The 60,948-nt window shown below is 41.3% G+C and overlaps 5 protein-coding genes across 7 annotated transcripts in view; all 5 read right to left on the bottom strand.

The window, feature by feature from the left end:
• Positions 1 to 659: 659 nt before the first annotated feature.
• On the bottom strand, positions 660 to 34,168 carry LOC130532287 (ladderlectin-like). 3 transcript variants are annotated; one of them, XM_057044838.1, is made up of 7 exons: positions 33,452 to 34,154; positions 33,290 to 33,319; positions 33,040 to 33,207; positions 32,795 to 32,886; positions 32,566 to 32,691; positions 1,028 to 1,127; positions 660 to 894 (listed from the first exon to the last, which is right to left on the bottom strand). In XM_057044838.1, the coding sequence occupies exons 1-7, from the start codon at positions 33,498 to 33,500 to the stop codon at positions 824 to 826; spliced, it is 636 nt and encodes a 211-aa protein (XP_056900818.1). In that variant the 5' UTR covers positions 33,501 to 34,154; the 3' UTR covers positions 660 to 823. The 3 variants fall into 3 exon arrangements, with proteins under 3 accessions (XP_056900818.1, XP_056900817.1, XP_056900819.1); XM_057044839.1 differs by lacking the exons at positions 660 to 894; positions 1,028 to 1,127 and adding exons at positions 32,027 to 32,237; positions 32,346 to 32,445 and having other exon boundaries at positions 33,452 to 34,168; XM_057044837.1 differs by lacking the exons at positions 32,566 to 32,691; positions 32,795 to 32,886; positions 33,040 to 33,207; positions 33,290 to 33,319; positions 33,452 to 34,154 and adding exons at positions 1,277 to 1,402; positions 1,601 to 1,692; positions 1,850 to 2,027.
• On the bottom strand, positions 17,570 to 19,317 carry LOC130532288 (ladderlectin-like). Its single transcript, XM_057044841.1, has 7 exons — positions 19,120 to 19,317; positions 18,996 to 19,025; positions 18,746 to 18,913; positions 18,496 to 18,587; positions 18,181 to 18,306; positions 17,961 to 18,060; positions 17,570 to 17,824 (listed from the first exon to the last, which is right to left on the bottom strand). Exons 1-7 carry the CDS (start codon positions 19,166 to 19,168, stop codon positions 17,754 to 17,756), a joined length of 636 nt encoding a protein of 211 aa, XP_056900821.1. The 5' UTR covers positions 19,169 to 19,317; the 3' UTR covers positions 17,570 to 17,753.
• Positions 25,189 to 27,070, bottom strand: LOC130532289 (ladderlectin-like). Its single transcript, XM_057044842.1, has 7 exons — positions 26,595 to 27,070; positions 26,412 to 26,441; positions 26,162 to 26,329; positions 25,916 to 26,007; positions 25,695 to 25,820; positions 25,472 to 25,571; positions 25,189 to 25,340 (listed from the first exon to the last, which is right to left on the bottom strand). Exons 1-7 carry the CDS (start codon positions 26,641 to 26,643, stop codon positions 25,270 to 25,272), a joined length of 636 nt encoding a protein of 211 aa, XP_056900822.1. The 5' UTR covers positions 26,644 to 27,070; the 3' UTR covers positions 25,189 to 25,269.
• A 5,710-nt stretch (positions 34,169 to 39,878) lies between the features above and the next one.
• Positions 39,879 to 49,705, bottom strand: LOC130532471 (transmembrane protease serine 9-like). The gene is made up of 8 exons (XM_057045138.1): positions 48,603 to 49,705; positions 44,163 to 44,255; positions 43,275 to 43,409; positions 42,999 to 43,164; positions 42,630 to 42,858; positions 41,604 to 41,699; positions 41,162 to 41,347; positions 39,879 to 41,082 (listed from the first exon to the last, which is right to left on the bottom strand). Exons 1-8 carry the CDS (start codon positions 48,988 to 48,990, stop codon positions 40,918 to 40,920), a joined length of 1,458 nt encoding a protein of 485 aa, XP_056901118.1. The 5' UTR covers positions 48,991 to 49,705; the 3' UTR covers positions 39,879 to 40,917.
• Positions 49,706 to 59,468: 9,763 nt separating this feature from the next.
• drd2l (dopamine receptor D2 like) overlaps positions 59,469 to 60,948 on the bottom strand; it is a 15,249-nt gene continuing 13,769 nt past the window's right edge. Inside the window, exon 8 of the mRNA XM_057044845.1 lies at positions 59,469 to 60,598. Coding sequence (XP_056900825.1) covers positions 60,402 to 60,598 — 197 coding nt within the window. The 3' untranslated portion in view covers positions 59,469 to 60,401. The remainder of the gene's footprint in view (positions 60,599 to 60,948) is intronic.

Here is a 60,948-nt window from a genome sequence, read left to right as displayed (position 1 = left end):
CCTGGACCCCCACACTCAGGAACAGTTCAACAGACTGTTAAACTCTCAGGATAAACACACTCCTACAAATAGAACTTGTAGTACATTTCTCTGGTCATTACACCTGTAATTATATTTGTTTATCCATGTGGTTTGCACTGATTCTATTATGCACACTTAAAAAAATAAAAAAAAATCAGTGGCTCATGTTATATTTAGGTTGGAACTTGAGACCTGAGAACGACATTGCCAGATCACTGCTGTCCTTATTGTGCACGTTAAAAAAAATAAATCATAATTGTTCTGATATTCTGGTTGTGTGTCTGTGCATTCAGAGTCTGTGGCAGGAAGAGATGCTACTTTAGCCTTTGAACAACAAAGAGAGCAGGCAGCTAGCATTAGCTTTTGGTTCCCACAGTTTCCAAGTTGGATTCAGTGGACAAAGGTAAGGAGAAATAAGATGGTGTTATACACTTTGAAAGAGGGGCTGTGTCAGTGTAGAGTATAGATGAAACACTTTCTCACCAAATTTTGGACCCATAAGGTATTTGGTCATTGTTAGGTTGATAGAAATCCTATGATGTGAGGTAGCATAATTCATGTGTTAAAAGGTGACTATAAAGAACAAGAGATATGCTGCTAATTTACAATGATAGACAATAAAGACATTTGACTGCCACTTGTTTGAAACATTTTTTTCTTTTATTTAAACCCGTCTGCAGCAGGTATGTACAAAATTCTTAAACACATAAGATGAAATTCAACAACAGAAACAAAACTAGAATTCATTCGGACAACAAATTGTTGGCATTTCTGTCAATAAAAGACACATTACAACAAATGTTTAACAACTGAATGGGCTCTTGGAGCAGATGAAGCGCTGAGCAGAAGTACACTGGCTGTTACCCCAACCATCTAAAAATGATGGAGAGAGAAAACAATATTAAGACAAATTCATGTTGCTTACTGTTTTCACATGAAACTCAGACTAGCAGCAAACCTTTCAGTCATGTCATATCCTGAAGTGACATAAAATAATTGCACTTACATGTGGTGCGTAAGAACATGCAGGGGTAGCTGACAGAGGAGGACTGCGAGTACCAGTTGGTGTAATAGAAACCTTCATTGTTGATCCACAGCCAACGGCCCTGACACACAATGAAACATCCTTAGTATATCCACCTGATGGACATTTACTCTGTCTGAACAACCTGCTGGACTATAGCCTCAAACAGTCCAAAACCCTGCCTTCTCTAAAGGTTGTGGACTGTGTGACCAGATATTCATCAGTTGGTACCTGCAGGTAAAACCCCCCCAACCATGCAATGGACTGGCTGGATGTTTTTGTCATCTGCTGCAGGAAGCTGTACTCTCTGGGGCTGCTGACTGAGGCCAGGTTAGCACCCAAACTGTTGCAGTGATCCTATTGGACAGAACAAGAGCAAAGGCTGAATACCAAAACAGGAACACCCTGGAATTTATTGAAATTTCTCATTCTTCACAAATGATGGCACCAATCTGACTCAGCCACCAACACTTTGAGTAAGTACAAAACACGAATAGAGCAGTATTATAGTAGTAGTAGTAACAGTAGTAGTAGTAGTAGTAGAAGTAGAAGTACCTTAGCACTGTACCAGTTCATGGGAGAATTGACAAAGATGTAGCATCGATAGTTGTGAGTGAACCAGCCGTCTGGACAGAAGTTAAAACGAGCTGCAGAGAAAAGGCTGAGTTAATTTTGTTGGACTGCTTTTTCAGCTGTCACAGCAGAAACTTCTGCTCACATCACACCCACATGTATCCTCCCAGCTGTGAGGGACCACAGATACACCACAAGAGCAAACCAGGTTGTTTTATTTCATGATTCTACCATTTCTGGAAGCAGGATCAGATTCTTCATCCTCCTCTTCTTGCAGCATCTTTGACTCCTCAGCACCACCAGCACCTCCGTTCTCATCTTCGCTCACTACCTCCTCGGCGGGTGCAGCAGCCACTTGTTCCTCCACTGGTTGTGGGTTTGATCCTGCCGGCATCTCTGTGAATATATTAAAGAGGTCAGAGGTCAGATCCACATCTGAATGCCTGGTTGGATAAAAGCAAACATCTTGAACACCCACCTGGAGACTTTTCTTCAACTTCTGCTGGAGCTGCATACACAAAGAACAAAGATTACTGTTAATCATCCTGTGTGCGTGCGTGTGTGTGTGTGTGTGTGTGTGTGTGTGTGTGTCAGACCTGCCAGGGCACACAGCAGGACCGAGAGGACCAGCACAGCACAGTCTTCATGGTGATGCTGAGCAGGTTGTCCTGTATTGAGATGAAGAATTATTCTAAAGAGAGCTGAGAGTGACCAGATCCTCTGGCTGAAAACAGGTGGATGTCTTCACTGTCAGGTGAGATGATATTGGTCAGGTATGAGCTGACTGATTGTCACAGCTCTTTATATCCACATTGAGCGGCACGTGGGCGTGTTCATGTCAGACCCTGCTGCTGCTGTTGTTTGTCCTAGAATCACGCTGCTTTATTGGTGTAATAACCACAAACTTGTACTGACCCTTTGATAATCAATCTGAGTCATTCTATTCTCCCATGTGCTGTTGAAGACCCTCCCTATTCACCTAATGAATCTATAATACGACATGAAAACTTAGTGAGAACACAGAAATCTCACATCCATTGCTCAGATCAAAGTGGAACCAAATAATGTTGTGGTTAAATACATCATATATGTATTTCTACTGCTAGATAGAGCTCTCCTCCGAATTCCTCAGGTGTGAAAAAGTGAAATGTGCCTTTTAGGTCAGATTTACACCTCTCACGGTATGTGGCTATGGTGACCGTTCAAAGGTTTGGATTATGTAAGCACAGTTAGAGACTAAAGACTAAAGTGCATTTATGGTTACAGTAAATTTACTTCGGATTAGATGACAGGAAAGAAAAACTGAGTCAATGTTCAACAAACAGGAATAAATCAGATTTTACTTTCAGTTTAACCACTAATAAAACCATCTTGTTATTTTGATCTGTTGCATAATTTTCTTTGTACACCTTATCGTAAATTTACTTTTATTACTTGTATCTGTTCATCTATTTTAACCCCAATTTTTTTTTTAAAAAGTGACTTTAATAAAAAAACATTTTTATAGGTATTTTTTTAGGTCTTCTATTAATCTAGTTGTGATCACTAATTTTAACTTCCAAGTTTGATTAACTATGGTCTGTTATTTCAATATTTCATTTATCTGTGTTACAGTGCTGAAAACAGACTGAAGTTCACCTTCTGGGCTCTTGTTTGATACCTTATAAGTACGTAAACCAGGTTGTAAATCCTTAAGCAGAGTAGGTTGTTGTTTGTGAACCACCTGCACAGAGAAGCCACTCTTTTGTTGATAATGTGACAAATTAGCCTGTTTAAACAAGATTTTATTGCTCACAAATTCAATATCTTTCTGACACGTTTCTTCTCAGTGACTTTTGCCCTTTGCAAACAGAAATATCACTTTTAGAGCTTTTTCAGCCTGACCTTTAGGCTCTTTTATCTGACATTTACCACGTGCACTGATCCAGTAGAGATATGATCTATGTAAACTAAGTTTTTATTTTGTCCCATGTGTTGCCGAAGAACTTTATAGTCCCCTAATAATGTATGGCCGAGACGAAAACTTTACAACAACGTCGAGGTGAATATCACATCTACCAGAGCCACATCAAAGTAGAACCAATTACTGTGTACAAATGTGTTTCAGATAAAGTCTTACACCAAGCTCAACATTTCTGTTAGATCCATTATATTAAAGTTATCTCTTATTTGCTTTCACCTTGTTATATTCCTTATTCTTGTTATATTGTCTCTCATTACTTAATGTTTCTTATTATTTGCTAATGCTTAATGTTCATGATGCTTGATATGTCAACTCGAACTTCTCTGGTCAAGGGCGACAGAAATGCGGCGGCTGTTGGAGAAGTGGCCTTGACTGGAGACAGAGCTGCAGAGCATGACACAGGAGATGTTCTCTTAATCTGTCTGATATAGAAGAATGTGCTGTTTGTGAGCTAAGCTAATCAAAACGGTGAAGGCCTACGTATAATCTCACCATTATGATTTACAGTCTCTTGCTCTGTTGGAGACCTGCTATCTTGTGTTTTCCCTCTCCCTTAGACACATTTGACTTCTGTAACTAGGGACCTCCTAATTTCAATAAAAGAAGGATGGCGGGAGGTGTGCGTCAGAACGTGTTGGAGATCTGTAACTGAGCACATCTCTCCGTTCTCCTTGCAAGTAAATTTCAAACTGTTGTCTTTGCCTCATTTGTGTTTCTCGTGTTTCAGGTTGTTTGAACCTAACAATTTCCCTGCTGTAAAAAAAATGAATGGAGAAGAGTGAAATGTATCTTTTATGTCAGACTCACTAGACTAGACAATTGGAGTAATGGGTTCAAACCAAAATGAACTCTTGTAAAAGTAATTAAGTCTTTCGAGTTTAATTGCACTTTAAGAAGACAGTTGCTCAGTCACACCTGTGGTTTTGATGTGCGACAGTAGCCAGTCAGCAGAAAAGTGTGTTAAGAACAGTGCTTTTATTTATTTATTCATCTTAATTTTATGGAATAAGGTAGTTTATAATAACTGGGTTTCTATTTCTTTACTCTGAACAAAAGAACTAATCAGATCATTCGTATTTAATCAATTAACTTGTTATTGAAAGACTCAAGTTCACTTTCTGAGAACTTGTTTAATACCGCATGAGTACCGGTAAGTAATTTAGATTGTAAGTCTCCAAGTACAGTGATTTGTGAATTGTGTTTTATTTTTGCGCAGTACACCTGCAGTACACCTACTTAATCAGCAGTATCAGTTTAACCACATGTCAGAACAGCCTCTCTTCCCAGCTGAAGAGATGATCTAGTGATCTAGTTTAGAAACTGAACACAATACCCATAACACCTCAACAGCAACAACTCTCTGACAATAATCCCAAATTGTGCATTTTTAGTTCACATATAAAAATTGTATATGCTCTAATATCAACCTGACTGAATCATGTCAGTCAATCAAATGCTTGGAACATGAACCAGTTGGGTGGTTCATTCAGGCAATGAAGCACCGCTACTTCACATTCAGATCCTTTATTATCCCACACGGGGAAATTTACAGTGCAACAACAGGAAGAGCACGCAGAGAAAAATAAGATAAAATCAAATAGAATAGAATTTGGAATATACAAAGAGGATGTATATTTACAATAATCCAGGTAAATGGATACTCGGCCCCTGCAAACCTGTACATAGTACAGAGGGTGAATACAATATACATATCAGAATATCTAATATTCAGATTGTGCTAGCGGGCATTATGTTTATTGTGCAGTCTGACAGCAGCCGGCAGGAAAGATACCTGTGATACCTCTCCTTCACACAGCGAGGGTGGAGTTCACTGAATGAGCTGCCCAATGCTGCCAGGGTGTCCTGTAGGGGGTGGGACGTGTTGCTCAAAATGGATGACAGCTTAGCCATCATCCTTCCGTTCATCCTCCTCCATCATAAACCCTCATGAGAAGCCCTGTGATCCGATGCTGGGGTCAAGGGCGCCTAGCATCCCTTCACAGCGCTTCATCTGGCAAGCAATGACAGGCTCAATGGTCGACATGGCCTGCAGTATAACCCTTGGCGCATTGAGCTTAACTGTTTCACCTTTGATGAGGGGCTGCTGTGGTCAAACTTCACCTTTTACCCTTCCTACCCTAGCTTCTGCAAGAAGAGGTCACCTTCATCCCCTGGATGCTCCTTCTCCACCAGTCTGACAGGCCTGAATTAAAACAAAAATCAACCACTGCACTGAGATCCTGATCTTATCATTTTTCACACATCAACAATTTTCTTTTTCAACTTTATCCCAAATTTGCTTTATTGCTTGTATTTGTTAATCTGTTTTTACTTTTATTGTTCTGAGACTTTTATATTTATTATTGTGTCTCTTGTTAAGCTTGTGGTCACACATGATCATCCAAAGGTTGGATTTGACGTATTTAGGATTTATTATTTGATTGTTTTAGTGCCAGTAAAGTCAGCCCTCATTTATCTCTGTTGTAGTGCAGACTGAAGTTCACTCTCTGGGCTAAGTCACTAAATCACAGATGTTTTTCTGCTGTTGCTTTGTGCTCATTAATCAATTAATCAGCATTTGAAATTACTTCTCTGTGACTATTGTGGGATGAGGTTCAAACTGGTGATTATGAATTCTAGTCAGCTGAGTTTTTAGTTACTCCATATTTTATCTTAATTTGTTGTACTTGTACCGTATTGGCCCGAATATAAGACGGTGTTTTTTGCATTGAAATAAGACTGAAAAAGTGGGGGTCGTCTTACATTCGCGGTCTAGACATTATACCCATTCATAACGCTAGATGGCGCCAGATATATTTAAAGCGAATGCTGAACTTAACGTCCCAGGCCAAAGCGAACCCCTGTCACGAAGAAGAAAAATAAAAAATAGCGGTAGCACGAAGAAGAAAAATAAAAAATAGCGGTAAGAAAGAAAAGAGAAGAAAATAAGAGAAGAGATAACAGAAAATAGAGAAATGTAGCAACAATCTGGAGAAAAGTGGGTCGAAGATATAATCATTTGTTTCAGATGTACTGTAATTATTTTCTGTATAAAAATTAAATTGGTGTTCAAAAAGTCTTTTTTCAAACTTGAGTCTTGAAAAAGAGGGGGTCGTCTTATAATCAGGGTCGTCTTATATTCGGGCCAATACGGTATACAGTACAACAATAAAGCTTATAATTAGTAGGTTTCATTTTCTTAAATTAATGAATCACACACATTCAGTTTATTTTTACTCTTACTTAACAAAACAAGAAATTAGATCATTAAAGTTTAATCAGTTAACTTTCTCTTGATGGAACTGCACCTTTTAAGGCTCTGAACTACATGACACAGTACCATTATTAACATAAATCATTTTACAGTTAAGACTAAAGTACACCTTTGGTTTCAGGAAGTCTCCTTTGGATTATGCAACAGATCTGTTGCGTGCAAAGATGGTCGACAATGACTAGGAAAAATTAATCAGTGAAAAGTGCAGATTCAGACAAAACAAACCGTTTCTTCGTGCCTTTGAAAGACAATCTGTGAAGAAGCCACCCCTTTTTAAAATTTGGTTCCTTGGTACCTTCATTTCAAGCCAATCCCCAAAGAGATACCCTCCCTCTTGAAGCGGCAGGCAGGTCAAAACTTATAGTCCCTTGACAGTAACGTAGTTGAAATCCAGACAAAATTCAGCATCCACAATATTTGTTGTGATACACATAGATACACAAACAAACATGAGGCTCTGCTTCATGACAAGATCAAATTAACATGTTTATCTTGGGGGTTAAACTGAAAGTAAAACTAAATGATTATTTTTCTTTGCTAAACTTGGATTCTGTTTTTTTCTCTGTTATCTAATCCTTACCTTTTCTGTTTTACTTTTACATATTTTTCAATCACCACTTCTCACACATCAAGAATTTTGATTTTTGACTGTATCCTGTTCACTGGTGGTCTGATTAAATCAAGAAATCAAGAAACCTTGAGCAGGACCAGGCTCATGTAGGGGGACCCTCCTGCTGATGGTCGGCTGGGTAGAGAGAGGAGAGGGGGGAAGACAGAATGGAGAGGAGAGAGGAGAGGAGAGGAGAGGAGAGGAGAGGAGAGGAGGAGAGGAGAGGAGAGGAGAGGAGGTCAAAAGAAGGGTTTTAAAAATTATTGTAAATTTAACGGGCAGCCAATGAAGAGATGCCAGTACAGGAGTTATGTGATCTCTTTTGTCAATACCTGTCAGAACTCTGGCTGCAGCATTTTGGATCAGCTGGAGGCTTCTTAAAGAGGAATTTGGACACGCTGATAATAAAGAATTACAATAGTCCAGCCTGGAAGTAACAAATGCATGGACTAACTTTTCAGCATCATGCCGCGTCAGCAGCTTCCTGATCTTTGTGATGTTCCTCAGGTGAAAAAAGGCACTTCTAGAGACTAATTTAATGTGTGAGTTGAAGAAGAGATTTTGATCAAAAGTTACTCCAAGATTCCTCACACAGAGACTAGATGTTATGAGATACGATCTAGAGTGATCATGTGATCTAATCTATCCCTGAGAGGTTCAGGACCATGACCTCAGTTTTTCCTGAGTTAAGGAGGAGGAAATTTGAAGACATCCAGGACTTTATGTCTTTAAGACAGGTCTGAAGCTTCACTAACTTCTCTGTCTCCTCTGGTTTCATGGATAAATAAAGCTGGGTGTCATCAGCATAACAATGAAAATTTATCCCATGCTGCCGAATAATGTTCCCTAAGGGAAGCATGTACAAGGTGAAAAGGATTGGTCCAAGTACAGAACCTTGAGGAACCCCATGGCTAACCCTACTGTATGAGGAGGGAACACCATGGACATGAGCAAACTGGTATCTATCAGATAAATACAATCTAAACCAGTCTAGTGCTGTCCCTTTAATCCCAATCACATGTTCCAGTCTCTGTAACAGGATGCTGTGATCAACTGTATCAAAAGCAGCACTGAGGTCCAGCATAACCAGCATAGAGACCAGTCCATGATCTGAAGCTATAAGAAGATCATTAGTAACTTTAAGAAGTGCTGTTTCTGTGCTGTGATGAGCTCTAAAGCCTGACTGAAACATCTCATACAGGCTGTTTCTCTGCAGGTGCTCCAGTAACTGAGTCACCACCACCTTCTCAAGAATTTTAGAGATAAAAGGAGAGTTGGATATTGGCCTATAATTTGCTAAGACATCAGGATCCAGTGATTTTTTTTTAAGCAACGGCTTAATCACTGCCACCTTGTAGGACCGGGGTACATAACCTGTCACTAAAGAACAACTGATCTGGTCCAGGATAGAGCTGCCTATCACTGGTAAAACATCCTTCAACAGGTGTGTTGGGATGGGATCTAAGAGACACGTGGTCGACTTGGATTTCTGAATCAGCAATGATGCCTCAGAAAAATATATAGGAGTGAAGGAGTTTAAGGGCTCGTTGGAGAACCTGTATGTTCCCACAGTCAGCACATCTGGTGATGGTCCAGTTGTTGGGATGGCCTGGTTAGCTTTTTCTCTGATAGCTAGAACTTTATCAGTGAAAAAGCTCATGAAGTCTTCACCACTAAGGGAAGAAGGGATACGTGGATCTAAAACACTGTGACTCTTGGTTAATTTGGCCATAGTGCTGAAAAGAAACCTGGGGTTGTTCTTATTTTCCTCAATTAAAGAAGAGAAATAAGCTGTTCTAGCCTTATGGAGGGCCTTTTTGTAAACTAATAGACAGTCTTTCCAGGCTACATGATAGCTGTCTATTTTACAAGAATGCCACTTCCTTTCCAGTCTTCGCGCTTTCTGCTTGAGGGTCCTGATATGTGAATTCTACCAAGGGGCACACCTCCTCTGATTTACTATTTTCTTTTTCAGGGGGGCAACAGAATCAAGTGTGATTCTCAGTGAGGTTGCTGCACCTTCAGCAATAGAGTCAACCTCAGCAGGGCTAAGATTATAATAATTGATCCCTGGGGAAACACACAGTGGTCCTGGGATTAGCACAGGGCTCACTTCCTTAAACTTAGCTACAGCATTATCTGAAAGACATCTGCTATCGTAAGACTGTGCTCTGAGCATAGAAGAATCCTTAATCATAAATGTAAAAGTGATCAAAGAATGATCTGACAGGAGTGGGTTCTGAGGGAACACTGACACATGTTCTACCTCAAAACCATAAGTCATAACTAGATCTAGGGTGTGGTTGAAGCTATGAGTTGGTTGGTTTATCTGCTGGAGGAAACCAACTGACTCAAGTAATGAAATGAAGCCATTTCTAAAGCTGTCATTTACAACGTCTACATGGATATTAAAGTCTCCAATGATAATGACTTTGTCTGTTCGAAGGACCAAATCAGATAAGAAATCAGAGAACTCAGAAAGGAACTCTGAATGTGGCCCAGCAGGGGGCCGATATACAACTACAAACAAAAGTGGCTTTTCTGTCTTCCAGCTCAGATGGGTGATGCCAAGAGTCAGACTTTCAAATGAACTGGAGCCATATTTTGGTCTAGGACTAATTAATAACTTGGAGTGATAGATTGCTGCCACTCCCCCTCCTCGACCAGTAAAACGAGGAATGTGATAATTAAGTTGGGTAGGAGGAGTAGATTCGTTTAAGCTAACATACTCCTCCTGAAGCCAGGTCTCAGTAAGACAAAATAAATCAATGTGATGATCCACTATCAGGTTGTGCACTAACAGGGATTTACACAAAAGAGATCTAATATTTAACAGTCCACATTTAATTGTGATATTAGTTTCTCCAACTTGTGCTTTGGTATTAATTTTAATAAGATTATGGTGATTGACCGCTCCCTTGCTCTGTGCTTGGTAAACTTTTAACCGTGGAACAGAGACTACCTCTATAGTGTTAAATATTATTATTGGTGGATGAGGGTTCTATGGAAGCAGCAGAGAGGTGTGTAAGACTACAACTCTGCATCCTGGTCTGGACCCTGGGTTGTCAGGTACTTTGGGTCTAATAAAATTAGCCAAATTACTATAAATGAGAGAGGCACCATCTCGTGTGGGATGGACACCGTCTCTCCTAATCAGACCAGGTTTTCCCCAAAAAGTGCTCCAATTGTCTATAAAGGCCACCTGGTTTTCGGGGCACCACCGTGACAACCAGCGACGAAGCGACGACATGCGGCTAAACATTTCATCGTTGGTCAGATTGGGGAGGGGACCAGAGAATGCCATGGAGTCCGACATCGTTTTTGCGTAGTTGCACACCGACTCTATGTTAATTCTGGTGACCTCCGACTGACGAAGCCGGGTGTCGTTTGCTCCGACGTGAATAATAACTTTACCAAATTTATGTTTACTTCCTGCCAGGAGCTTTAGATTGGCTTCTACATCGCCCGCTCTGGCCCCCGGAATGCACTTGACTATGGTCGCTGGAGTCGGCTTCACGTAGCACAAAACAGAGTCGCCAATTACCAGGGTCGGTTTCTCAGCGGGTGTGTTGCCGAGTGGGGAAAAACGGTTAGCCACGGGAAGCGGTGGTGGTGCACCGTGGGCCTTTGGTTTGGGCTATGTTTCCTGTGAACCGTCACCCAGCCGCCCTGGCTAGCCGGCTGCTCGGCTGCTGCCGGGGAACCGCTAGCTGTAGCTATGCTAGGCGGCTCCGTAGCAGCTAGCTTCTCCTGGCTACCTGACGCAGCTCCAGCTAAGCTGCGGAACCGCGTCTCAATCTCACTGAGTCTCGCCTCCATAGCCGTAAATAAACTACACTTTCTGCACCTAGTCCCTTCATTAAAGGAGGCAGAGGAGTAACTAAACATTTCACTCTCCTCTCCTCTCCTCTCCTCCTCTCCTCTCCTCTCCTCTCCTCTCCTCTCCTCTCCTCTCCTCTCCTCTCCATTCTATCCTCTGCCTGTCCTCCAACCCTCTCCTCTCTCTCTATCAGCTGGCCATCAGCAGGAGGGTCCCCCTACATGAGCCTGGTCCTGCTCAAGGTTTCTTCCTGTTAAAGGGGAGTTTTTCCTTGACACCGTTGCTTGTCTGGGGTTAGGCCCTGGGATTCTGGAAAGCGCCTTGAAACAATTTTGATTGTAAAAGACGCTATATAAATAAAGATTGATTTGATTTGATTTGATGCAACTGGGCTGAGCCCAGCTATCCCCGTCTGAGAGGCAGCAAAGTGCAGGGTTTGTCTGTACTGTGGACACTCCGGCCACATAATCTCCTCCTGCCATTGCCATTGCAATCACAAGACTCCCCTCACCATCACTCCTGCATGTGCTGATGAGATTAGTCTTTTGGTCCTATCCATCCATCTGATACTCCCAGGTAGTCTCTTTTGGTCACAACTCTCTTTCTCTAAGCTTTCTGGTTGATTCCAACTCAGATGACTGGCAAGGTGACTAGTCAAGGTAACTCACTGTTTTGTTCCTCCTCTTGTCATATCTGAGAATTCCACTCTTTCTCATTGGATCATCTTCCACTCCTGTTGTCCTCACCTCACCCTGGTTGGCACTCCACAACCCTCAATTTGATTGGTTGGCCAGTAAAGTCATAGCCAACCTTACACAACTATAAGTTGATCGTTTTCAGCTCAAGTGTCATCTTAGACCTCAGAAGCATTCCCTTTCTGTGCCCAGGAACCCTGACATCTTCATTTATTTGGATTTTAAAATAAACCTTTGAAGATTTATTTCTGCTTTTGTTTGCACTCTGGCATCCAAGCAAATGTAAAAGAGAACAGATTTGACATATTTATGGTTTATTATTTGATTATTTTAGTGCTATTAAAGTCTGCCCTCATTTAACGGTATCTGTGTTGACGACTGAAGTTGAGCTGAGCTGTTGTTGAATACCACGTAACAAAATAATTCAGATTTGTAAATCTTCAAACAGTGAGTTCTGAACCACCTTTGCTTAATGATAATATTTGTTTAAATAATAAGGTGAGAAATAACATCTGACTCAAACAAACATTAATGTGAGGATGTGCAGCTGAGGCTTTTACAGACGCGCACAGAAGTTAATAGACCCACTTTGACTTGAGGCCACGGTTTCTGGGACAATAGGGGTTATCACAACTGGACAACAATGACTCAGGGCAGGTGTGGCAGGAGATCAAGCACCTGAGAAGCCACAGGGACCACCAATCACCAATCATGTCTAAGCCCAGTTCAAGACATCCACATCTGCATGCCTGGTACCCTGCCAACTTTCCAACTCATAACACAGGTGTAGAGCAGCTGGTAGGGATCCTGAGGGGGATGCCCTGCCACATGCTAAGTTCTTCTACTGTCTGAAGGCAGTAACCGTCATCCCAGTCCCCAAGAGAACGTCAGACCTGAATGATTACATACCAGTAGCACTGACGTCTGTGGTCATGAAGTGCTCTGAAATGCTTGTTATTTACCACATGCACAGCTTGCAGGGCAAACCGGAGAATGCCATTGCCACTCATCTTCACATGACCCTGAACCATGTAGAAGTCCCAGGTACCCAAGTCAGGATGTTGTTTGTTGCTTACAGCTCAGCATTTAACACCATCAGCCCTGACATCCTTCTGGAGAAGCTGATTGATTTGAACATATCCCCCTCATTGTGTTCCTGGATGAGAGTGACCAACTGTCCACAGCTTGTGAAGCTAGGTCAGCTCCACTCCTATACCCTGAATCCCCTCCTCTATGGTATCTACACATACAACTGCTCCTGCAGTCACCCTTCAAACTGCATCATCAAGTTTGACAATTACACCATTGGCGTCAGCCTGATTCCAGGAGGTGATGACTCTACCGGCCCTACAGAGAGGAGAGATAGGAGCTTGCAGACTGGTGCAGCAGTGCAACAACCTGGAGTTGAACACCACATAGACAAAAGACATGGTCCTGGATTTCAGAAGGCAGGGAGGAGACCATGCCCCTTTCACTATCAATAGGGTGAGTAGAAAGAGTGTGTCTTCCTTCAGGTTCCTAGGGTCACACATCTCTTAGGTCCTCAACTGGAAGACCAACACCAGCATCAATGCTGGTCAAAAAGGCCCACGGAGACTTCACCTCTTTGAGTTGTGAGAACGAACCACCCGGAGAAGATGCTGCAGGGGTCCTATCAGGCCATCAGTGCTAAAGTACTGTGTGATTATCTGGTTTTCTGCCTGCTCTGCTGTTGACAGGAGGGCATTGCAGTGAAACACCAGGTCTGTTGAGAAGATCATCAGCTCCCCTATACAACCCCTTGAAATGATTGCCAACTTCAGCTTCATCAGCACAGCAAAGATCTCGGGGGAAAAAAATCATACCACGATGTTGGTACTGTGTCTGTTTAGCCATTTGCCATCAGGAAAGAGGTTCCAGTCCCATAGGTGTGGGACAAACAGTCTAAGAGACCGGACAAAGAGATAAAGCACTTAAATGAGAAAAAGTGAAAAAAGTTGCAGATAAGAAAATGGTTGTACTTGGTAGCAGTACCAGAGAATTCATATAAAGAATACCCTTGCGAGAAAACCTGGAAGAGCTGGAAAAATGGAACAGTTAATGAATTCATGCACCTGTTGGCATCCAGGCATGGTGAGAAAGATTACAGCATGTTGGTGATGGTAGAATTAAAAATATAAGTAAAAGATAAGTTTATCCCTGACAAGGTTGTGACTACACTCCTAAACTGAATAATTTCAGTTTTGGAGTGTATGTTCAGCCTCTTGTTAGGTGTTACAAACGTTAAACATGGCCACATTGGTACAGTTTTTAACGTAAAACATAGGTATGGGAGATGTGGAGGGGAACACCTGTATAGGGAATGTGGGAAAAACAGCCTACTTAAATGTTGCTTAAGCTTATGGAGGGTGTGTGATGTGAAAGCAGAATGCATTTTTAACCTTTTCCCATTTTTGACAAATTACTGATTTGCCACTACACAGGATTATATTAATATTTATTCTTCCGTTTAATTTTTTTTTAATTTTTTACTTATTTTACTCTTTTTTTTATTGATTTAACATCTTTGAGACTCTTTTTCTCTCTTTTATTTCAATTTGGAGATTTTTTTGATGATTAGTCAGATAGCTTTTGATTATTATTTTGGCTCAGTGCATTGATTCATTGTTAATGACTGCATCATTGCAACTTAAAATATTTTGAGAAAAATTGATATTCATCCACTGTGGCTTTGTGCTTATTTTACAATAAATCAGCATTTGCAAGTATAAACAATTATTGTCTTGTTTGGTGTCCTACAGTGAAGTTTGCATCAATTTGCACATCTTCCTGACAGAGTTTGTATCAGTTACTTTTACCCCTTTGTAAACAGAAATTTTACCTGAATATCTTTAAAATCCACAGCTCATCTAATCTCATCTTCTTGCTGCTTTATGCTGCTTACTGCTTTATCCCTTTTAGGGTCATGGGGACACAATGGGCGAAAGTAGGGTGCACCCCTGGATGAGTCACCAGTTCATTGCAGGGCCTTATTAGAGCAATTTGGGATTGGTACCTTAGTCAGTGGTACCACAGCAGTGATCAGAATGTGTTCAGGCACCACCCCCTAAGGCCTTCCATGTTTTGTCTGCACTGTGGCTCAATCCAAGAACCCTCTGCTTCTCAGCCCACTCCCCAAGAGACTGAGAACTACAAATACTGGTGAGCTAATCAGGTTCTAACCAAAATTTGAACCCTTGTGGTATCCAGATATTGTTATGCTGATGACACCCTGTTGTTGGGTTTTTCCCAGGCCCCATTGCTGCTAATACTCTTTTGGTGTTAAAAGGCAACTAGAAAATATTTAGAAATACTGTTCATTTACGAGGATAGATCATAAATTGCTTAACAGACCCTTTTTTGGTGCATTCTTTTCTCTTATTAAAAACTGCAGTCATGTACAAAAACTAACACAAAAAAAGAAATTCAATAACAAAGAAATGTAATTCAACCAGACAATAAATCAGTGCTATCAATAGCAGACACATGAGAACAAATGCTTAACAACTGAATGGGGTCTAAGAGCAGATGAAGCGCAGAGCAGAAGAACACTGGGTGTTCTTCCCAAACCATCTAAAAATTATGGAGAGTAGACAATATCAAGACAAATTTATGTTACTTCCTGTTTTTACAGGACACTCAGACCAGTTAAATCAGGAAGAAACTTTTCAGTCTTATCGTCTCCTAAAGTGATGTAAACAGTTGCATTTGCATGAGGTCCGTAAAAAAACATGCAGGGGTGGCTGACAGAGGAGGACTGAAAGTACCAGTTGGTGTAAAAGAAAGTGTCATTGTTCATCCACAGCCACCAGCTCTGACACACAACAAAACATCCTTAATACAGTGTATTTTTGTATGTGTTTCTGTGCTCTGTGCCCGTCCTCTCCTCTGCTCTGCTCTGCTCTGCTCTGCTCTCCTCTCCATTCTCTCCTCTCCTCTCCTCTCCATTCTCTCCTCTCCTCTCCATTCTCTCCTCTCCTCTCTCCTCTCCTCTCCTCTCCTCTCTCTCCTCTCCTCTCCTCTCCTCTCCTCTCCTCTCCTCTCCTCTCCTCTCCTCTACCTGTCCTCCCCCCTCTCCTCTCTCTCTACCCAGCTGGCCATCAGCAGGAGGGTCCCCCTACACAAGCCTGGTCCTGCTTAAGGTTTCTTCCTGTTAAAGGGGAGTTTTTCCTTGCCACTCTCGCTTGGGGTCAGGCCTTGGGATTCTGGAAAGCGCCTTGAAACAATTTTGATTGTAAAATATAAATAAAGATTTATATAATATGAAATAAAGATTGATTTGATTTGATTTGATTTGATCCACCTAATGGACATTTACTCTGTCTGAACAACCTGCTGAACTTCAGCCTCAGAAAGGGCACTGTGTGACAAAATGCAGTATTTATCAATTGGTACCTGCAGGTATAAACATCCCAACCATGCAATGGTCTCGCAGGTTGTCTTTGTCTAATTCCACATGGGATTTCTTACCTTTTGCAAATGATGGCACTAATCTGACTAAGCTGATGGTAGTCAATGAGGTAGTGCACAGCATGAAATGAGCAGTTTCATAGTAGCAGTAGTAGTAGTAATAACTTAGCACTGTACCAGTTCATGGGAGAGTTGTCTCAATTCCTGAAAGCTTTTCCTCTCCGTTCCATAACCACTACAAACTTGTATAGCTCTTGGATAGCTCATGGAACAGGTGCACAAAGTGTTGGATCAATATATTTAAAAAAACCCTTTATCTTCATTTGAACCCAGTAGATTAGCTGAGCTATTCTGCTGTAGACTCCTGGTTTGTTGGGACACCCGCACCCCAACTTATGACCCCCGCCAGCCTCCAGTCCCCAGTAGCTGTCTCACCTACCAGGGGTCCACTGCTGTCTTCCTGGAATTAAATCAGTTGATGATTCTACTTTAAATAAAACCCAATCATCAATTACTTGCTTCACAAGCAGATTTTTATACCTGACATTTTTATACCTGAGTCCATGCTTCCACGCATGGTGCCAGCACACATCATTGGAGGAGTTAGTTATGTCCCATAGACACTGGAGTGGCTGCAGACAGACCTGGGCATTGCTCTGAAAGTGCCCTCATTTATCATCTGAAATTTTTTTTAGCTTAGCAATTAAATAAAGGCAAATCATCATTCTGTGAGACTAATAGAATAAGACACCTTCTTCATGAACGTATTCCCACCCTGTGATCCAGCAGGCGGCTCCAGGATGAAAGGATTCACCTTCTTGTGGGGAGGGTGCTGGAGCCAATCCCATCTGCATCAGGGAGAACATACGGTTCACCCCTGAATGAGTCGCCAGCTGGCACCTCCCACTGCTCCCAGGACACATTCCAAGTTTTGGTCTGCCCCTGGGCTTGAATCCAGAGCCCTCCACTTCTCAGCCCAGTCCCCTACAGACAGCTATCCCCACCCCACCTTTTCATAATATTTCTAATAATGCCTCATGAAGCATTTGTAACTTATGTCATTTTCCTTTTCTTTTTTTCTTGATTTTTGAGCATTGCTAAAACTCTTTTGGTGATAAAGTTTGGCTGGAAACATGCTTTAGAGTTTCATTTAGCAGGGTAGATAATAAAGATGCTGAACTGACACTTTTTTAAAAATCTTTTATAAGACACTGTCTGCAGCTCTCATGTACACAAAATGAACACAAAACAAGAGATTCAATGACAAAAAACAAAATGAAAATTCACTCAAAGTCCAAAGTAGTGGCTTTTCTATCAATAGATGATACATTAGAAAAAGTAATTTTTAGCAAGCGAACGGGCTCTTGGAGCAGATGAAGCGCCGTGAAGAAGTACACGCCGTGTTACTCCAACCATCTAAAAATGAGAGAAAACAAAATCAAGACAAATTCATGCTGCTTCCTGTTTTCACAGGAAACTCATTATAAAGTCACAGTGAAAATGAACGTTTCAGTCACATCGTCTCCTGAAGTGTGGTAACAGTTGTACTTACAGGTGCTGTATAAGAACATGCAGGGGTTGCTGACAGAGGAGGCCTGCGAGTACCAGTTGGTATAATAGAAACCTTCATTATTGATCCACAGCCAACGGCCCTGACACACAAAAACAATCCATCTTAGATCGATCTGATGTACATTCAGAACCACCTTAACAACCAGCTGGACTTCAGTCTCAGTTCTGGACTGTGTGACCAGATATTCATCAGTTGGTACCTGCAAGTAAAAGCCCCCCAACCACGCAGTTGACTGGCTAGCAGTTTTTGTCATCTGCTGCAGGAAGCTGTACTCTCTGGGGCTGCTGACTGAGGCCAGGTGAGCACCCAAACTGTTGCAGTGATCCTATTGGACAGAACACAAGCAAAGGTTGAATGCCAAAACAGGAACACCCTGGAATTTACTGAAATTTCTCATCCTTCAAAAATGATGGCACCAATCTGACTCAGCCACCAACACTTTGAGTAAGTACAAAACACGAGTAAAGCAGTATTATAGTAGCAGTAGTAGTAGTAGTAGTAGAAGTAGAAGTACCTTAGCACTGTACCAGTTCATGGGAGAATTGACAAAGATGTAGCATCGATAGTTGTGAGTGAACCAGCCGTCTGGACAGAAGTTAAAACGAGCTGCAGAGAAAAGGCTGAGTTTATTTTGTTGGACTGCTTTTCCAGCTGTCACAGCATAAACATCTGCTCAAATCACAGCTACTTGTATCCTCCCAGCTGTGAGGGACCACAGATACAACACAAGAGCAAACCAGGTTGTTTTATTTCATGATTCCTACCATTTCTGGAAGCAGGATCAGATTCTTCATCCTCCTCTTCTTGCAGCATCTTTGACTCCTTCTCAGCACCATCAGCACCACCGTTCTCATCTTCGCTCACTACCTCCTCGGCGGGTGCAGCAGCCATTTGTTCCTCCACTGGTTGTGGGTTTGATCCTGCTGGCATCTCTGTGAATATATTAAAGAGGTCAGAGGTCAGATCCACATCTAAATGCCTGGTTGGATAAAAGCAAACATCTTGAACAACCACCTGGAGACTTTTCTTCAACTTCTGCTGGAGCTGCATACACAAAGAACAAAGATTACTGTTAATCATCCTGTGTGTGTGTGTGTGTGTGTGTGTGTGTGTGTGTGTGTGTGTGTGTGTGTCAGACCTGCCAGGGCAGCACACAGCAGGACCGAGAGGACCAGCACAGTCTTCATGGTGATGCTGAGCAGGTCGTTCTGTGTTGATATGAAGAATTATTCTAGAGAGAGCTGAGAGTGACCAGATCCTCTGGCTGAAAACAGGTGGATGTCTTCACTGTCAGGTGAGTCGATATTGGTCAGGTATGAGCTGAGTGATTGTTGCAGCTCTTTATATCCACATTGAGCGGCACGTGGGCGTGTTCATGTTTGACCCTGCTGCTGCTGTTGTTTGTCCTAGAATCACGCTGCTATATTGGTGTAATAACCACAAACTTGTACTGACCCTTTGATAATCAATCTGAGTCATTCTATTCTCCCATGTGCTGTTGAAGACCCTCCCTATTCACCTAATGAATCTATAATACGACATGAAAACTTAGTGAGAACACAGAAATCTCACATCCATTGCTCAGATCAAAGTGGAACCAAATAATGTTGTGGTTAAATACATCATATATGTATTTCTACTGCTAGATAGAGCTCTCCTCCGAATTCCTCAGGTGTGAAAAAGTGAAATGTGCCTTTTAGGTCAGATTTACACCTCTCACGGTATGTGGCTATGGTGACCGTTCAAAGGTTTGGATTATGTGAGTACAGTTAGAGACTAAAGACTAAAGTGCATTTATGGTTACAGTAAGTTTACTTCGGATTAGATGACAGGAAAGAAAAACTGAGTCAATGTTCAACAAACAGAAGGAATAAATCAGATTTTACTTTCAGTTTAACCACTAATAAAACCATCTTGTTATTTTGATCTGTTGCATAATTTTCTTTGTACACCTTATCGTAAATTTACTTTTATTACTTGTATCTGTTCATCTATTTTAACCCCAATTTTTTTTTTTAAAAAAAGTGACTTTAATAAATAAACATTTTTATAGGTATTTTTTAGGTCTTCTATTAATCTAGTTGTGATCACTAATTTTAACTTCCAAGTTTGATTAACTATGGTCTGTTATTTCAATATTTCATTTATCTGTGTTACAGTGCTGAAAACAGACTGAAGTTCACCTTCTGGGCTCTTGTTTGATAACTTATAAGTACGTAAATCAGGTTGTAAATCCTTAAGCAGAGTAGGTTGTTGTTTGTGAACCACCTGCACATAGAAGCCACTCTTTTGTTGATAATGTGACAAATTAGCCTGTTTAAACAAGATTTTATTGCTCACAAATTCAATATCTTTCTGACACGTTTCTTCTCAGTGACTTTTGCCCTTTGCAAACAGAAATATCACTTTTATAGCTTTTTCAGCCTGACCTTTAGGCTCTTTTATCTGACATTTACCATGTGCACTGATGCAGTAGAGATATTATCTATGTAAATGAAGTCTTTGTTTTCACCCATGTGTTGCCGAAGAACTTTATAGTCCCCTAATAATGTATAGCCGAGACGAAAACTTTACAACAACATCGAGGTGACTATCACATCTACCAGAGCCACATCAAAGTAGAACCAATTACTGTGTACAAATGTGTTTCTATTTCAGATAAAGTTTTACAGAAAGCTCTCCTCATAAACATCCTGCTCTAAAAACATTGAAGGGAGAAGAGTGAAATGTACCTTTTAGTTCAGACTCACTACTAATATAGTCTATCTTTATGACAATTGGGATGATGGGTTCTGATCAAAAGGAACTCTAATTAAGTCTTTTGAGTTTAATTGCACTTCAGGAAGACAGTTGCTCAGTCACACCTCTGGGTTTGATGTGTGACAATAGCCAGTAAGCAGAAACGTGTTTGAAGAACAGAGCTACAAAAGCAAACCAGGTAGTTTTTAGTGATGGGCAACAGAAGCTTTTGTGAAGTCATGAACCACTTAAGACCCATTTTGTTCCAAAATAGGTTATTTACTCAAAGCTTCATTTATAGTGAATTCTCCTGGCAAAAGGTGATTAAGGCACTGCCTGGTTGCAGCCAAATTGAATTAGACAAGCTGGTGAACAGCAGGTGCACAAGCTACAGTAGAGTTTGATCTTTGATTTGTTTTTAAAAAAAAAAACATGCTAGACTGAATTACTTGTTCTGAGGACAAATAAACATTGATGAGTGTTTTAACATTTTCTCCTTCACAAAATGATAGGAAAAATGCAGCATACTTGGGTACCAATGTGGGGATTATGTGGGGGCACTCAAACATTTTTACTGAGTATCATCATTTTTTACACAGTATTTGGTTTCTTTTTTCTTTTTCTCCACATTTGGAGCACACTCTTTCACAGGGCGCAGAAGATCCTGGTGTGCATGAAAATCTTTTGGCCAGTCTGAGAAGGTTGGGGTAAAAATGTTTGTGGTTAAGCCAGTAGGCTAGTGGGTCCTCTGATCTAGGTAGAGGTGGATTGCGCTTGTACTTCTGCACATCTACTGTTACATTCAAAATCAAATCAATCTTTATTTATATAGCGTCTTATACAATCAAAATTGTTTCAACTTTCCAGAATCCCAGCGCCTAACCCCAGACAAGCAACAGTGGCAAGGAAAAACTCCCCTTTAACAGGAAGAAACCTCTAGCAGGACCAGGCTCATGTAGGGGGGCCCTCCTGCTGATGGCCAGCTGGGTAAGAGGAGAGGAGAGGAGAGGAGAGGAGAGGAGAGGAGAGGAGAGGAGAGGAGAGGAGAGAGGAGAGGAGAGGAGAAGGAGAGGGAGGGGGAGAAGGAGAGGAGAAAGAGAGGGGAGGGAAGGAGAGCAGAGGAGAGGAGAGGAGAGGAGGAGAGGAGAGGAGAAGGAGAGGAGAGGAGAGAAGAGGGAGAAGGAGAAGGAGAGGGAGACTGAGAAGGAGAGAGAGAGGAGAGGAGAGGGGAGGAGAGGATGGGCACAGAGGACACACAAAAACACACACAAAGATACACTATTTATACAGCGGGTCAGCGGGGCCGGAGGTCGTCATGCAGCTCCGAAGGCGGCGATACCTGTAAATGAATACAGAAGGGGGGGGAGAAGCAGAAAAACTACACAAGAATCAGCATAACTATTCTGCTTGATGAGGAGGAAAGTAGAGGAGAGGAACCCATGACCCAGTGGGGAGACAGAGGCCTGTCAGGTGATCATGTTTCCGGACCCTGGTAGCCTCGGCCTATAACATAGCATAACAATGTCTGGCAAATATAAGGGTGTAAATTTTGGTCAGAACCTGATTTCTCTATGGTATCCCGCACGGATACCAGTCTGGCATTTTCGGAACTCCACCTGCATGTCTTCATGAGTCTGTCCACTACCAGTTTGGGCGGTTTGCTCCTCAGTTTCACTCAAATCCCGATCTGCACAACTGACTAACATCTCCGGTTAACCTAATGATTAGACGACCCCCTAAGTATGATAATTTGTCTGTCTATGATAATAACTGGAACTACAGAATTAGTAACAATAAGCTTTTTCAAAGAGGTAGGTTTTAAGTCTGATCTTAAAAGTAGCGATAGAGTCAGCCTCCCGTACCTGGACAGGGAGCTGGTTCCATAGCAGGGGGGCCTGGTAGCTAAATGCTTGGCCCCCCATTCTACACCTAGAAACTCTGGGGACCACAGGTAGACCAGCATTCTGAGAGCAGAGCGGTCTATTGGGCTGATAAGGTATCACTAGCTCCTCCAGGTAGGATGGAGCTAGGCCTCTGAGGACCTTGTAGGGCAAAAGAAGGGTTTTAAAAATTATTCTAAATTTAACGGGCAGCCAATGAAGAGATGCCAGTACAGGAGTTATGTGATCTCTTTTGTCAATACATTTTGGATCAGCTGGAGGCTTCTTAAAGAGTTGTTTGGACACCCTGATAATAAAGAGTTACAATAGTCGAGCCTGGAAGTAACAAATGCATGGACTAACTTTTCAGCATCATGCCGCGTCAATAGTTTTCTGATCTTTGCGATGTTTCTCAGGTGAAAAAAGGCACTTCTAGAGACTAATGTAATGTGTGAGTTGAAGAAGAGAGTTTGATCAAAAGTTACTCCTAGATTTCTCACAGAGAGACTAGATGTTAATGAGATACCATCTAGAGTGATCATGTGATCTAATCTATCCCTTAGAGGTTCAGGACCAAACACCATGACCTCAGTTTTTCCTGAGTTAAGGAGGAGGAAATTTGAAGACATCCAGGACTTTATGTGTGTTGTGTGTTTATGAGTTATGTGATCTCTTTTGTCAATACCTGTCAGAACTCTGGCTGCAGTAATTCCCTGCTCTTCTTGCATCTGGTGCATCTCGGTCCAAAGGTTAATATATGAAAGACAAACATCAACAAAGCAAATTAATGACAAAATATATTTCAATAAAACAGGCCCATGGAAAATATCCACACCAAACTGTGTTACTGCTTCTAGTTAATAATAAAATTATTACATAGCCTACCTTGATTTGTGTTACCCTGTTTTCCAGCAGCTCCATGTTTGGCAGTAAAGTATGCAACCATGGACAAAGTATTACCATGCTATTTCAGCTCAGTTGAACACACCAATCACCGGACCTGTAGAAAAGTTATTTGCACATAAAACAGCTCTTAGTTAATATACATGGCAGATACACCATAGCTGTAGGTAGTTTCTGCCTGATGTGAAACTTTTACTTTTGCGCAGTACACCTACTTGATCAGCAGTGTCAGTTTTCCCACATGTCAGAACAGCCTCTCTTCCCAGCTGACTCCATAATGAACTAGTTTAACAACTGAACACAATACCAATAACACCTTAACAGCAACAACTCTCCGACAACAACCCAAAATTGTACATTTTTAGTACGGATATAAAAATTGTATGTGTTCAAACATCAAAAATCATACTACCTCCGGAATCTCTTATTTGCACATCTCTTATTTGCACATTCATTTTTCTTCATATAGTCTAATATTCCCTTCTGTATATATTTCCCCCCTCTGTATATAATGTATAAGGTACATAACATAACAAAATATTTTTTTTCTTTTAGTGTTGTATATCACTGGCTACTTCTGTAACACGTGAATTTCCCCGATGTGGGATCAATAAAGTTTTATCTATCTATCTTATCGACTGTATCTACCGTAATTCCCAGACTATAGATAAAAACCGCATAATCTAATATTAGTAAGAAAATCATCTATCAATGGTATCTATCAACCTGCCTGAAATTATGTCAGTCAATCAAATGCTTGGACTTCGAACCAGTCGGGTGGTTCATTCAGGAAATGAAGCATGCATTGAATTCAATGCACTAAACAGGAATCACAATGCATTCTTGTTCTTCGAAAGATTTGGGAGCCGTTGCTGTAACACGGAGGGTTGACAAAGAATTGGCAATGATAGGAGCATGAACCAAGCTTTTAAGGTGGAAGGCAGGTGAGTTGATTGACCGGAGATGTTAGTCAGTTGTGCAGATCGGGATTTGAGTGAAACTGAGGAGCAAACCGCCCCAACTGGTAGTGGACAGACCCATGAAGACAGGCAGGTGGAGTTCCGAAAATGCCAGACTGGTATCCGTGCGGGATACCATAGAGAAATCACGTTCTGACCAAAATTTGCACCCTTATATTTGCCAGACATTGTTATGCTATGTTATAGGCCAATGCTGCCGGGGTCCAGAAACATGATCACCTGACAGGCCTCTGTCACCCCACTGGGTCATGGTTTCCTCTCCTCTCCTCTCTCTCCTCTCCTCTCCTCTCTCCTCTCCTCTCCTCTCCTCTCCTCCTCTCCTCTCCTCTCCTCTCCTCTCCTCTCCTCTCCTCTCCTCATCAAGCTGACAAGCTATGCTGATTCTTGTGTAGTTTTTCTGTAGTCTTTAGGTTTCTTCCTGTTAAAGGGGAGTTTTTCCTTGCCATTGTTGCTTGTCTGGGGTTAGGCCCTGGGATTCTGGAAAGCGCCTTGAAACAATTTTGATTGTAAAAGACGTTATATAAATAAAGATTGATTGATTGATTATGGTGATGATATCCTGCTGTGCTATTGGATTGTTCTCTACATGCCAAACTTGCCAACTTTTGGTGCTAAAAGTTGGCAAGAAAAGTGCATTCGAGATTCATGCAACAACATAGATAATAAAGATGCAGAACTGAGACATATTTAAAAACCTTTTCTCTTTTATTTAAAAAATCCTGTCATGGACAGTAAATCAGTGGCTTTTCTAAGAAAGAAAAAAAGATAAGATAAGAAAAAAGACGTTTAACAAGTCAATGGGGTCTTGGAGCAAATAAAGCGCTGAGCAGAGGTGCACAGAGTGTTACTCCAACCAACTAAAAATGACAGAGAAAAAAAACATTAGACAAATTCATGCCTGTTTTCACAGGAAACTCAGAATAGCCAGAGTGTAAAGTAACTTTCAGTCATGTCATCTTCTGAAGTAATGTAAAACAGTTGCACTTACAGGTGCTGTATAAGAACATGCAGGGGTAGCGAACTGCAGAGGCCTGCGAGTACCAGTTGGTGTAATAGAAACCTTCATTATCGATCCACAACCAACGGCCCTGACATACAAAAACAATCACACTTTTTACATTCATCTGATGGACATCTAGAACAATCAGAAAATCTTGCTAGACTTCATTCTCAGTTTTGGACTGTGTGACCAGATATTCATCAGTTGGTACCTCTCGGTAAAAGCCTCCCAACCACGCAGTGGACTGGCCGGCAGTTTTTGTTATCTGCTGCAGGAAGCTGTACTCTCTGGGGCTGCTGACTGAGGCCAGGTTAGCACCCAAACTTCTGCAGTGATCCTATTAGACAGATTAGAGCATTGTTATAGTAGCAGTAGCAGTAGTCTTAGCAGTAGCAGTAGTAGTAGTTGTAGTAGTAGTAGTCTTAGAAGTACCTTAGCGCTGTACCAATTCATGGGAGAATTGACAAAGATGTAGCATCGATAGCCATAAGTGAACCAGCCGCTTGGACAGAAGTTAAAACGAGCTGCAGAGAAAACAGTTTTTTTGAGTTTATTTTGACTGATTTTTAACAAAGCAGAAACTTCTGCTCAAATCACAGCTACTTGTATACTCCCAGCTGTGAGGGACCACAGATACACCACAAGAGCAAACCAGGTTCTTTTATTTCATGATTCTACCATTTCTGGAAGCAGGATCAGATCCTTCATCCTCCTCTTCTGGCAGCATTTTTGACTCCTTCTCAGCACCACCAGCACCACCGTTCTCATCTTCGCTCACTACCTCCTCGGCGGGTGCAGCAGCCATTTGTTCCTCCACTGGTTGTGGGTTTGATCCTGCTGGCATCTCTATGAATATATTAAAGAGGTCAGAGGTCAGATCCACATCTGAATGCCTGGTTGGATAAAAGCAAACATCTTAAACACCCACCTGGAGACTTTTCTTCAACTTCTGCTGGAGCTGCATACACAAAGAACAAAGATTACTGTTAATCATCCTGTGTGTGTGTGTGTGTGTGTGTGTGTGTGTGTGTGTGTGTGTGCGTGCGTGTGTGTGTGTGTGTGTGTGTGTGTGTTGTGTGTGTGTGTGTGTGTGTGTGTGTGTGTGTCAGACCTGCCAGGGCAGCACACAGCAGGACTGAGAAGATCAGCACAGTCTTCATGGTGATGCTGAGCAGCTTGTTCTGTGTTGAGATGAAGAATTATTCTAAAGAGAGCTGAGAGTGACCAGATCCTCTGGCTGAAAACAGGTGGATGTCTTCGCTGTCAGGTGAGATGATATTGGTCAGGTACGAGCTGAGTTGATGCTCTTTATATCAAGTCATGAGCACACGTGAATTTTGAAACGTGCAGCAGTGCTGTTGTTTATCTCAGAATAATATTCTTTATTGGGGTAATAACCACAAACCTGTATTAACCCTTGGTTATTGATCTGTACTTAGTCCTTGTTTTCTCCCATGTGTTGCTTAAGACGATACCTGGTCACCTGAATGTACAGTGGAGATGGAAAGTTTGTGCCAACACCTAAAACTCACATCCATTACAGTGGTTTCAAATGCTGCTATGCTGCTATGTCAAACAAATGACACAGGTGTTTCTGCTTCAAATAAAACCCTACAAAAGCATTCCTCTGATGTAAAAACAGAGAATGGAGAAGAGTAAAATGTACCTTTTATGTCGGATTTACACCATAGTCCGTCTCAATGGTACCTGGAGGATGTGGTTTAAACTGAATAAACTCCAGAATTCACTTCAGAGTTGCCTCAGATGGCATTCACATCAACCTACTGTACCATTAAAGGGTTTGAATTATGTGCTTCAGCATTTTACACTTAGATACTAAAGCCTAAAGTACATTTATGATTCCAGGGGGTCAGATCAAAATAACAAGATCTTTATATCCACAGATAAATTAAAGTAAATCCGAATTATAATTTTTGTTCGTAGAACTTTCACTCAGTTTTTTTTCCGTTATCTAATCTTCACTTCATATTATTGGTTTTAATTTTAGAATTTTTGTCCATTTTTCACAGCAAGTTTCTTTTTCAACTTCATCCCAAATTTGCGTTTATTGCTTTTATTTGTTATTCTGTTTTTACTTTTATTGTTCTGAGCCTTTCATCTTTGTTATTGTGTCTCCTATTGAACTGGTCACAAATGTTCACCCAAAAGTCAGAATTGGCATATTTATGGTTTAGTATTATTTAGCATTGTTTTAGTGCTAGTAAAGCCTGCCCTCCTTTATCTGTATTGTCATGCAGACGACAGACTAAAGTTCACTCTCTGAACTCTTGTTCATTACATTAAAGGCAAGTAAACCAGTAAAGCGCAGATTTTCTGCTGTTATTTTGTGCTCATTTTGCAATTAATCAGCATTTGCAATTAAAGATAATGAGTGGCTTTTCCCTGTGTCGCTGGTCTGCGTTATTTCCTAAGGTGAAGTGTGCATCAATTGTAACAATTATTGCATGTATGTATGTATGTATGTATGTATGTATGTATGTATGGGGTTCAAACTGGACTTCAGTTAGGAGTTGTCTCAAATGACAATCACATCAATCTAAATGAAGTTCTAAAAGCAATTAAGTTTATAGAGTTTAACTGCATTGCAGTTGGACAGTTGCTCTGGTATTGGTGTGTGATGGTAGCCTGTTAGCTGAGGAATATTTAAACAACAGAGTTTTTATTTGCTCCTTAATTTATTATTGTACTTTGTTGAGAATTGTCTTTATCTTGTTGTTATGTGTTTCACCATATGTTCCTGTCTTCTCTTAGAAGTTAGGCAAGGTAGACTCATTAGCAAATGTAATAAAGAACAGAGACATTCCATTCACAGGATTGTTGTTTGTTCCACTGTAATCTCAGGAGCAAGTCAGGCAGGGGGTGTCAAACACTCATTGTATACAGGACATCAGGGGGGTTGATGATCACATTTGCATGAAGAATGGGATCTGGCTACCTGGGAAAACAATGGAAAAGAAGAACTCTACCAACACCAAATGGGACTGGAGGAAGAGGACGAGGCCATCCCAGCAGGGGATCTGGATTGGATTACATGAACATTGTGAATTTGCATGTGTGTGACTATAAAGGACTGGGCCAAGGGATAGTTAGGTTGTCAGACTTCGTGCCCTGACAATTAACTCTGTTGTTGCTAGGGTTATGAACTGGCCCGGAGCTCTGTAATATTTGTATCTGGAATTGGTTCTATTGTTAAATACATTTTGAAATTGGCATTTTTCTTCTTGAAGTCTTCATTCAAAGAACACGCGGATTAGCAGTTACAATACGGGAGGTATTGCGATCCAACAACTTGTATACAATAAAAAAGCTTAGAATTACTAGGTTTCATTTACTTTAATTGATGAATTGCACACATTCAGTTTAATTTTACTCTTACTTAACCAAACAAGAGATTAGATTGTTAGTAAATCAAATAACTTTCCCTTGAGAGAACTGCACTATTCAAGGCTTTGAATTATATGATACAGTGCCATTAAAATAAATCATTTTACAGTTAACACTAGAAGTCCCAGCATTTTTCTGTCTACGTAGAAGACCCACACAGAGGCCATTTGGCCTGACCACTTTTCCCGAATACACTAATCACTCATTTTGTTATGGTAATGAGGCTGTTAGTGGCAGTGTGTGGGGTGAGGGGGTCACACCTTACAGAGAATGAGGAATAAAAACACATTCACTCAGAACTGAAGAAGCCTTCTGGATAGAAGGCGAAATGTCTTCAAGCGAAGAAACCCAGTCCAGTTGACAGAGAAAACTACAATGATACAATGACCTGGATGATTGAGAATCTACACAGACAAAAACACATTCTATTCTAAATTGTGAACCTGTGAATGTCCCATGTGACCATAACAACAAGAGAGTTGGCTCAAACCCACTTGGGTAAGAAAAAGGCCCAAAAGGAACAATTATTTCGGCAACAACCCTCCACATCACAACTCGGAAAAAGAGCCAAGTGTCAGGCTAAAATTAAATGTAGGGACAATAATGCAACTGTGCGCTGTGTTGACTGCTACCGATTTACATGTGGGAAATGCCGAAAGGAGCAATGGCAGTGCCAGGATTGTGAGTGACTGCTCACATGTATTTCACTCACAATGCATGGTTTTTCATTCTTTGTAAATATGCTTGGGTTTCTTTTTCTTTTTTACTATTTTTAGCACAAAAATAACAATTACTTCTGCAACAACCCTCCACACCAAAACTGGGAAAAAGTTGCTTTTTCATTCTTTGTAAATATGTTTTGTTTTTTTTAACAATAAATGTCAGTGTGTTGATCCCTTCCTTCCTGTTGATCCTTTCCACTGCATACAGCTCATAGTCTAGTTTAAGTCTTTATGGCTATGTTCACTGAGGTATTTATCCATCTCACAACTAAAGCTTGCTCTCAAAAGAACCTCCTGAGCTGTAAGGTATGTCCCCTCCCCCACACAGGTTCAAGTGGCTCCGGCCGTGTGCCACTAACAGCCACATTTCCATAACAAAATGAGTGTCCACAGGGGGGACTTGGGGCCAATTGGCCGTCTTGTGGGTTTTCTAGGTAAAAAGGCCAAATGGCCGCTCTCTGGGACTTCTAGTGTTAAAGACTAAAGTACACTTATGGTTTCAGGAAGTCTCCTTCGGATTATGCAACAGATCAATCAATCAATCAATCAATCAATCAATCAATCAATCAATCAATCAATCAATCAATCAATCTTTATTTATATAGCATCTGTTACAATCAAAATTGTTTCTAGGCCCTTGCTGATAAGTACTGCACCAGTCACAGATTTGAGTTTTACAATTGATTAAGATACTTTACCGAAATAAATTTACAGTTAAAGACAATGGTACATTTATAGTTACAGAAAGTCCTCTTGGACATGGATAAAACATGTTTTTAGTAGCAGAGAAACTGAAAGCAAATTTGATTAATTATTTTTGGTTGTTTTTTATTCAGTTTTCTCTTTGTGTTATGTAATCTTCACTTTCTGTTTTCTTTTCTGTTTTTTTTAATCATTTTTTTTTCCATTTTTTTTAACTTAACTTTATTTCTTGTATTTGTTAATACATTTGTACCCATTTAAGTGGAGAGAACCTTTAACATTTTAGTTTGCTGTTTTTGATCTTTTCATTTTTCTGGGCTGTTATCATCTGTTACTGGATCTGTTATTAATCTAGCTCTGGTCACACGTGTTCTATGAAAAGTTAGATTTGATATAATTATAGTTTATTATTAAATTATTTTACTGCTGGTAAAAGTCTGCCCTCATTTATCTATGTTGTTGTGCTGATGTAAGACTGAAGTTCACTTTCTGAGCTGTTGTTCAAAACCTTATAATTAAGTAATTCAGGTTGTAAATCTGGCGGCACGGTGGTGTGGTGGTTAGCACTGTTGCCTCACAGCAAGAAGGCCCCGGGTTCGATCCCCGGTTGGCACTGAGGCTGGGGACTTTCTGTGTGGAGTTTGCATGTTCTCCCTGTGCCTGCGTGGGTTCTCTCCGGGTACTCCGGCTTCCTCCCACAGTCCAAAGACATGCATGATTGGGGATTAGGCTTATTGGAAACTCTAAATTGCCCGTAGGTGTGAGTGTGAGAGTGAATGGTTGTCTGTCTATATGTGTTAGCCCTGCGATTGACTGGCGTCCAGTCCAGGGTGTACCCTGCCTCCGCCCATTGTGCTGGGATAGGCTCCCGTGGAGGAACAAGCGGTAGAAAATGAGTGAGTGAGGTTGTAAATCTCCAAGCAGAGGGTTTTGTGGCTCGTGAGCCACCTGTAGAGATATGCTTTGTGCATGCACGTGTGCACCTTGATTTGTGGACAGTCTCTTCAAGGCAACAGCAGACTGTTGAGCTCTCAGGAAATGTGCAAATTCCTTTCTCAGCACTTCATACAGCAGATGCTTCAGTATTTGATGCATTCAAACAATCTGTTTAAATTAAATTTTCTCATTTTGGCCACTTTAATCATAACCCATATTTTTTTTTCTTGGTAGCCTTTTTTGAAATGCAAAGAGATAAAGCGCTCAAACTACAAAAAGTGGGAAAAAAGTAGTTGCAGAGATGAAAATAGCTGCAGATTTAATACACGAGTCTTTCCTCTGTAAGTTCAGACTGGCATAGTGGTTAGGAGGCTCTGACCTGTTTGATGGAGAGCTAGAGGTTGATGGTTTGGGTCTCAACTCTACACTCTAAACTTTGAACAATAAAGCCAGCAAAATGCTGAAGTTATGTTTCTGTTCCCAAAGCTTTTAGGTCAACATCTATAAACAAAGTTTAAAAGTTATGAAAGAAAGGCTGGGCCAACGGCAAGGATGGAGAAATCAGGTTCTGACCAAATTTTGGATCCTTGAGTTTTCCAGACATTGTTATGCTGACGATATGCTGGAAAAATGCTATTGGTTTGTTCCCAGACCACTACATGCTAAAACTCTTTTGGTGATAAAATGTGGCTAGAAACATGCTTTAGAGGTTCATTTAGCAGGGTATATAAAAAAAGATGCTCAACTGGCACATTTTTTTTTAAACATTTTCTCTTTTATAAGACACTGTCTGCAGCTCTCATGTACAAAAAATGAACACAAAACAAGAGATTCAATGACAGAAACAAAATGAAAATTATCTCAAAGTACAAAGTAGTGGCTTTTCTATCAATAGATGATACATTAGAAAAATAATTTTTAACAACCAAATGGGCTCTTGGAGCAGATGAAGCGAAGTGAAGAAGTACACACGGTGTTACTCCAACCATCTAAAAATGAGAGAAAACAAAATTAAGACAAATTCATGCTGCTTCCTACATCATACAGAAACTTTGCAGTCACATTGTCTCCTGAAGTGTGGTAACAGTTGTACTTACAGGTGCTGGATAAGTACATGCAGGGGTAGCTGACAGAGGAGGACTGCGAGTACCAGTTGGTATAATAGAAACCTTCATTATTGATCCACAGCCAACGGCCCTGACACACAAAAACAATCCATCTTAGATCGATCTGATGGACATCCAGAACCACCTTAACAACCAGCTGGACTTCAGTCTCAGTTCTGGACTGTGTGACCAGATATTCATCAGTTGGTACCTGCAGGTAAAAACCCCCCAACCACGCAATGGACTGGCTGGAGGTTTTTGTCATCTGCTGCAGGAAGCTGTACTCTCTGGGGCTGCTGACTGAGGCCAGGTTAGCACCCAAACTGTTGCAGTGATCCTATTGGACAGAACAAGAGCAAAGGCTGAATACCAAAAAAGGACCACCCTGTCTAAATTATTGGAATTACTCTTCCTCCGAACTTGAGTGGTCGTAATAGTACCTTAGCACTGTACCAGTTCATGGGAGAATTGACAAAGATGTAGCATCGATAGCCATAAGTGAACCAGCCGTCTGGACAGAAGTTAACACGAGCTGCAGAGAACATTTTTATTATGACTGATTGTTTTTCCAGCTGTCACAGCAGAAACTTCTGCTCACATCACACCCACATGTATCCTCCCAGCTGTGAGGGACCACAGATACAACACAAGAGCAAACCAGGTTGTTTTATTTCATGATTCCTACCGTTTCTGGAAGCAGGATCAGATCCTTCATCCTCCTCTTCTTGCAGCATCTTTGACTCCTTCTCAGCACCACCAGCACCACCATTCTCATCTTTGCTCACTACCTCCTCGGCGGGTGCAGCAGCCATTTGTTCCTCCACTGGTTGTGGGTTTGATCCTGCCGGCATCTCTGTGAATATATTAAAGAGGTCAGAGGTCAGGTCCACATCTGAATGCCTGGTTGGATAAAAACAAACATCTTAAACACCCACCTGGAGACTTTTCTTCAACTTCTGCTGGAGCTGCATACACAAAGATTACTGTTAATCATCCTGTGTGTGTATGTGTGTGTGTGTGTGTGTGTGTGTGTGGTGTGTGTGTGTGTGTGTGTGTGTGTGTGTGTGTGTGTGTGTGTGTGTGTGTGTGTGTCAGACCTGCCAGGGCAGCACACAGCAGGACCGAGAGGATCAGCACAGTCTTCATGGTGATGCTGAGCAGGTCGTTCTGTGTTGAGATGAAGAATTATTCTAGAGAGAGCTGAGAGTGACCAGATCCTCTGGCTGAAAACAGGTGGATGTCTTCGCTGTCAGGTGAGATGATATTGGTCAGGTATGAGCGGATTGATTGTTGAAGCTCTTTATATACTGTCATGAGCACGTTATGTGACTATTAGAACGTGCTGCTGCTGTTCTTTATCTCAGAATCACGTGCCTTTATTGGCATAATAACCACAAACTTGAATTGACTTAATTGATTATCGATTCATACTAAATCTTTGTTTTCTCCTATTTAATGGTGAAGAACCTCCCTTGTCATCTGATGAATGTACAGTCTAGAGAGAAACTTTGCGACAACAAAGAAATCTTACATTCTTTAAAGTTTCATCAAAGTGGAACTAAATACTGTTGTGGTCAAATACATCACAAACCTGTTTCTACTTCAGGTAATGTTCTACATAAATGTCTCCTCATGAATGTTCCTCTGGTATAAAAAAAGAATGGAGAAGAGTGAAATACCTTTTGTTTTCACATCAACCTAACTGAACCACAAAAAGAGAATTTTAGTGTTTAGGGGCAAGTAACACCCTGCAGCTACCCTTCAGTGGGCTCACTGAAGAATTTAAGGTAGCACGCACAAGAGAAGCCCTACAGTACAGAGACTCCAGGGACTGCAAGGTGTCATCAGCCGGGATTGAGGTGAAGACAGGTAGGAAGTGGAAGGCAGAAAAGGCAGTGGATGTGGCTGAGTCACGCCTAAGGCAAAAGGCACTAGTTGGGGCCGTGGCAACAGGAAGAACAGGCTTGGGCTACTTCCCAAAGACCCAAGTCAGCCATGCCCGGGGCAAAGAGAGAAACCACCTACTTCAGGAGGAGGTCCGAGCAGGCGTGGAGGAGGAGCGAGTGGGTAGGGCAGTGGGACTCCGGCAGCAGGGGGCATGGACAAGGTGGGAGAGTGCGTTACAGCGCAAAGTTACCTGGTCAAACATCATGCAGGCAGACTTCCACCACGTCCGGTTCCTTGTGGCGGCAGTCTACGACGCCCTCCCCAACCCAGCAAACCTCCATGCTTGGGGAAAGAGCGAGACACCCACATGTTCCCTTTGCTCCGGAAGAGGCTCCCTGGAACACCTCCTTAGCAGCTGCCCAAAGTCCCTGGCTGATAGTCGCTATCACTGGCGCCACGACCAGGTACTCAAAGCAGTGGCTGAGAGCATAGCCCTGGCCATTAGCACCAGCAAACACCATCATGCTCCAAAGAAGGCAATCTCCTTCATAAAAGCTGGAGAGAGACCTCGTGCAGGCCCACAGATAACAACGGGACTCCTCCACACAGCTCCTGATTGGCAACTGCACGTTGACCTGGGAAAACAACTGATATTCCCCCAGCACATCGTAACAACATCTCTACGGCCAGACATGATCATCATCTCAGAGGCTTCGAAACACCTGATCATGCTGGAGCTTAAAGTGCCCTGGGAAGAGCGAATTGAGGAAGCCAACTAAAGGAAACGTGCCAAATATCAGGAGCTGGTGGAGGAGTGCAGGGGCAGGGGCTGGAGGACCTTCTATGAGCCCATAGAAGTTGGCTGTAGAGGCTTTGCAGGACCTCTGTAAAGCCTTTGGCCGATTGGGAATTACAGGGACAGCCAAAAAGAGGGCCATTAAAGCTGCAAGTGAAGCTGCAGAGAAAGCCACGAGGTGGCTGTGGCTGAAAAGGGCAGATCCGTGGGTTGCTACTGGGACACAAGCCGGGTCTTGATCACCCCGGCTGGGTCGCCTGGGCGAGGGTGTATGATGTTGTGAGACCCGAAACACCCTATGAACCCAGGATACATCACTGATGATGTGTCCCAGTGCATCCAGGAGATGTATCTTTTAAGGGTTTAACTGCAACTCGGTGAATGTAAATTACCTTTTATATTGAGCCACTTGTGTAATGTGATGCATCGGCTGTAGGTTTGCTCTGTTGTATGTTTTTTTTTTTGGTGTGTGATGCTTTCTCAGCTTTTATTTATGCAAATTCATGGCTGCTTGCGAGATGGAGCCAACGACACCCGGCTTCGTCAGTCGGAGGTCACCAAAATTAACATAGAGTCGGTGTGCAAGTACGCTAAAACGATGTCGGACTCCGTAGCATTCTCTGGTCCCCTCGCCAATCTGGCCAGTGATGAAAAGTTTAGCCGCATGTCATCGCTTCGTCGCTGGCTGTCACGGTGCTGCCCCGAAAACCAGGTGGCCTTTATAGACAATTGGAGCACCTTTTGGGGAAAACCTGGTCTGATTAGGAGAGACGATGTCCATCCCACATGGGATGGTGCCTCTCTCATTTCTAGTAATTTGGCTAATTTCATTAGACCCAAAGTGACCTGACAATCAAGGGTCCAGACCAGGATGCAGAGTTGTAGTCTTACACACCTCTCTGCTGCTTCCATAGAAACCTCATCTGCCAACAATAACATATTTAACACTATAGAGGTAGTCTCTGTTCCACGGTTAAAAGTTCACCAAGCACAGAGCAGGGGAGCGGTCAATCACTATAATCTTATTAAAATTAATACTAAAGCACAAGTTGGAGAAACTAATATCACAATTAAATGTGGACTGTTAAATATTAGATCTCTTTTGTGTAAATCCCTGTTAGTGCACGACCTGATAGCGGATCATCACATTGATTTATTTTGTCTTACTGAGACCTGGCTTCAGGAGGAGAAGTATGTGAGCTTAAATGAATCTACTCCTCCTACCCATCTTAATTATCATATTCCTCGTGTTACTGGTCGAGGAGGGGGAGTGGCAGCAATCACTCCAAGTTATTAGTTAATCCTAGACCAAAACATGGCTCCAGTTCATTTGAAAGCCTGACTCTTGGCATCACCCATCTGAACTGGAAGGCAGAAAAGCCACTTCTATTTGTAGTTGTATATCGGCCCCCTGCTGGGCCACATTCAGAGTTCCTGTCTGATTTCTCTGATTTCTTATCTGACTTGGTCCTTAGAATGGACAAAGTTTTTTTTCTCCGTGGTGTTCCCTCCTCATACAGTAGGGTTAGCCACAGAGTTCCTCAAGGTTCTGTACTTGGACCAATCCTCTTCACATTCTACATGCTTCCCTCAGGGAACGTTATTCGACAGCATGGGATAAATGTTCATTGTTATGCTGATGACACTCAGCTTTATTTATCCTTGAAACCAGAGGAGACAGAGAAGTTAGTGAAGCTCCAGACCTGTCTTAAAGACATAAAGTCCTGGATGTCTTCAAATTTCCTCCTCCTTAACTTAGGAAAAACTGAGGTCATGGTGTTTGGTCCTGAACCTCTCAGGGATAGATTAGATCACATGATCACTCAAGATGGTATCTCATTAACATCTAGTCTCTCTGTGAGGAATCTAGGAGTAACCTTTGACCAAAATCTCTCCTTCAACTCACACATTAAATTAGTCTCTAGAAGTGCCTTTTTTCACTTGAGAAACATCACAAAGATCAGGAAGCTGCTGACGCGGCATGATGCTGAAAAGTTCTCATTGTGAGCATTCCTCTGGTGTAAAAACAAAAAATGGAGAGAATGGAAACAGACTTTTTGCATTCACATTAACATGATAATTAAATATTTTAGTGCTGGTAAAAGTCTGCCCTCATTTATCCATGTTGTTGTGCTGATGAAAGACTGAAGTTCACTTTCTGAGCTGTATAAAAAACCTTATAATTAAGTAATCTGGGTTGTAAATCTCCATGCAGAATGTTTTGTGGTTAGTGAGCCACCTGCACAGAAATGACTTGTGCATGCATATGTGCACTTCATACAGCAGCTGCTCAAAAATTTGCTTCAGTCTTTGATGCATCCAATTCAATAGCTATTAACATATAAGGCATTTCATGTTCTTGCTCCCTCTTTAAATGAAGTTACAAGTCCACTAGAAGGCGCTAAATACACTGGTTTGTCCAGTGGTCCTTGCCAACTGCCTCTTGTCTGTTGCAGTTTCTTTGCAGTAGTTGTATTTTAAATTCACATTTACCTTTTTTAATCAGTCAATCAATCAATCAATCAATCAATCATCAATCAATCATCAATCAATCAATCAATCAATCAATCAATCAATCAATCAATCAATCAATCAATCAATCAATCAAAATAAACAGTGGAATGTCAAATCAAATCAATCTTTATTTATATAGCGTCTGTTACAATCAAAATTGTTTCTAGGATGACCAAAAATGAAAAATGTACAGATGGATCAAAATTTTTTAAGGGGAAGTCCTAGACAAAATCACTGTGTTACAGCAATTTCATCCCTCACTAAAATTTCTGTTCATAAAAATGTTCATTGGTAATGATCATACAGCTAATGTTGGTGGCTCAATGTTTGTTCTTGATGATGATATCCTTTAAGAGGAGTAATGGGGGGACAGAAGGCTTGACGCGCCAAGTAGCTGTAGATCACTTGTAATGCTACTTGTAAACACCATTCCCTTTGCAGGGCATGTAGGTCACCAGCATCACAGTTCTACTGGTCATCAATGTAGATTGATGTGCAAAGCTATCGTAAAACATGTCCTGAGTGTCCAAAAAACTCCATAAATCAAACTAAAAACTACTTAGCACCCCATGTAAGCCAATCACAATGGACATTGTCAGCGGAGGTTCTCAGTCATCCAGGTCATGGTAATTCTGGTAGTTCAATCTTAACAACTGGACTCTTCCAGTTTCATGAAGATATTTCACCTCTCATCCAAGAGGTTTCATCAGTTCTAACTGACTGTTGGGGAGTCCCAGATACTTATACTCATTAGGAGCCATTAACACATTTGGAGCTTCGGTCACCTGATTGTTGGCTGTTTCACCCCTCATTATGCGGGTTGTTGAAACTTCCTTTGACACAATGGGGTTCATTAGTGGCCCTGTGTAAATGGCCTCTGCTCCTCCTGGGGAGGTTTTTCGACACTATTGAAAACAGGTGACAGGTGAAGCCTCAGACCCCTCTGTTTAATAATGGTCTTTCCAGTTTGACATAGATGGCTTTTTTCAGTCCTCTCTTGAACCCTCTCCCCTCCCAGCCCAAAACCTGTAGGTTATTGTCCTCAAAAGGACAATTAAAAAAAAAACTTTTTCTGAATAAGAAGAAACCTTAAGGAGAGCCACAGATGAGGGGGGCCTGCCCCTAATAATAAGGGTCCCTCTCCACATATACAGAGAACATCAACATTAGTAATATATCTATGTTCCTATTAGAATTGGAGTATAATGTGTCGATGCTAATAAAAAAGTCCGTTGGCCAAAGGTACATCTTCAGAGGTCCTCATATGGAGCTCAGGGCTGCCTTACCTTCAGGTGTTGATGCACTGTATGCGGGATCAGGAGGATCAGAGAAAAACAAGACAGGCTCCATTGGCATTATATTTCCATTATGATAACATGTTATCCATGCGCTCTCTGTGAACCCTGCATCCACTGAGTTCACCCCGGAGAATATGTGTGTAGTTCCGGTTCTTGTACTTAAGGTGATGAGTTCACATACACTCTTACTGTAGATGATCAGGACACATATCAACAGGAGCCATCAGCACTTTCTCTCCTGGGCTGGACCCAAAAAGGGACATATTAGAATATTAGAAATATAATATAATATTAGAACACCTCCCTCTAAGTCTAATATGAGGGAGGTGCCTCACCAGACAACCCTTTTTGCTGGACAGCTACAAAAGGTTTGCTTATTGAATTGAGGGACTCTTATCTGTGCACACTATTAAAGTAGACTGTATGACTGGGTTAGGCATTGATGACAAACTTTCAGTGGCCAATCAGGATTTGACGGATTGATTAAAAAAAAAACTTTTTCTGAATAAGAAACTGGTGTGTATGCTGGTGCCACCGCCAGGGACAGACTGAGGCTGCAGCGCGTCGTGCGCGCTGCCGAGAAGGTGATCAGCTGCAGGCTTCCATCCATCCAGGACCTGTATATCTCCAGGACCCGGAGGTGTGCAGGTCGGATCACGGCAGACCCTTCCCACCCTGGTCACGGACTGTTTTCCCCCCTCCCCTCAGGCAGGAGACTACGGTCCATTCGGACCAAAACCTCCCGCTACATGAACAGCTTCTTCCCCTCTGCCATCAGGCTGCTGAACACCAAGTGACTTATCACTTAAGCACCATGTACAGCAGCCAGTCGGACTCACGAACAATACATCACATTACTCCTGCATTGACCTGCACTATTTCTTACTATTTATATATATACTGTATATATGTCTTATTTTATTTATCTTATTCTAGTGTTGTCTTCTTTATGTTGAATGTCGCAGCATCACACCAAGACACATTCCTAGCTTGTGTAATACTGTGTATTACATGAACAATGGCAATAAATCTGCTTCTGATTCTTCTGATTCTGATTGATATAAATGCTCCTGTCAGGGCCGTGGGAGACTGCATCCCATAGTGAGCCGCGTCCCTCAAATTATTCTAAGAAGTGCGACTATGTTAGATAACCAAATGTTTTAATCACTTCTAATCAAGATCAATCATTAAAAAAAAAAGCGAGTACATGGCTGCTCTCACTTTTCATAGGACTGGGCACTCTAGAAAGAATTATATTTTATTACCTCGATCAGAGAAATGAAGCAATTTGATACATTATCATTTCTTTATTCGGTAAAAGTAAGAGTTTCAATGATGACGATGAGGTAGCCATTGTTGTTGTTTTCATTTTTTTTGGTTTGTGGAACAAAAAGTGAGAAGAGTCTCAGAAATACAAATTACACTGTAATATTTACAACAAAGACACTGTATTTGATATATAATGTAATAAGAACACTCAAAAAATAATCCAAAACAAGACCTTACATACAATAAAGTCAGAAATGCATTGAAAATGACCTGAATGAGTTTACTGTTGCTTTGAAAGACAATGGGACAGTCCTCAATGTACCTCCTATTATGACTCCACTCCCCAAACCAGGTCTCTCACCCTTACCACCCCCTCCTCTGACCCAGCAGGAGCTTGAGACTTTCAAAAGTCCACCCAGCCCTTATGGGCTGGCCATCCTGCTTGTGGACTTCAGCTCCACTTTCAATGCAATAATCTCGGACCTGCAACAGGACAAGATTTTTCAGTTTAACATGGCAGATTCCACCTGCAGTTCTGTCACAGACCTCCTGTCTGACAGGGAAAGGATGGTAAAGGCAGAAAAATTGGAAGTAGACCCATCAACACCGGTTCCCCTCAAGGCAATGACAAAAGTGAAATTTGATCCATTTTACAGATGATTTTTGCTCTCGCTTCAAGAAAAAGAAAACAAAAAAAACCAAGTTTTTTCACATGTGGAAAATCATGTGTTTCCAGTTGTGAATTTACATGTAAACTATGAAAGCAGCAAGATTAAACCTGTCACGTTTTAGTCTAGTTTTACAGAGCCTCTATCTTCTTTTGAACCCAGTGGATTAGCTGGGTTACTCTGCTGTAGACTCCTGGTTTGTTGGGACGCCCGCACCCCTCACCCCAGCTTACAACCCCCGCCAGCCTCCAGTCCCCACTAGCTGTCTCACATACCAGGGGTCCACCGCTGTCTCCCTGGAAATAAATCAGTTGATGATTCTTCTTTAAATAAAACCCAATCATCAAATACCTGCTGCATATGCAGATTTTATACCTGACAGGAGTCCACGCCTCCACTCATGGTGCCAGCACACATCATTCGAGGAGTTAAATATGTCCCATAGACACTGGAGTGGCCGCAGACAGATTGGTCAATTACCTTGACCTGAGCTTGCCTTAAGTTATTTGTCACAAAGCCTGGGACAGAAATAGAGGACAAGTCAAGCACTGTGAAATTCAACTAAAAATCAAACACATTAGGTCACCCAGAAAGCTTCATAGTTGCCATTAGTCTGCCTTTTAGTAATATATAAACCCCTGGATGAGTCTTCATCTCATTGTAGGGTCCTGTGTGAGTATTTAGGGGTTCAGTACCTTGCTCAGTGGTGCTTGGGCAGTGCTCTGAAGGTGCCCTCATCTATCATCTGAAACTTTTTTAGCTAAGCAATCCAAATAAAGGCAAATCATCATTGTGTGAGACTAATAGAATGAGCCACCTCCTTCACGAATGTATCCCCAGCCTGTGATCCAACAGGCAGCTCCAGGAAGAAAGGATTCACCTTCACTCGGTAAACACACTGGCCGTACCCTGCCTGTAACAGCACAGAGTAATTAGACTCTAACATGATTTTATATCTTTGGTCAAAAATGATAAAGTTACAAAGATTATTTCCTAGCTCATAGCGGGCCAAAGTTATATTTTTTAAAAAAAAAGTTTCCTAAATCCAGCTCATTCAATCATCACTACGATAGATCACAATTTCTGTCTTAATGTGGTATATATAATATTTCTGTTTTTTCAGGGGTTTATAAATGTATTCCAAAATTCCTAATTTTCCCCATCATACATATATGTATGTTTAAACTAAATCATTTGTATGCTTTGATGGCCACATTGCTTGAACTCATTTGTCCCAGTGCTTCAGAGATATAAATTAGATATTATCAATGCCCTAGTATCTGACTCCTTTTAGAATGCAATGCATGACCGTACAAAATATTTCACATCCTGTAAATGTTAAAGTTGACACTATTAACATGTGGGAGTTACATTTGTTTTGTCATTTAAACACTGGCTTCACTGCAACTACAAAGTATTAAAAAAATAAAGTTAATCTCATGCTGTTATGATTCTGAACATACACGCAAAGAAATGTACAGTATTTATGTTCTATGCCTCTCCTCTCCTCTCCTCTCCTCTCCTCTCCTCTCCTCTCCTCTCCTCCTCTCCTCTCCTCTCTCCTCTCCTCTCCTCTCTCCTCTCCTCTCCCTCTTCTAAAGGGGAGTTTTTCCTTGCCACTGCTGCTTGTCTGGGGTTAGGCCCTGGGATTCTGGAAAGCGCCTTGAAAATTTTTTGATTGTGAAAGACGCTATATAAATAAAGATTGATTTGATTTGACATTCCACTGTTTATTTTGATATCATAAATGCAATATATCACATGTTGCCACGTAGAAACAGGATCTAAATTATTTCTACCTTTTTCCCCCCCTCAAAATACATCAGCTACACATTGACTAAACTAATGAATTCTCATTAAGTTCTGCCCGAAAATGGAACCAGCTCCTCTGACCTTCCAAGTCAATGTCGATGATGGTGCGCAAAAGGCCCACATCGTAGTCATTGTTGAATCTGTTAAACCGAGGGTGAGAGATGACCTGCAGCGCTCTGTATTGTTTCCCCAGAGAGCTATCTGCAATACTGACTGTGTCCGCTACCACCAGCCAGTCAGCCTCTTCAAGCATGTTGTTCCTGCACAAAGCAACACATCAGTGTGGTGGTCAGAGGTCAGGTGTAACTGATCCAAGAGTCCTGCTGACTCTGGATATAAGGATGTAAAAGAGACGCTTTACAATATCAGTGTTACATTATTTTAACTCCCTGTGTCTTACTCAACAAAGCAGTGAGCAGCAGTGATGACCCAGCGAGGGGAGATGATGGCACCTCCACAAACGTGCCTCCCTCTCCAGTGTAGACTGACGTGCCATCCCCACTTGTCTTTCTCAGCCAAAGTCCCTCCAACAATACGTTGGTTTTTACTAAGCAGAACTGGGCAATCTGGATGTGAGAATGAGACCTGATTTTTAGACAAACCAATAAAGGTGTGATGATTATTTTACCCGGAAAGTGCAGAATTACTTATTAATTGTTGTTTCTGATCAATTTACCTGATGTGGCATTTACGGTCTGATTCACTGGATTCTTTGGCAGAAAAGGCAGCTGCGTTGGGCTGGTGCAGTTCCCCTCCAGGCCACAGAGGGGAGGTGTTTCCTTTCGTTCTGAAGGAAATGCCAGGAATTTGACTATTTAAGAGAGAAAAATAAACTGATGGTTATAAGTAAATCCTGCACAGTATGACTTATTACCAGGTACAATAAATGTGGGGAAATAATGCCATACTGTATGTGTTTATAGTTTTTTATGGTGTAATTCTGCTTGCAAAATGCATGTTCCTTAAGAATGGGACAACATTTAAAAGCCAGTTAAACAGGCTTTGCAATGACATAATCTTTATTGCCAATGAGAATTGTGACACCAAAGAAATAATCTTTTTCTATATTTCCATATTTTGTGCCAAGTTTATTTATAATAGATTTAACAATTGACAACAGACTGCTCAAATCCTCAGGTGTGAACTTGAGTTTTCAGAATTCTCCAAAGATGGAGATTCTTTATGGCTTTCTCATTAACAGTACACTTAAGTTACAGTGGTTCTAAGAATTTTCTGTCTGTTACCAGCATTTTCATCGGTTTTCTGATATGGTGCATCTGTCTGGCAGGATGCATTTCTTCAGCAAGCATACAAACCACAAATGGCCTCTTTCTCCTACTTATAAATATGTGTGGAATTTTTTATTTTTTAATTTCAGTCTTGTGCCATGGTAACATGATGACCTATGCAACCCTTGCTGCTCCACCGTCTTGCCATGTAAAGAAAGGAGGGCTTCTGTGTTTCATGAAAATATAAACCCTATGCTGTAATAGTAGAAGGTAATTTTAGTTTATCCTCAGAAATTCAAATCTTATTAGTCTCAGCTAACCTCGAAAGTAGTTACCTAGGAGAGCCGAGGTGATGACTAGTTTGATGATAACAGGAAGGCTCACCAACAGTAGGAGTTCACGGGATGAAAAGGTTCGGGACTCTGGATCTAAAAATGGACACACAATCAGTCCACACTACCAGCCACTTCTGTTTTTAATGAATTGTTAAGTTGAATATCAATAACTACTATATCAGTGTAGCAGTGTAAAGTGAAACCATTTCTGACTAGAGGGGGTTCTGCAGCATTTCACTGACAAGTGTATTGATTATCCAATCAATAAATGATATGTTTTTTCAGTCTGGATGGGCCAACAGGATGTCAGTGATGTCTACCTCAAATCAAATCAAATCAAATCAAATCAAATCAAATCAAATCAAATCAAATCAAATCAAATCAAATCAAATCAAATCAATCAAATCAAATCAATCTTTATTTATATAGCATCTTTTACAATCAGAATTGTTTCAAGGCGCTTTCCAGAATCCCAGGGCCTGACCCCAGACAAGCAACAGTGGCAAGGAAAAACTCCCCTTTAACAGGAAGAAACCTTGAGCAGGACCAGGCTCATGTAGGGGGACCCTCCTGCTGATGGCCGGCTGGGTAAGGAGAGAGGAGAGGGGGGAGGACAGGTAGAGGATAGGATAGGTAGGAGAGGAGAGGAGAGGAGAGGAGAGAGAGGAGAGGAGAGGAGAGGAGAGGAGAGGAGAGGAGAGGAGAGGAGAGGAAACCATGACCCAGTGGGGTGACAGAGGCCTGTCAGTTGATCATGTTTCTGGACCCCAGCAGACCCGGTAGCTAAATGCTCGGCCCCCCATTCTACTCCGAGAAACTCTGGGAACCACAAGTAGACCAGCATTCTGAGAGCGGAGCGGTATATTGGGCTGGTAAGGTGTCACTAGCTCCTCCAGATCGGATAAAGCTAGGCCTCTGAGGACCTTGTAGGTCAAAAGAAGGGTTTTAAAAATTATTCTAAATTTAACGGGCAGCCAATGAAGAGACGCCAGTACAGGAGTTATGTGATCTCTTTTGTCAATACCTGTCAGAACTCTGGCTGCAGCATTTTGGATCAGCTGGAGGCTTCTTAAAGAGGAATTTGGACACGCTGATAATAAAGAATTACAATAGTCCAGCCTGGAAGTAACAAATGCATGGACTAACTTTTCAGCATCATGCCGCGTCAGCAGCTTCCTGATCTTTGTGATGTTCCTCAGGTGAAAAAAGGCACATCTAGAGACTAATTTAATGTGTGAGTTGAAGGAGAGATTTTGATCAAAAGTTACTCCAAGATTCCTCACACAGAGACTAGATGTTAATGAGATACCATCTAGAGTGATAATGTGATCTAATCTATCCCTGAGAGGTTCAGGACCATGACCTCAGTTTTTCCTGAGTTAAGGAGGAGGACATTTGAAGACATCCAGGACTTTATGTCTTTAAGACAGGTCTGAAGCTTCACTAACTTCTCTGTCTCCTCTGGTTTCATGGATAAATAAAGCTGGGTGTCATCAGCATAACAATGAACATTTATCCCATGCTGCCGAATAATGTTCCCTAAGGGAAGCATGTACAAGGTGAAAAGGATTGGTCCAAGTACAGAACCTTGAGGAACCCCATGGCTAACTCTACTGTATGAGGAGGGAACACCATGGACATGAGCAAACTGGTATCTACCAGATAAATACGATCTAAACCAGTCTAGTGCTGTCCCTTTAATCCCAATCACATGTTCCAGTCTCTGTAACAGGATGCTGTGATCGACTGTATCAAAAGCAGCACTGAGGTCCAGCAGAACCAGCATAGAGACCAGTCCATGATCTGAAACTATGAGAAGATCATTAGTAACTTTAAGAAGTGTTGTTTCTGTGCTGTGATGAGCTCTAAAGCCTGACTGAAACATCTCAAACAGGGTGTTTCTCTGCAGGTGCTCCAGTAACTGAGTCACCACCACCTTCTCAAGAACTTTAGAGATAAAAGGAAGGTTCGATATCGGCCTGTAATCTGCTAAGACATCAGGATCCAGTGATGGTTTTTTAAGCAACGGCTTAATCACTGCCACCTTGTAGGACCTGGGTCCATAACCTGTCACTAAAGAACAATTGATGTGGTCCAGGATAGAACTGCCTATCACTGGTAAAACATCCTTCAACAGATGTGTTGGGATGGGATCTAAAAGACACGTGATGGTCTTGGATTTCTGAATTAGCGATGACGCCTCAGAAAAATATATAGGGGTGAAGGAGTTTAAGGGCTCGTTGGAGAACCTGTATGTTCCCACAGTCAGCACATCTCGTGATGGTCCAGTTGTAGGGATGGCCTGGTTAGCTTTTTCTCTGATAGCTAGAACTTTATCAGTGAAGAAGCTCATGAAGTCTTCACCACTAACTGTATTTCTGGTGTTTTTACATTCACTTTTATTTAAACATTAAATCTCAACTAATCCATAACAATGCAGTTAAAATGCTACATTAATCTGTTCAATGTAGCATTTATAGGTGAAAAAGTGAAAGCTTTCTGTGCTGACATTTTAAAAAAACAACAACACATAATCACATGATCTAAGTGCTGAAAGAACTTGAGCTGACCAAGCAAAACATCATTTCACATTAGGCGTGACCTGCATGTAATATGGTGGAGCTTAAAAATACAAAAATCTATTTTTTGCTTGACAGGCAGCCACCAGAGGGGACAAGAGGAATGAGCAGAGGTGAAATATTAAAGTTCTTACTGACATTCGATAAAATAAAACCCTCACAGATGCATTTAGACAGTAGTGTTGGTACTGTTAGGCCGAGACACTTGTGAGCCTTAAGAGGTTATTAGCTTATAAAACTTGTCCACTTCTGATATGCTGTCAAAACAAAAATACACCACTTGTAATTGCAACCATGAATTCTGTGTACTTATCTGATTGGGCAAACTTTCATGATCAGATGAAATTAAAGAACAGGGACAAAATGTTGCATATGTTGCCTCTTCCCACCACAGTTCTGCTGATTAAACCATTATTTTGTTGTTTTTGTGTTGCTTGACATAATTTGTAACCATATTGAGTTGGAGGATGGTGGGTTATATGGTTATGTGCTGGGTTCTGTTCAGTTTGAGAGGGAAGCTGAAATTTATTGTCTTTATTGTTTAGGATTTACCTTATGATTTCAGACTTTTGCTGGCAAAAATTCACTTTGAAACAAATTGGGTTATTCTGAGGGATCAAATAATTGTATTTGATAAAAATCCATAATTTTTAAAGACAAATGTTGTTTTTTTTCAAAATTAATTTTACACTTTATTCCACATTTCTTTTAGGAGACCACACAAGAGTGTGTTCAGTAGTGCAACATTTGTCATCATTTGAGTTGTCGACTCACTCAACCTGCCTCTCAGGTTGCACTGAAGTACACAATAATAATATAGTATTGTTGTTTAGAACCTGAACAAATGTCACCATATATATTGCGCTAATGAGAACCATTAGTGATGGAAAAATGATGATGGAAAAACTCTTTGTTTACCTCAAAGCTACAAAATTATATCTCTAAGAAAGATATACCGTACATATCAATCTGATTATATTTTAGATCCTGAAGGAACACAAAATGTTTGTATCAAATAATATTATATATTCAACTGGTGCTGCATAGCTGATAAAATTTGATAAGCGAAAATCCTGCAGAACAAAGATAACAGTGCTTTCAAAGCTAATACTACTGCCAGACTGACACCTCATTTAGTTAAAGGACATCAATAAAACATTGTATAATTCTTTTTGTTTTCAATGGGTTGATGTTGACCAGAGGTTTCATCTATTGTTGCCCTGCTTGAGAAGGAATATTAAAAAGACTCTATCACCCTTGTCAAGTGTTATGGATTTTTAAGTAGTGGCATTTTGCCCTGCACTAAAATATTTAGCTTTGTAGAGTTTCATTTAAGGGGCAAAAAAAATCCACTGAGAAGCTAATGTACGTTAAGTGGCATCTGACTTGTCCCTTTTTTTTAAATTCACTTATGATTTGGTTAACTAATCTGTCTTTAAATATTGTACATGCATGGCACAAAGATGTTTCATTTAATATTCATTAGTGGACCTATATTATGAGCAGTTTTTGATATTTTCAGAACCTAAGCTAGCAGTTTAATTATGATTCTGTGGTAAAATCTGTAGCATCAAAGCAGTTTCCTGTAAAGATGAAATTTATCTAACTTAAATGAAATCAATATATAAATGCTGACACTGAAAAGACAGAAGTCATGTCAAGTGAGTAATTTTTGCTAGTTGCTAGTACTTTAAGACCTAAATATTTGTGGATTTTCCCAGCAGATATTATTTATCAATATAATCATGAAATGCAAATATTAAGTCTTTGAACTCATCTGATTTCATGATATTTTACTGTGTGGGACTATCCCAATATAAATTTTGAAAGAAAACTAATTCAACTTGATCATACTTCATACCTGGTTCTCCTTCCGAGAGGTTTTTGGGGAATATGAGACCTATTGACCTGTCCTCCAGCAGGTCATCTGATGGGTTTCTCTGCTGGACTTCCTGATCATTATCCCAACACAGAGAAGGTGGTGTTTTTTGATCTTGGGCCTCAAAGAGAGATGAAGTTCCTGGACGTTGAAGCTCAGGCACTGGATCTGTGTTTTCATTGGTTGCAGGATTGTAATAAGGCGTAAGTGTGAAGACTGTAGCGGAAACCAATGATGATACACTCTGTATTTCACGAGTGGTAAGAAAAGATGGTGAGGACCAGTGCTCCAGAGATTGGCAGGCTGATGGTAGAATTGGCTGCTGTGCATCAGAGCTGCTGGTTCTTCCTTTGTGGGCCTGCAGATCCATGACTGCAACCTCGCTCTTGTTTTATGGCAGTTATACAGGGGCGCGGGTGAGCAGATTACCAGGAGGCAAGTAACACTCAGCGATATCTGCTAATTTTGTGACATGGTCAAAAACTGTCAGACCTGCAACAAAATGAAAAGCAACAGACCACAAAGCTGGAAACCAGATTCTGTCAATATCTATGAGATGTTACTTTAGAAAGACAGCTTTTAAAGTAATATATCTCATAAGATTTGGCATACATCAGTGAAAAAAATCCAAAAGAAATCATAGTACAGGTGACATAAGACTCTAAATTCCATTGATTATAGCAATTTAAGGTAGCTTGATTGATGATTAATTACAATCTGTGAATATCTCTTGCACATTGCTGAATTCTAAACAGTTTCTTAAGAGCTCTCACCTGAAAGATAGCAGAACACCCTCATTTGTATGCATTTGTATTTCCTCCATTTAAAAGGCACAGGTGATACTCACTTGATCTCCCTCAGCTTCAGCCAGTCAGGAGTCAACAGTAAGACTTTCGTGCTTCTTCTTCCTCCACTTACTACATAATCCCTTCATTATGACTCCGTCTTCAGTCCCCACCTCGTACGCTCTTTTCTGGTCTGAACAGGCACAGTTGCAGGAGTCAGATCAGTAATGGATATGTCATTATCAGGTGTCTATAAAATATGCATGGAGATAATTGTGTGCTAGGATGGGAGTTTAACAGCTGATGTAAGGCACACCGTGTGGATGAACCGCGTTCAAATACTGACCCAAATAATAGACTGATCTACATATAGAGTCAATGTGCTGAACTCACAAACAAGGAATTATTATTCTCCTATAATGTAGATGAATATCGATGTCGATGGTTTTGTTTTAGAGGTTTTGTGGTAGTGTCACTTTGCATCATCAGACATTTTCTAGGTCACTCTTTACTGCTTCACACGGCGCAGGAGACACAACTGTGTTATGTCTACCTGACGATAGAAATGTGTTTCAAATCAGATGAAGCATTTTTAGGTTTAAACACAGAATACAGATTTATTAAAATATAAAAAGAATTGTAACTCAATTGATAATTTTCCTGCAACATTAACATGCAAGTCGTTAATCTTTCAAGAGTGTTACAGTGTCAGGAAACGTGTCTGGTATTTACATTCATTCTGCTTTGTCCAGTCACTTCCCTACATGTATGCCAATTTGTCTTTATGTGTCTTCTTTTCTTTAACAAACCGCCAGCTAAAATCAAAAAGGAAAGAGTCAGAGCAAACTTCTGAGTCCACCATAACCGCTGACACTGACCTCTCTGAGCAGCTGGGCCACCATATTGGCACTTTCAACACTTTTAGTTTAGTTTTGTACCTCTTGCGACATGCCTAAGCACGGAAGGGAATAGGGCCCACAAATATGCAGATCATTCAGGCAGTTCCTTAAGGAAGAAAGTTGGCTAAGGCAATCACTAAGATCCTTCAAGGCATCCACCAAGAAAGGAACTAGTCAGAATCATTTCCAATAGAGAATCAGGTTAAATTCCACCTAATTGACGCTGATGTACAAGATAATCTGGATGGATCTTCTCCCCGAAGTGGATAAGAAGCTCCAGCGGTGCCACCAGACATCACTCTGTCCTTCCAGAGACCTATCTGCCAAACCCCAACTAGCTGCAGCCAGTTCTCCATTGGGGGGCCTGGAGTACCTTAAGTTAATCCTGTCATGCTGTCTTATTGACATCTTGCTTTGCCCTGTATACTAAACCGAAACATTCATGTCCTGTCCAGAGGCCGATACTTATACTTAGAAGCAAAGGAAAATGGTCATTCAAGGACAATTTTGAACTAAAAATGAATGACATGTCACCACTTTTTTGGGATATGTATATTGAAGCCATGTTGTCCTCCATAGCCTGAGCAGAAAGGGAGCCACAGTAGCTACTTGCCTCCCTCACAATCAAAAACAGAACTTGTGCCATATCTTTTTTTATAGACTCTTTAACATACCATGTGCCTGTAGACTTCAAATAAAATTCTTGACTTTGTATTCCATGATTGCAGATTTGCTCACCCCCTACAGTGATTGAATACATTTATAAATAAATGACGCAGGAGTGATTTGCTCCATCAGAATCTTTGTTTCGTTTAATCTGTTTGACTGGCAGCTGACGACAACCCAGAAACAAAACAGCTCTCCCAGAGTTCTGTCTCTGGTGTATTCGGTGTCCCACAATTCACTCATAATGGCGGCAGCAACTTCAATTTGATAACATTAGTTTTACCCTCTGGAAAAACACATCTGTGGGGTTTTCCATTCATGACAGACAGGCACATTAATATTAGAAGCCTCCAGGTGATCCAAAATGCTGCAGCTAGAGTTCTAACAGGTATTGAAAAAAGAGATCACATAACTACTGTACTCTTCATTGGCTGCCCATTAAATTTAGAATAATTTTTAAAATTCTTCTTCTGACCTACAAGGTCCTCAGAGGCCAAGCTCCATTCTACCTGGAGGAGCTAGTGACACCTTACCAGCCCAATAGACCGCTCCACTCTCAGAATGCTGTTTACTTGTGGTCCCCAGAGTCTCGGTAGAATGGGGGGCCGAGCATTTAGCTATCAGGCCCCCTGCTGTGGAACCAGCTCCCTGTCCAGGTACAGGAGGCTGACTCCATCGCTACTTTAAAGATTAGACTTAAAACCTACCTCTTTGATGAAGCTTATTATCACTAATTCTGTAGTTCCAGTTATTATCCTAGACAGAAAAATTATCATACTTAGGGGTTGTCTAATTATTAGGTTAACATCTGAGTTACGCTGCTATAGGCCAAGGCTGCTGGGGTCCAGAAACATGATCACCTGACAGGCCTCTGTCACCCCACTGGGAAATGGTCTCCTCTCCTCTCCTACCTATTCTCTCCTCTGTCTATCCTCCCCCCTTCTCCTCTCTCTCTACCCAGCCAGCCATCAGCAGGAGGGCCCCCCTACATGAGCCTGGTCCTGCTCAAGGTTTCTTCCTGTTAAAGGGGAGTTTTTCCTTGCCACTGTTGCTTGTTGGGGGTCAGGTCCTGGGATTCTGTAAAGCGCCTCAAACAATTTAGATTGTAAAAGATGCTATATAAATAAAGATTGATTGATTGAAGTTTTTGACCCCCAAGTCCCAAACATTTGATTTTGAGTATCTGTCAATACCTAGCCTCTGTCCAATACTTTGACATAGCAGTAAAAAAGAGAGAAAGAACATAACCAAGTTATCCCTTAAGGGTTTTTAAAAAAAACAAAAAAAAAACAGACAAGCTATTTTTTATAATTGAAACAATAAACAGATTAATGCATCACTATGGAGTCATACTTACAGCATCACCTGCTGGTGACAGGAAGTTATCTCTGATATGACATATTTGCGAATAAGTTGTGAAGCTTTGTGCAAAGATCAGAACAAATAAAAAATCCAATACTATTGAACCGGCCACTGAAATAGCATATATTTTACCTGCACCACAGCCCAACATGCACATGGCGGCCTGCTCATTGTAGCTTGAATTATTATTGAAACAGTGGTACTATAACATTTTTATCACAAGTACACAGGTACTAGAGCGCAGAGCACTGCATCTTTTCTTAAACAAATGAACTAAAAGATGATTCAAGTCAAATATCGGACCGAAATCAGACAGTGTCATGCATGTTTTGCTGCAGTGTACTCGGAGAATTGTGCTGGGTACTCGTTGATGAGGTGGCACATGGGTGAAGTATACGTCAGAGATAAGGTGCAACACGCTGAAACTACACCAGCTATGGTGATGCAGACCTTCTTCTGAGATGATTTCTTGGATCATGACCCTCTGTAAGAAGGAACAGGCTCATATGGGGGGGGGGGGGGGTCCTGTTGATGGTTGGCTGGGCAAAGGAGGTGAAGAGGAGGACAATTTGTTTGAAGGGATCTCATAATCACAAGATTTCTTTCCCTTAAACTGTACATGTGCATGAGTGGGGCAGCAAAGACTGACTTCTTGGCTTCAACATACGGTAAGCTTACTCTTCAGGATGTAGAGGAATGTCCATTATTTCCATTACTACTAATAATAATAATCGGCATAATCATCATCATCATCATCTATTTCGGAGTCGTTGCCTATAGCCTATACTGTACACCTGAATGCCACTGGGAAAACACAATGGGAAAACACAAGGGTCCCTGAAAACAGAGGCCATTTATCTGCACACATAATACAAAATATGATCAATCAATCAATCAATCAATCAATCTTTATTTATATAGCATCTTTTACAATCAGAATTGTTTCAAGGCGCTTTCCAGAATCCCAGGGCCTAAACCCAGACAAGCAATAGTGGCAAGGAAAAACTCCCCTTTAACAGGAAGAAACCTTGAGCAGGACCAGGCTCATGTAGGGGGACCCTCCTTCTGATGGCCAGCTGGGTAGAGAGAGAGGAGAAGGGAGAGGACAGGTAGAGGATAGAATAGGTAGAAGAAAGGAGAGGAGAGGGGTAGAGGAGAGGAGAGGTAGAGGGAAGGGGAGGGGAGGTAGAGGAGAGGAGAGGAGAGGCATAGAGCATAGAATATACATACAAAAATACATTATATTGAATTAAATTGAATTGAATAAGCTGCTGGTAGAGTGGGTCAGCGGGGTCGGAGGTCAGTATACAGCTCTGAAGGCTGTAAATGGATACATAAGGGGGGGGAGCAGAAAAACTACACAGGAAATAGCATTACTAGTCTACTTGATGAGGAGAGGAGAGGAGAGGAGGAGGAGAGGAGAGGAGAGGAGAGGAGGGAAGAGGAAACCATGACCCAGTGGGGTGACAGAGGCCTGTCAGGTGATCATGTTTCTGGACCCCGGCAGCCTCGGCCTATAGCAGCATAGATAAGATGTTAACCTAATGATTAGACGGCTTCCTAAGTATGATAATTTGTCTGTCTATGATAATAACTGGAACTACAGAATTAGTAACAATAAGCTTTTTCAAAGAGGAAGGTTTTAAGCCTAATCTTAAAAGTAGCGATGGAGTCAGTCTCCTGTACCTGGACAGGGAGCTTGTTCCATAGCAGGGAGGCCTGGTAGCTAAATGCTCGGCCCCCCATTCTACCCCCTTGAAACTCTGGGGACCACAAGTAGACCAGCATTCTGAGAGCGGAGCGGTCTATTGGGCTGGTAAGGTGTCACTAGCTCCTCCAGGTAGGATGGAGCTAGGCCTCTGAGGACCTTGTAGGTCAAAAGAAGGGTTTTAAAAATTATTCTAAATGTAATGGGCAGCCAATGAAGAGACGCCAGTACAGGAGTAATGTGATCTCTTTTGTCAATACCTGTCAAAACTCTAGCTGCAACATTTTGGATCAGCTGGAGGCTTCTTAAAGAGGAGTTTGGACACGCTGATAATAAAGAATTACAATAGTCCAGCCTGGAAGTAACAAATGCATGGACTAACTTTTCAGCATCATGCCGCGTCAGTACCTTCCTGATCTTTGTGATGTTCCTCAAGTGAAAAAAGGCACTACTAGAGACTAATTTAATGTGTGAGTTGAAGGAGAGATTTTGATCAAAAGTTACTCCTAGATTCCTCACAGAGAGACTAGATGTTAATGAGATACCATCTTGAGTGATCATGTGATCTAATCTATCCCTGAGAGGTTCAGGACCAAACACCATGACCTCAGTTTTTCCTAAGTTAAGGAGGAGGAAATTTGAAGACATCCAGGACTTTATGTCTTTAAGACAGGTCTGAAGCTTCACTAACTTCTCTGTCTCCTCTGGTTTCATGGATAAATAAAGCTGAGTGTCATCAGCATAACAATGAACATTTATCCCATGCTGCCGAATAATGTTCCCTAAGGGAAGCATGTACAAGGTGAAAAGGATTGGTCCAAGTACAGAACCTTGAGGAACTCCATGGCTAACCCTACTGTATGAGGAGGGAACACCATGGACATGAGCAAACTGGTATCTATCAGATAAATACGATCTAAACCAGTCTAGTGCTTGTTGGATCGCAGTACCTCTCGTGTGTCACTGCCAATCCGTGTGTTCTTAAATGAAGACTTCAAGTAAACAAATGTCAATTTCAAAATGTATTTAGCAAACAGATGTATTTAGCAAACAGATGTATTTGGCAAACAGAATCAATTCAAAATACAAATATTACAGAGCTCTGGGCCAGTTCATAACCCTACCAACAACAAAGTCAATTGTCAGGGCATGAAGTCTGACAACCTAACTATCCCTTGGCCCAGTTTATATAGAAAGACATATGTAATATTGATGCTAATTCAGTCCAATCCAGTCCTTCTTCTTGGGTGACTTCATCTTCTTCTTCCTGCCTCATTGGTGTTGGTGCAGTCCTTCTCCATTGTCTTCTCAGATGGCCAGATCAGAGGTCTTATTCCTGTCCAGGAACTTATCAATCACCAGTAAATTATGCTGTCATATTTTACGATGAGGGTCTACCATTTCCTGTCTGCCTGGCTCCAACTGTCTAAGCAGTATTCATGTCAAAGAAGGGTCAACCGACTTGCTTATGTGTATTCCTACTAAAGAGTATATAGTATTCCTAACTTCTAACCTAACTGTAACATAAAACAAAAACATATAGTATAACACATGCTAATGAGATAAAAGATGCTAACAAGATAAAATAATTCTCTTCATGCTGTCCCTTTAATCCCAATCACATGCTCCAGTCTCTGTAACAGGATGCTGTGATCAACTGTATCAAAAGCAGCACTGAGGTCCAGCAGAACCAGCATAGAGACCAGTCCATGATCTGAAGCTATAAGAAGATCATTAGTAACTTTAAGAAGTGCTGTTTCTGTGCTGTGATGAGCTCTAAAGCCTGACTGAAACATCTCAACCAGGCTGTTTCTCTGCAGGTGCTCCAGTAACTGAGTCACCACAACCTTCTCTAGAATTTTGCTAAGTTTAGTTTGCTAAGACATCAGGATCCAGTGATGCTTTTTTAAGCAACAGCTTAATCACTGCCACCTTGTAGGACCGGGGTCCATAACCTGTCACTAAAGAACAATTGATCTGGTCCAGGACAGAAGTGCCTATCAATGGTAAAACATCCTTCAACAGGTGTGTTGAGATGAGCACACAGATAGGAAACATATACCGGTAGGTAATACATCAGCGACATATGGCAACAGCAAACAGACAGCTGAAATCAGTTCAATAAAATAGTGACATTGATTAAAGATGTTGCTTAAATTATTTATGACAATCAACAAAATATGGAATTCATAAATTTTCAGTCTGGTCCCTTCCTCCTGAAGGAGTTTAATAGGAATGTTCAAAAAAGATTGTCAGAGTGCGACATTGGAGAGAGAAATGGAACGTGTGGTTTTTGATGTTAGTGGTTATGCCCCACAGGTAGGATTTGAAAAGAAAGAAAGAGAATTTCTGGGCTGAGCCTGATGATGGAGTAGACATGCTAGTGCAGGTAATAGAGGCAATGACAAAGTGATAGGCAGCTTTGGTATCCAGGACAAAAACACAGAAAGACAGATGATGGTAGAAATATAGAAAAGACCTATAGAGAAATTATTTGTTGCAGAGACGTAGTTGGTGGGAATATAGCCAGATGCTATAGAATCGTGCTGGGTAGATGATGACACTAGTGGAGAGGAAGTTGAAGTGGGGAGTTTTTTGGCCTTCAGGGCACTGTTGGGACCAGCTCTGGGTGGTGAAATGTGCTTTCAGATGACTGGATGGCTGCAGGTAAGGTGATCAATGGGACAAGGACAGTACGGTAATTGGTGTATCTTCTGAAGGGAAAACAGATGAGTAAATTTGGGGGTACAGTGATGACAGAAGAGTATAAATTTACAGAGGTTAGCTAAGAAAAAGTGGAACATCGAGAGGACTGAAAACAGTAGACAGGAGTAGAGACAGATGTAACATAGGCTGAAGTTGGAGGTAGCAAAAGCCAAAGATCATTTTCTCATGACTTTTATGTAAGATCAGACAAAAGAGGCTTTATTGCGCTTCTGTGTAGACTGTCGGCAACCTGAATGCATACAGATGGCGTTCACCATTTATGTTTCAGGACCGTTTGCAGATTGGCCCTGCAACCTCCCGCCGAAACGGTAGAGGACATGGCGTTTAAACAGAGTGTTGTCTGGGTTGCTATGCAACTTCCTGAATTTAGATCCAAGTGAACAAAGAAGAGCCAAATTCATTAGCCTACTTATATTTACAGCCAATCACTTTGGATCTAATTAGAAACTCTTTGTTAATGAACTGCACACACAATACATCATTCCTAGAAAAAAGATGTCAGAAAACATGGTACAAATAAGAAAAAACAGCTTCCTTGAATTGACAGTGACAATGAATTTAGATCCCCCCCTCCCCTCCCCCAAGGGAAAACAATAAATGTAATGATACTATAGTAAAGTCAGAAAAGAAACAACTGGAAATTATGTAGTTTAGCAAGCCAATCACAGCCCCCCGGGTTTGGACCTTCACTCTAGAGTTAGAGTTTTGGAGGGAGGGGGGCGGGAAGCATCTCTGCTGTGGCTGCAGAGGTCCAATTAATAACGCGGTTGCCCACGTAAACACCCTTGAGTTATGCTGATGTGGAAGCATAAACGAGGCTTAAGAAAATGATTTGTATAGGTTGTGATGAAAGACAGACATGGTTAAAATGTGCCGCAAGCTAAAATAATAAAGTATAGTGATAGCTGTTGTGGGGTAGGAAGTAGCAAAGATTAGTAAGGATAAAGTTAGGAGATCAGTGAAGAGAAAAGGCAGTTGGGCCTGTTGTGGCGGTATTGAAGTGTTGAGAAGAGGTGGCTGTGGAGCTTGCAACTAGGCCCTTTACTAACAATGAGGACATGGTCTGCTGTTCTCTTTTTCTTTTTAACAAATGTGCAGGTATAGCAATTACAGAGTGATTACACTTAACAGCTGTAGAATAAAGTTACAAGGAAGTGGGATAAGACATGACTAAGTCCTTGAATTTCATAACACAGCTGTGCTATTTTCTGATTAGCTGATATGTATCTGTATTGTATTTTATTTTTTGATTGGCTGGGAAGTTTATCTGAATGACTGGGATGTGTCAAACTCCTGTTGAGCACTATGATGACCAGAACAAGTGTCTTCTTTTTAACAGATGCACAAAGCTATAGCAACTACACAGGAATTAAGTTCATGAGTTATAGAATAGTTACAAGAAGTGCAATTAATGGAATTACATTATAATAAAATTGTTTAAAATGGACTAAAAATATAACTTAATGTTAACCCTTGTTTTAACACTAGTATACTATTGAACTCAGTGGGCATTGCATATTAGGTTTTTGTGTGTGAGGAATCACAGGTGTGGTGGGTGAGAGTGTGAAACAGTGAAAATGTGTGAATGCATGAGACTTGAGAGTCCTGATACTACAGGTGTAAGTCACAATAATTGGGAAAATTACCAATTTGTACTCTCCAAGTGCTTTGTTTCTAGTTTGTTCTTGTGATGGATAGGCTGACAGATGAGTTTAGACAAGAATCTCCATGGACAAGGATCTCTGCAGGTGACACTGTTATCTGTAGTGAGAGCAGGAACCAGGTGGAGGAAAATCTAGAGGTGGAGATACTCCTGGAAAAGGAAAGAAATGTAGGTTAGTCAGAGCAAGATAGAATGTACATGTGCCAATAAGAGGGCTCCAACTGGAAGTGTGAGGTTAAAGGGAGAAGAGATAAAGAAGGTTGAGGATTTTAAGTATTTAGCGTCGACAGTGCAGGGCAGTCGAAAAAGAGGTGAAGAACCTGTGTAAGCAGGTTGAAATGGGTTGAGAAAAGAAACAGGTGTTTCATTGTTTAACAGCTTCAGCCCTTTTGCGGTCATTGGGAGGGGGCACATATGGGTGAAGACAGAGTGTGTCGATGGATGGGCCCCATATGAGCATTTGTGAATTCAGTACCTTGCTACCTTGGTAGCTCTAAAGGTGTTCTGGCACCTTCCACTACTACCAGAACATCTTCAGTGTTTTGTCTGCAGTTGGGCTTGAACCAATAACTCTCTGCTTCTTAGCCCAGTCCCCAACAGACTGAGCTGCCACCACCCGAAGAATGATGTGATATGTGAAAAAAAAATGTTTGAATAAACAAAAGGAATGGTGTAGTGGCATTGGCACTGGGTTCATTTCAGCTGGAGGTCATGGAGATGAAGATGCTGCGGTTCTCTTTGGGTGTAACAAGGATGGATAGGTTTAGGAATGAGTACATCAGAAGGACAGTGCGTCAGATGTTTCAGAGTTGCCGCCTGAGAAGCCAGACTGAAATAGTTTGGACATAGTTTGAGGAAGGGAAGTGAATAAACTGGTGGAAGAATACCGTTGCCCTTCGTCAGCCTTATTCAGCCTTAGTAAGGCTGGCTAAGGCGGCCTCCAACTGAACTGTTGTCATGACCTACAATCTGGTGTAGATTGGTTTAGCTCTCCTATATATCATGCACATGCACAAACCTGCACACACACACACCATGAGCAACCACACATATGCTTTATTTGATGCATTAGGTTAATTAGTTGAACAAACAGATAATGTCTTCAGATTACTGTGTCCTCTCTTTGTTCCACCCTTTATGCCAGGATTGTAACAAAGTGGGAGGTAAAACTGCCAGGAAGAAGGCCCAGAGAAAGATAAATGAAAGAAAATAGGAAGGAAGTGAGTTGGTGTGTGATGCACAGGTTGGGGTTTTCTAGGGGAAGTTGATTTCACCATAGCAACCCTTGGGGGGAGGGGGGCAGCAGGAAGAAATCTGTTGAGTTCAAAACCAGATTATTATTTGTTGGATGAAAATGCATTCACTTTATATGCATGCACACCTATTTAAAGCAAATCAATGTATACATTATGTTAGCTCTTCCTGATGATCATGTACTTGTTTGTCAACTCATTTTTCTGCCATGTAATTTTGGCATGAAGAATAATTGAGTGTCAAGTATGGGCATATTCCATATATATTCCATATATGTCCCTGCTTGACACTCATTTGCTTAATTCAGCTTGGCTTATTCATGACTATACAAGCACATACAAGAAATAAATAACAAGATGACATTTTTGGTTCCAAACCCCCCCTCCAAAAGATTAGCATGTGTCTTTCCAGAAGGATGTCTGGAAAGACACATGCTAATGTCTGCAGATGTCAAGTAAAACCTCCTCACAACTTCTCCTTTCCTATAAATATCCTTGGCTACCATTGTATTCTTGTAACTGCCTTATACCTGTCACAAACTTTTTCTTGGAGATTCTCGCATCCCTACTGTCATCTCTGTCACATGCATTGGTTCCCGCATTCATTTTTTTCTATCATTCTTCAGCAGGTAATACTCAAATGGTTCTTGCATGATCACAACTCTGCCTTGTTCCTCTACTCAGGATGTCTTTGTTGACAGTTTTCTTCTCCCATCAGTCAGCAGTGCAAGATTTTGATAAAGGCTTTGCGAAACTCGATGTTAAAAGTGGTGTATATGACAGGATTGACGGCGCTGTTCAGATATCCGAGCCAGGTGACAGCGCTGTACAGTGAAGGCGAGATGCAACAGCTCCTGCAATGTGCCTTCAGCACATGGGTGAGGAAGAAAGGTAACCAGCAGATGATAAACACACCTTTGAGACAGAAAAAGGAAGATGATCAGAAGATGAAATCTGCCAATCATTTAGGGTGTTACAAAATGGGGGAAAAAAAAAACTTTTGTCAACCCTACTTTTTATACAGAAGGGTTTGAAAGGCATCATAATAAGAACTTTACAAATTACGTAAAAGTTCTGTGGTACATTACACTCCAGTTCTCCCATCCTTACACAAAGTACCATGAACATTACATTTATTTTGACATCCCAGTTGAAATCTTACATTTTGACATATCGAAATAGTGTAAAAACCAAAGGCATTAGAGTACGTCCCCATGCTCTGTCAACTGATTTGTGTTTTATTTTGGTGTAGTAAAGATCATTTT

Source organism: Takifugu flavidus, chromosome 10 (assembly GCF_003711565.1).
Source record: "Takifugu flavidus isolate HTHZ2018 chromosome 10, ASM371156v2, whole genome shotgun sequence".
In the NCBI taxonomy this organism is placed as follows: Eukaryota; Metazoa; Chordata; class Actinopteri; order Tetraodontiformes; family Tetraodontidae; genus Takifugu; species Takifugu flavidus.
This window is presented reverse-complemented; position numbering and strand designations above follow the sequence as displayed.

What these genes read in the sequence shown, in the direction of transcription:
- LOC130532288 (XM_057044841.1), bottom strand. Translation starts at nt 19,168, where the DNA reads ATGAAGACTGTGCTGGTCCTCTCGGTCCTGCTGTGTGCTGCCCTGGCA. An exon ending in TGATCCTGCTTCCAGAAATG is followed by an intron (nt 18,588 to 18,745) that starts GTAGGAATCATG and finishes TTTTCTCTGCAG; the next exon opens with CTCGTTTTAACTTCTGTCCA. An exon ending in TGGGGGGCTTTTACTTGCAG is followed by an intron (nt 18,061 to 18,180) that starts GTACCAACTGAT and finishes TTTGTGTGTCAG; the next exon opens with GGCCGTTGGCTGTGGATCAA.
- LOC130532287 (XM_057044839.1), bottom strand. Translation starts at nt 33,500, where the DNA reads ATGAAGACTGTGCTGATCCTCTCGGTCCTGCTGTGTGCTGCCCTGGCA. An exon ending in AGTTGAAGAAAAGTCTCCAG is followed by an intron (nt 33,208 to 33,289) that starts GTGGGTGTTTAA and finishes ATATATTCACAG; the next exon opens with AGATGCCGGCAGGATCAAAC. An exon ending in TGGGGGGTTTTTACCTGCAG is followed by an intron (nt 32,446 to 32,565) that starts GTACCAACTGAT and finishes TTTGTGTGTCAG; the next exon opens with GGCCGTTGGCTGTGGATCAA.
- LOC130532471 (XM_057045138.1), bottom strand. Translation starts at nt 48,990, where the DNA reads ATGGATCTGCAGGCCCACAAAGGAAGAACCAGCAGCTCTGATGCACAG. An exon ending in GACCGTAAATGCCACATCAG is followed by an intron (nt 43,165 to 43,274) that starts GTAAATTGATCA and finishes TCTCACATCCAG; the next exon opens with ATTGCCCAGTTCTGCTTAGT. An exon ending in GAGGCGTGGACTCCTGTCAG is followed by an intron (nt 41,083 to 41,161) that starts GTATAAAATCTG and finishes ATTTATTTCCAG; the next exon opens with GGAGACAGCGGTGGACCCCT.
- LOC130532289 (XM_057044842.1), bottom strand. Translation starts at nt 26,643, where the DNA reads ATGAAGACTGTGCTGATCTTCTCAGTCCTGCTGTGTGCTGCCCTGGCA. An exon ending in GCTGTGTGCTGCCCTGGCAG is followed by an intron (nt 26,442 to 26,594) that starts GTCTGACACACA and finishes TTGTGTATGCAG; the next exon opens with CTCCAGCAGAAGTTGAAGAA. An exon ending in TGAATTGGTACAGCGCTAAG is followed by an intron (nt 25,821 to 25,915) that starts GTACTTCTAAGA and finishes TCTGTCTAATAG; the next exon opens with GATCACTGCAGAAGTTTGGG.